At 38.1% G+C, this 72089-nt stretch overlaps 3 protein-coding genes across 3 annotated transcripts; all 3 read right to left on the bottom strand.

The window, feature by feature from the left end:
* Nucleotides 1-14942: 14942 nt before the first annotated feature.
* LOC104430639 (putative disease resistance RPP13-like protein 1) lies at nt 14943-19123 on the bottom strand. The gene is made up of 2 exons (XM_039307042.1): nt 15491-19123; nt 14943-15401 (listed from the first exon to the last, which is right to left on the bottom strand). The coding sequence occupies exons 1-2, from the start codon at nt 19121-19123 to the stop codon at nt 14943-14945; spliced, it is 4092 nt and encodes a 1363-aa protein (XP_039162976.1).
* Nucleotides 19124-51221: 32098 nt separating this feature from the next.
* LOC104428109 lies at nt 51222-53015 on the bottom strand. Its single transcript, XM_039307041.1, has 2 exons — nt 52273-53015; nt 51222-51995 (listed from the first exon to the last, which is right to left on the bottom strand). Exons 1-2 carry the CDS (start codon nt 52351-52353, stop codon nt 51222-51224), a joined length of 855 nt encoding a protein of 284 aa, XP_039162975.1. The 5' UTR covers nt 52354-53015.
* On the bottom strand, nt 52357-62394 carry LOC120286407 (disease resistance protein At4g27190-like). The gene is made up of 4 exons (XM_039307040.1): nt 62216-62394; nt 58147-59489; nt 56560-58024; nt 52357-53037 (listed from the first exon to the last, which is right to left on the bottom strand). The coding sequence occupies exons 2-4, from the start codon at nt 59385-59387 to the stop codon at nt 52357-52359; spliced, it is 3387 nt and encodes a 1128-aa protein (XP_039162974.1). The 5' UTR covers nt 59388-59489; nt 62216-62394.
* Between the last annotated feature and the right edge of the window lie 9695 nt (nt 62395-72089).

Here is a 72089-nt window from a genome sequence, read left to right as displayed (position 1 = left end):
CCAGAGAATCTAGATTCGGGGACTTGATTACACTAATTAACCAATTAATGCCCTTTCGGTACCTAATCTTGTTCATTTTAACAAAATGATTTTTGACAGGCAGTTTGAATTGATTTTATACTTATCCACTAACATATGAGGTGATCATGCGGGTGCGCAATCATTAAAGTAATAATCATAACTATCAAGATCCTAATTGCCATAAAATTAAACACATGCAATCAAACATAATTAGATATGCAAATTAAACATTTAACATAATCAATATACGAGCACATAAAGGTCTAATAACGCTAAAATGGCAATACATGGCAAGTCCTAATCAAACCCCATCATTTTTGGATTTTCGAAATTTTTTAATTTTTTTTTTAATTTTTTTAATTTTTTTAAAAAAAAAAAGAAAAAAAAAAAGAAATATAACTAATTTCTAATTTTTAAAATTTTTTGGATTTTCGAAATTGTTTTAATTAATTTTTAAAATTTTAATTTGTTTAAAGAAAATATTTTTAGAATTTTAAATTAATTTTTTTTATTATAAAAGGTGAACCGGGTCGGGTTCGACCGACCCGGTCAACGCGGATCGGGTCCGGTCGGAGACCGGACCCGGATTCGGTCCAAATGGGGGGGCCGGCTGAACTGGCCCGCTTGGAAGCAAGGCCCGACTTGGTAGGGCCTTACCTTGGCTTGATTGGGCCCAACTAGCGGGCCCAATCGATCTAATACTTTCTATTTAAAAAAGAAGCCCACTACCTAAGCTAGCCCAAACCCAAAAGGCAGATGGCCCACTACGACAGCCCACGTGGATAGAAACCCTACCCGGTTCGCGACCCGTGCCCGACCCGTTTTGGGCTGAAACCGAGGGTTTCTTTGGCGGCGCCGACAACGGCGGCGGCGGGCTTGACGGCAGCGGCGGTGCGGCGGAGCTGCGGAGACGCGGCGCGGCGAACGAGGCGCGACGCGGCGGCCGGCCCGGGATCTACCGCGTCGGGGGCAGCGGCGTCGAGCTACAAGCGAGCACGGTGGGTTGTTGCGGGCGGAGGAGCGAGGCGGCGGCAAGGGACGGCGACGCGAGTTCGCAGCGGCGGTGGCGCGAGCTTGCGGGCGAGGAGGAACTCCGGCTGGCGGGACGGTGGCCGACTCGGGTGGAGTGGCGGTGGCGCGAGGAGGCTCGGGTGACGTCGGGAGACAGCGGCGGCGGGTGCTATCGGTTCGCGAGCGAGCGCAGCAGGTCGTCACGGCGGAGGCGCGGCGGTGGCTCGAGCTGCTGCGACGGTGCGGGCGGACGTCCGGCGCTTCGGCAAAGAACGGCGCGAAGGTGTGGGCGTCGCTCGAGGTGCGAGAGAACGGCCGCTCGGCGTCGAGGAGAAAGGGCATACTTGCAGGTGGCTTTGGCGGCGAGCTGCTCCCTCGGCTTCTCCAGATCTGGGTTTCGGGGAAGACAATGGCGGTCTCGGTTGGTCGAGCGGCGTCGGGTTGGGGCGGCGAGGAGGACAGCGGCTCGGATGGCGTTGGGCAGCGCCGCCGTTGCCCTCCTCCCCTCCGTTTCCTCAGATTTGGGTTCCGAGAAGACGGCGGGGACGGCCTCGATTGGGCAACTCGGCGCCGCTCCTTCCTCTCTTGAACTCTCTCTCTGTTCCCACCTTTTTCTTCTCTAGTTTTTTCTTCGTTTTTCCTCCCCGCCCCCTCTCTCTGTCGAGCTCCCTCCCCCTTCCTCTCCTCTCCTGCTGCTTCCTTCGAACCCCCTCCTCCTCGCTAGGGTTTCACGCACGAAGAGGAAGAGAGAAAGCGGCATGGGCCGGGCCAAGGCGAGATTCGGCCCGGCCCCTTCCATGTCTCTTTTTTCTATTTTTTTTGTTGTTTTTGTTTTCTTTTGTATCTTTTGTTTGCTTTGTTGTTCTTTTTTTTTTTTTTTTCTTTTTTTTTTATCATTTTTCTTAAACAACTAATTCCTAATTCTGTAGACAATTAAATCCTAAATGAAAAATGGGAAAAATTAGGTGTCAACAGTGTCTTTGCCATAGCTTGATATTATGCTTCTGCGAGGATAACTAAAACAGTCAGTTGCTTCTTCGTCTTCCATGAAAGTAAAGAATCCCCTAACTTGATACAGAAACTTGTATCGACCTTCTGCTCATCGAACATGTCGCATAATCTGTTGGTAATTTGTTTATAAAACAAATGAAGAGGTGCCTTGTCCCACATCAAAAAGATGTGAGTGCGCACGTGGACGTAATTTGGCACTAACCAATGATCATTATTTTTATTTATTGAAAATTCGGATTTATTTCTATAAAAAATTAATTATAAAGTCTTGTTGAAATAGTGCGACTGTTCACGAAAAGTTATAATTATTTTTTATTTATTTAATTCCGAATTTCTTATGTCTTTTCAACGTAACATTTGAGACATACTTGTTCATTTTACAACCTTTTCCGAAAGGTTGTCTTTGTTCTTTTGCAATCTTTTGAAGAGTTGCATTTATTCGAAAGACATGTATAAGTACATTTGTTTTGAGATCAAATATATATCTTCTTCCATTTTTTCGTTTTCTTTAGAGAAAAACTGCAGCCGTTGTTTCTAATTGTTTCCCATGAGAGACCCTGGAGAAATACTAGAATTGGTATCTAGTATTCTTATTTGAGACTTTGTTGTATCCTGGAGGAAATTTGCTGGTGACCATTAGCAACTTTGTGGGGCAAATAAATCCTTAAAGAAAGTGATATCACGCCTCAAAGTCCGACTTGATTACTCGATCCGACTTCATTGTTCTACTCAATTCGAAGCCATATTTTTCCAACAATTTTAAGGATTTATTTGTGCAACAATGGAGTTAAGGATGCGGTTGATGGTGGGTTAAGCAAAGGATGTGCGAAACGCAAAAGGAGTCCTCTTCTTCGTTCCATGGACAAATCTCTCTCTGGTTATTATGGCATTTATCTCCACTCATGTTGGCAGTCGTGGCTCTCTCTCTTCTCTCTAATGGCCCTCACGTGTCAACCCCAAGAAATAGGACAGCCCGCTTGGACAGCAACCCATTTTGAGCCGGTGATATAGCAATTATCAACATTGAAGTTGTGGTCAACGTTGTGCACAGAGACAACACCACATCTCTTCGTCGAATCGGTCTATTGAAGCATGCTCTTCTCTCGCCTGTGTTCGACTCTGCATCGTTTGCTTTTAGTGATACCAAGTCGTCATCCAATCTCTCAATTGGATCTGGTTCTCTCCTTACCATCGCCGAGATTAGCACACCCGAAACTTCCGTTTCGGGTCGTGATTGTAAGTTTCCGGGTGGGTAAGCTGAGCAATCCGCAAATAATCGCATTCAAGGAGGTGTTTGTGGATCCGAAGTACGCCGATCACTCGTGGGAGGTTCTGGAAAACGCTATTTATGAGATTTACAAACACAATGCCAGTGACCTCTGCATGAAAGAGATCTACAGGCTCTCTCTCTTTTCTCTTGAATTTTCTCTCTGTTTTTTTTTTTATCTGTCCATTTTGGTTCTGTCATAAGGACAAGATGGCGGAGTCTTGAATTACGACGCTAATTTCCCGGAGCAAAAGGTGATGGACGAGGCTCTTGCTCATGATGCGAAATCCATTGTGGACATATCATGCGAGATGGCATCGCATCTCATAAAACGGCGTCAAGGATGCCGAGACTCTGATTCGTGAGATCAAGTGCAAGAAAAAGGGTGCTCAGGATCGAGGATGCTACCGCGTGGGTGATGCATGGGGTGCAATCACGGCGGCACATCGGGCGCAAGGTGGCCTGATCCTGATCATCGTGCTCTCGGTCTTCTTCAAGGTGTCGCTCTTCAGCGGCTATGTCGCCGAGAACAGTGGCGGTGGCAATGGCGGTGACGGTGAATTTATGCCGAAGCGCATTTTGAAGAAATTGTTAACTCCAGAAATTTGGATGAAGCCAAACAGTGACAACTACAAGAAGTGCGTCACTCGGCTGAAGAATCGAATAAGAACGGATGCAAAAACCAATGGTTATCTGTTAGTTCATGCTACTGGGGGTTTGAATCAGATGAGGACAGGAATCTGCGATATGGTTGTGGTCGAAAAGATCATGAATGCCACCCTGGTTCTTCCTTTTCTGAATCACAAATCGTTTCGGACCGATCCCAGTGACTTGAAAGATATATTCGATTGGAAGCATTTCATAGAGGTTCTGAAAGACATCGAGATTGTCGAGTCCTTACCGCCCAAATATGCTGTGAAGCAACCCCTATGACTCAGATGTCGAGTCAATTACGAAGCTCTTAGATATTCAAAGGAAATGGAGGAGGTTTGGATTATATGAGGTATGATGTCAAGCATTGGAAGGAGAAAGAGATAGATGGCGTGGCGCGCCATCTGCATGGAGGGTGCCCCATGTCTCCTCGTGAGGCCGCTCTGAGCTTCCAGCACATGAATGCATAACTTTGGTCATCTGGACATCTGATTCTATTTTGCTAACCATTTGAAAATGTTTTTACACTATTGATTTCAAAGGACACTAAGGCCTCGGAAAGGCAGTATAACCATATTGTTTGATATGCTCGGGTTCATGTCCCTTGCTTTTGGTGGGACGCTTATCACAGGTATGTTGTTCCTCTACATGATTCTTGATGTAAAATGAAACGAACTTTTGCATGACCCTGTGGATGCTGTGGTTGGTAATACTTGACTTTTTATGGTTTTGAAATTGAGTTGGGTCATTCATGGATGTTTTGGATGATTACTTGAGAGTGTACTGAGGTATTGTTTTTTGTTTTTGCTTATCGGCTTATATGCTAAGGTATGAGATATTTTTATCTCCATGTTTAGCACATAAACTGCTGCATTATTTGTCATTGAGGTCTTTAGTCATCTTTTGGCATGTGTGTTCAATTCCATGTGTGGGATCATGATAGAATTGAAGAGATGCGATATGCCCCTATTTAAGACTTCAGTAACAAGAAATTGGTACGCATGTGTATGCTTGAGCTGTTAATTGTTGTAGGCGGTTGACCAAGAAAAGTGAGTTCAATCGCAATGCATTACGAGATTGACACAAGCGTGTGAATTTTGAACTAGAACTGGAAGATGTCTATAGAATTTTGGTATTGTGTGATTGAGCTAGACTTTTGGTCTTGATTAGTTTCATGCTTTAGTATTTTTGAGCCATGCATTCAAGCACATGATTAATTGGAATCGGCTTGATTGCTTGATGTCCTGGATTAATATGTGCACGGATGTTTATGTTATTATGGGCTTATGCGAGCACATAAGCAGTGGCATGAAATTTCGATTCAATCATATTATCTAATGGTTTCAAGCATAATAATGTTAAATTTATGGTTTTGCCCTTGCGTGCAATTTGATGAAGAAATGAGGTATGGCTCTGATTATACCTTTTAGAAGATTCGGATTATTCGGTGTTGTTGATTCCATTCCTAGAATTGCTGGTATCTTCTTTTCGCCTCTCTTAATTCCAGTTTATGCATTTATGATACCTCGATACTCGATTCGCTCGCGTTTATTGAATTGTTAGAGAATGTTGTGACATGCATGGGCTGATATGTATGTATTTCATCGAGGATGAAAATTTGATGATGCATAATTTCAATTAATTACCTCTTGGAATATTCTTGAAGTGGGGTTATGTCTAAAGGGACTTTGGAACTAATATGATTGGAATCATTGAGATGAAGAAGTATCTTACTTTCATTTTTAAAATGAAAGATTTGGGTGAAACAGATATTATCTTAAGTATTAAAATTAAAAAAAAAAATAGTGGGGGTTATTCTTTGAGCTAAAGTGATTACATGGAGAAGATGTTTTATAGATTTAAACATCTTGTTTTCAAATATATAAGTACTCCATTTGATTCCTAGTGGAGAGTTTTTAATGTGAGTGATATTGGTTTTTGATGTATGTGATACATTATCTAGACCTGATATTACTTTTGTATATGCAAGTTGAGTAAATACTAGTAATCCAATATAGAATATTAGAGAGTTATCTTATTGTTCTATAATAATTCGGCTATATTAGAAAGATATACCGATGCTAGTTGGATTGCAAGTGTGAGAGATAAACAATCCACTAATGGATTAATTTTCACATTATGTGAATGTGTTGTTTCTTGAGCGAGCAAGAAACAAATGTGCATAATTCACTCAACTCTGGAATTTGAATTGTTGCTTTAGCAAAATTTGGGAAAGAGGCTAAATGGGCTATGAATTTGTTGTTGAATATCAATTCATGGCTTAGTCCTATGGCTCCTATTTCTATCCATTGTGATAGTTAGGCTACTTTGGTAAGAGCCTATAGTAGAACCTATAATGGTAAGTTTAGACATATTAGTCTAAGACATGAATATGTGAGACAATTGACTAAAGATGGTACCATAACAATTGTTTACGTTAGGTCAAGTAATAATCTTGCCGATCCTTTGACGAAGGCTTTACCAAGACATATGGTAATAATGACCTCATAAGAAATGGGGCTGAAACCCTTTAATTGAAATCACCAATAATGGTAACCCGACCTTTTTCTAGAACATCACTAGTTACAAGGTTTAATGGGTAAGAACAAGTTATTGAATGTGATTGTTTGATACTGACGTAGCCCTGATATGAGAAGTCAGTATAGTCTGTTACGTTTTGTAAGCTGAATTAAATTCTTAATGAAGTATGATACAAATTTGTAATGTGTTGATAGTAACAGAAACACATGGTAGATACTTCACCTATATGAGCTTAGAAGTGGTGCCGCCTCTTACGAAAGTTAGGGTTGCTTTCTAGAGAGCTCATGAAATAGGATCAAGCACAAGGCCATAATAATGCGGAGTAATATAGAACTTCTCGCTGAAACAAGAGGTTAGTGTATGTGTGGTATGCCCGGTTCTATTATATAAAAGTACAAGTTTAAAGCCGAGCTACTTGTCACTTTGATAGAGCTTTGAGATATTTGCACTAAGTAAAGGTTTAACTCGAAAGAGACCTTTATGTATGTATATTAATCTCACGGAAATTTTGGCTGTATATTTCTAACGTTTTATTTTTTGTTTTTGTTTTATAAACAAAAGTGGGGGATTGTTGGTAAATTGTTTATAAAACAAATGAAGAGGTGCCTTGTTCCACATCGAAAAGATGTGAGTGCGCACGTGGACGTAATTTGGCACTAACCAATGATCATTATTTTTATTTATTGAAAATTCGGATTTATTTCTATAAAAAATTAATTATAAAGTCTTGTTGAAACAGTGCGACTATTCACGAAAAGTTATAATTATTTTTTATTTATTTAATTCCGAATTTTTTATGTCTTTTCAACGTAACCTTTGAGACATACTTGTTCATTTTACAACCTTTTCCGAAAGGTTGTCTTTGTTCTTTTGCAATCTTTTGAAGAGTTGCATTTATTCGAAAGACATATATAAGTACATTTGTTTTGAGATCAAATATATATCTTCTTCCATTTTTTCGTTTTCTTTAGAGAAAAACTGCAGCTGTTGTTTCTAATTGTTTCCCATGAGAGACCCTGGAGAAATACTAGAATTTGTATCTAGTATTCTTATTTGAGACTTTGTTGTATTCTGGAGGAAATTTGCCGGTGACCATTAGCAACTTTGTGGGGCAAATAAATCCTTAAAGAAAGTGATATCACGCCTCAAAGTCCGACTTGATTACTCGATCCAACTTCATTGTTCTACCCAATTTGAAGCCATATTTTTCCAACATAATCTGCATCACAGTATGCAGTCATCCTCATATCACATTTCTGGGAGAGAAGGATTCCAAGGCCTGGGCATTTCTTCAGATATTTTACTACTTTGAGTGCTGCATTCATGTGGGACTGCTTTGGATTGTGCATGAACTGACTAAGTGTTTGCACAGCATAACTGATGTCCGGCCTGGTCATGGTTAAATAAATAAGTTTCCCAACAAGTTTTTGATAACTCATTGGATCTCTTAGTATAGGATCAGCTTCTTGAGAGACTCCAGTATCATACTCTGCCGTGGTCAACTTGATACTCTGCTCGATTGGAATTACAGCCGGCCTACACCCTGACAATCCAGCTTGTGATATGATTTCCAAAACGAATTTTCTCTGGCTGAGAGATATTCCCTGGTCTGAACGAGCAATTTCTATTCCAAGGAAATACTTTGGCGACCCTAGATCTTTTATATGAAAAGTGGAGTGCAAGTATTGCTTGAAACTCTTGACAGCTACCTCATCATTTCCCATGATCAATATATCATCTACATATATCATTAAGTATATAGATGATGTACCTTTGGTCCATGTGAAAACAACATAATCAAACTTGGATTGTTGAAACCCGGCAGTGATCAGGGACTTAGAAAATTTTGCATACCATTGTCTAGATGCTTGCTTGAGCCCATATAAGGATTTGCGGAGACGACACACTTTATCCTCCCCCTGTCTCCGTAAACCTAGTGGTATGTCCATATAGATTTCTTCATCCAGATCTCCATGCAAGAAAGCGTTGTGGACATCCATTTGGTGTAATGGCCAGTCTCGATGAGCTACAACCAAAAGGAACGACCGGACCGTAGCATCTTTGGCAACTGGGGAGAAGGTCTCGTGATAATCAAAACCTTCCTTCTGTGTAAAACCCTTTGCCACTAACCGTGCCTTGTACCTGTCAACAGAACCATTAGCTTGGTATTTGATTTTGTAGACCCACTTGCAACCAATAGGCTTGCGATGTGGAGGCAGATTGACAAGATCCCATGTCTGGTTATCTATCAGTGCTTGTAATTCTGATTCCATAGCCTTCTGCCATCGTGGATCAGTACTTGCTTCAGCATAGGTTGAAGGTTCTCGTTCTTCAGAAATCCGAGCAATGCAACATCGATGCTCCTCGGATAATCGATCGAAGGAGAGATAAGAGGAAATAGGAAAGAGAATACCTGGTGAGTTTCTTACTCCACATACGTAATCTTTGGTCCAAGTTGGGGGACGCGTGGCTCGCCCTGATCTTCTCGGCTGGATGACCTCATAAGAGGACTGAAGTGCTGGAGTTTCCATAAGATCTTCAGAAGGAGATTCTGATGCAATCTCTTCTTCCAGGTTCTGATCCATGTCTTCTTCTAGGGGTGTTATGCCCATAGTGTACATAGCATCAGTGCCTATATTGGAATCAGAAAATATCCCTGATCAGTATGTGGCTCTTCCATATGAGGAGTATCAGAATGTCGTTGTCTCTGCGTGTCTGATTTCTAGGTAGAGAAAGGAAACGAATCTTCTTGAAACTGAACATCTCTGCTGACGAAGAATTCGCTTATGGAAGGGTCAAATACTCGATATCCCTTTTGTAGGGTCGCATACCCCATGAAAATGCAACGGCGAGCTCGTGGACCCATCTTATCCTTGGGTCCCACTATAGAAGCGTAGCACAGACATCCATAAATTCTTAGATGATCAAGATCTGGCTTCTTCCCAAAAAGAAGTTCAAAGGGACTTCGACCATTAAGGACCTTAGTTGGCATACGGTTGATCAGATATGCTGCAGTCAATACACATTCTCCCCAAAAAATATCTGGAATAGAGCCCTGAAATTTTAAGGCCCGGGCAACTTCTAATAAGTGACGATGTTTCCTTTCCACCACTCCATTTTATTGTGGTGTGTAAGTACATGAACTCTCATGCATGATCCCTTGAGATGTCAGCAAGGACGTACACTCATAATTGAAGAATTCTCTCCCATTGTTTGTCCTAATTTTTTGGATAGGTTTTCCAAATTGAGTTTTTGACAGGGAAAGGAAGGTCTTTAAATGTGACACGACCTGACTTTTAGATTGCATGAGGAAAATCTATGTGGCTCTTGAATGGTCATCCACAATGGTGAGAAAGAAACGAGAACCATCATGATTCGGTGTATGGTATGGTCCCCAAACATCGATGTGAAGCAAGGAGAGAATATCGGCCGCACGATTTTTGCTTAGTGGAAAAGGATTGCGTGATTGTTTCGCAAGTGGACAAATATGACATTGAGGGTATGGAAATAATGAACTGTGACCCAATCTGGAATGGAAAATGAAATTTTTATCATTGGTAGTCAAATTACACAATGATTTATTATAAGGAAAAACATTGAAATTCTTGGCTGAACTTCTCCAGAAAAACAGTCCTTCGAGATAGATCACCCCATCCTATCGGTTTCCCAGTCAAAGGGGCCTGAAAATGACAACCATGAACATTGAAGGAAACTTGACAGGAATTTTCCTTACAGGCTCTAAACACAGATATAAGATTGAACTGGAATTCAAGGATGTAAAGGACATTTGTGAGAGTGATTTCAGGACTAAGATTGACTGTCCCAGTTATAGTGACATTAGCAATATTTCCATTCGGTAATTGCACTACAATAGGACTATCCAACCCATCATTAACAGTAGCAAATAATCCCTTCTCACATGCAATATGGTCACTGGCTCCAGAATCAACTATCCAAGTACTTCTCGATATATTATTCAATTGACAATGAGAAATACCTGTAAAGCTGCTTCCTTTCTTTTGAACATCCAATTTTTGCAGTGCCTGCATCAATTGCTCATATTCCCCATGAGTGATGAGTTGATTTGGACTGCCTTGTCCTGTAAGCTGGTATGATGCCACTGATATTTCCTTCCCATTTTTTTTCTCCAGGTTTCCCATGTAATTTGCAGCAATTTTCTACAATGTGATGGGGATGTCTGCAAAATTCACAGTATAATTTCCCTTTGTTTTTTGAATTTGGCCCAAAATAATTAGGCCCATAACTGCTTGGCCCGTATGAATTTGGTCCGTAATTCTTCGAAGCACGCCCAAAAGAATTAGGCCCATGCTGAGTCAAGCCGTAAGGCTTCAAAAATTCCCCGCCGTTGGATCCTTTAATGAGGAGTCCATCTCCACCGTCCAGATCTCCATAGTTCCGCGTCCCCTTTGAACCATCCGATCATTGCATGCGATCGTGGCCGTCCGTTGCGGTCCCTTTAAAGGGCTTATGTTCCGCAAACCCTAGAGTCGTTTCGCGTCTCCTTTCTAGGGTTTGCGAGCCCCTTTATGCTCTTGCGGCGAGGGCTAGCATTTCCGCCCCCTTTCCCTCTGTCGATGCAAGCCTCTGGTTTTCTTCTTGCACATCGAGCTGAAATATACGCCTGATTGAAGGCGCAGGCTCCATCGCAAGGATTTGTGACTTGAAATGGAGGTAAGAGTCATTAAGGATGAGTAGAAACTGAGTCGCCTTCTCTCTGTCTCTCATCTCCTTGTACTGTTGAAGAGTGGCTTCGGGTCCATTGAGTTTTTCCTTCGCTGCCTCGAGCTCATTCCAGAGGGTTGATAGCTTGTTGAAGCACGTTGTCACCGACGTGTTTCCTTGCTTCAGTTCGGATAGGGCTTGGTGGAGCGAAATTTTTTTCGCCCGATCCAGTTTTCCGTACATTTCTTTTATATTATCCCAAAATATTTTGGAATCCTTTGTCGGAGGCAACCCAGCTGCTATTTCTGGGCTGGCGCAGTTGCCGATCCACATTCTTACGAACTGGTTGCACACGCCTTGGTAGCCCGACTGTGATGTACCTGGGTTTAGTCCTTGGATCCATGGGTAAGGCATCCATTGATAAGGATACCCTGAGAGAGGTAGCCCTGGATTAAACTGAGTCGGAATCTGTTGCCATGGCATGTGGCCAGGCATGGAGGTGACAACGGATGGATCTGGTGGTGCTGCGTTCCTTCCTGATTGGTCTTCGGTGGGTGAGGTAAGTTCTTGTGGGTCTGTCATGATGAAGTCTGTTCTGCAGTGATTTTATTCTGCAGATTGGATACATAAAGGAATTCCTTCCAGACGTTGCTCTGTTTTGTGAATGTCGCAATAACAAGAACAGAAAAGAATTGGAAGGCAATTTGATCAACAATGCGGAAGCTAGATTGGGATCAGAAGCTGCTCTGATACCATGAAAGAATTGAAAGAATTTGGGTAGAACGAAGTCGAATAGAGAAGATGAGAATTTTCACTTTGTATTCACTGCATATTCAATGTACATTGTCTTGTATGTATATAATACAATGTGTGTACAAGAAAGGTAAGTAAATATTTTATAATTGGAATTAGAATTGGAATCCAATTGGATCCGATATTGAATGATCTTGAGTGATGCTATGTATCTTCCAACAATATCTCTTGATATCGAGTTTTGAAAATGATCTCTTGATGTTGAACTTTTTGTTCATGCCAATTTTTTTATGAACACAAAAATAGAAAACAAAAGGAAGTATAAAATTCATTTGAGAATTGTGAATGTCAAATCTTCAATTTTAATATACATTCAACTTGTTGTATTATATTTTTTTAAATCCATTTTATGATTTTCATTCGGGAATTCTCATCAAGTAGTAAACTTTTCAAGTGGGAAAGAAGGTAAATAAAAGGGGAAATAATATGTTACTTTTTCTTCAAATCATGTATTCTTTTTATCAAATATATTTTCTTTGTGATATGAAGTTGACTTTTAGACTGAGAAAGAAAGTAAAAAGGGAATTTTTTTTTTTTTTTTTAGGAGTCAATAGCGGCCAAGGCAATTTGTGGGCACCTCTTAGGCGACCTTAAAGCCTAACATGACTTCTTACCAATTGGGCCCAAGAAACCAAAACTCCACGGCTTTGGATAGACTAATGAAACTGAAAATTGAAAGATTGTGACTAAAATAATAATAATAATAATAATAATTGAAAGGAAAATTCGAAGACTCGTGAGAGCAGGCAGAGTCAAAAAGTTTCTGGACTCAAAGGTAGTATAAGTAACCGTTGATATCCTTAAAAGGAACTTAATATGTCATGTTGCACACGGCTGAGGACTAGAACCTCTTTCAGTTTTCGTGGATGAAAGGGGCAGAGTAGGAGGAGCGGCACATGGAGCACAAGCACATGGTGAGTCTCGAGGGCTGACCCAGCGTCGCTCAGTGGCGCTCGTGGCGCCACCCGACCCTGACTAGATTTGGTGAGGGCAAGCCTCATAAAGAGGGTAATGGTGTTGGGCCACTCGCCTTTATAGAGACTGGCAATCCTCGTCGGTCCTCACTTGTCAAGGGGCAGTAGTGCCACTCCCGCTGCCCTTACCTCCACCTCGATCGGCTTTGACCTTTCCTTATTATTTTTTATTATGCTCACTTCTATTTTCAATTTTCAAATCATTTTCTTCATTTTTTGTAGTTTTGTTGTTTGATGTGGCGTCAACAAACTTTCCCCATTTGCGTTTGAGAAATTCCGTCACGACATTAACGGCCACGCAGGATTGGAAAAATGAAAAAGAAAAACAACATTGGATATTTCATTCAATTGGAACATGAAGGAGTTCGTGAAAAGATTGAAATACATGGATTGCACAAGTTTTAGTACCTAAATCAAAGGAATTCTTTTTTTAAAATATTGAAATGCCAAATCAGCACAAATTTTCGGATTGTTAGTGTTAATTAAAAAAGAGAAGTAGAATTAAACTGGCCGAAGAACAATCTGGAAAATTTCGACCCAGTCCAGGCTTCTCATATCGAAGACCAAAAACCCAGACTGCCCTGAAATAGAAGTTTAGTATACACACGAAAGATCTGCCCAATCTAACTCCGGCCGCAAAATCGGGTCAGGTCGGTTTTTCGGGCTTCGAAGCTATTTCTCACACGCCTACAGCCTGATGCAGGAGGGAACATGTTCGGCCACAGCAGATTTGCGTCCATTAAAACCCACCAGGATATGCGTGGGTCTAGAACCAGATTAACATTGGCCCGTCTTAATCCCTACAGGTCGAACCTTTAGTTGCAGCATATTTACGAGGTTTTTGGATAAATGAAGTGATTCTCTAGTTATTGCAAAGGATAATTCTATGAATTTTGCATGAGACGAATCAACATAACATCGCAAAGAATATATCTTTTATTTGGCACTGGAAGTGAGATTAAGAATATATCTTTTGTCTGTTCATGGCAGAAGCAGCCTGTCTCACCGAGTAAAAGCTATGACCCTGCTAACTAGCAGCAGAAGCTAATCATTTTGATAATCTGACTAAGACGACAACACAAACGACAGCATCAAGTTTGCCTGCCTCCTTTTGATTTTCTCAGGTCCAACCGACGGATTTGCAGCTAGATTATCTCCGCATTGTCATGATGTTCACACACAATTTTAACAAAAAACAAGCATGAATAATCCGAATTCTAATTCTGACCAAAAAAAAAAATCCGAATTCTAATGCGCACAACCAAATGTCATCCCACATTCAGCAGAACTTGGCTGGTTTGTTGAAATTATGCAAAGCTGTTAAATTGTCGATCCATTTTGTAGAGTTTCCTAGAATTCTCTGAACTACAATTATATAGAAGCTCCTGGAAGAACTGTTCTGCAGTGGCCAATATTTTGTCCATGGCCGAAGCATGTATGTAATAGACACAATTGAAGCAGATATCTCGAGCTCAACAATTGCTAGAAATCTAACCAAAAAAGCTCAAGTTAAGGATTCGTAGCTGTGGCACTGGAGAACTGGCCATTTCAACTCTACTGGGCTCTTAATTTGTCCGTGGTTAAAGCATGCAGATGATAAAGACACAGTTGAAGCAAGTATCTGTGACACAAGCACAGATAATTTGCTGATTGTGTCGATGGAAAAGAGGCTTGTAGAGCTCGCATATTGTATACAGATCAATCAGCTCAACTACAAATCCCATGTACCTAGCCAGCCTGCTCATGTGCACCAACCATTATAATACAATAAATACCTTCCGATTTGTCCCTTTGCTGATAAATTTCGTACACACATACACAATACCTTCACATCACGGTCTATGTCAAATACCAACACCAAAATCTAACAGGATCAAATGGAAGCACTTACATGGGAAAAGTTAATGCATATTTTTACCAACGCCAGTAGTCGAAATCACACTGAAAGATAAAGACGTGGGCGGAATTCTTCATGAGATCAGATCATTGTTTATGTAGATAGTCGGGATTTCTTTGATGAGGTGCCAATAGTTGCCGGCGTGCTTTAAGCATCGCTCTTCGAGAAGTTTGCAGTCGCTGATGGACAAATGCTCGAGCGAGGAAGGCAGGCCGGCCATGGGCAAGCACCTCAGCTTCTGGCATCCACGAGTGTATAAGCGCTGGAGAGAGCAAGGGAGGCCACTTGATAGACTCTCTAGGTTCCTCATGTCGGAGAGATTAAGATAGGTGAGAGAGGAAGGGAGGAGATCATGATCATTGCCGTCACCCTCTGGAGGAAAGCACACCATATCTCCAAGTTCGCCAACACTCCCGTCGATCCATAAAGATTGGAGCAACGCCAGTGTGTGCAAGCCCCACTCTCCCACATGCTGCTCCATGTTCACGCAGACCCTCACCTCGAAGGTCTCTATATTGGGAGGCAACCCTCCCTGGGAAAGCATTTGATGTTCTCGCAATCGACAATATATAGGCTCCGGAGGGATGTGAGGTGATGCAATTTATCAGGTAGAGACTTTACATTCGGGCAACTCCATAGGCTGAACTCGGATACGCTGGCAGGAAGTGGAGGGAAGTGCTCCAGCTCCAGAGCGGCGCACCCAAATATCGTCAAGCGAGTGAGGTGGGAGAGCTTGTGCAGGCTCCGAGGCAAGCTTCCCAATTGCTCACAATAGAAAATTCTTACATCTTCAAGCAACTGGACGTGGTGTTGGTGGCCCAAGTCTGAAACTATCTCCGCCAGTGACTTCACTCCCCTGCAGTTATGAATCTTAAGTTCCTTGAGAGTCGCCGGTAGCCCGCCCTTGCCGAATGGTGATGCGGGCAGCAAATCGCATCCGTAGATTCTCAATTCTCTCAGATGAGACGTCTCATTGCCAATCTTAGTGCCTATGGGCAAATGCTGGAGATTCTTGCAGTTTTCGACGGTCAATGATGTCATAGATGCTGGCAAACCGGTCTCTGGAAAGGAACGGAGTTTTGGACAGTTAAGAACGATCAAGCTATGAAGAGAGCCCAGATTGTGCATCTTGTTTGGAAGCTTCTCTAGGTTTGAACAATCGCTCAATTTCATAGCTTCAAGGCGGCTAGGCAACTCTTTATCACTTTCTCCAGCTATAAAAGATACGAACTGAGGGCAACTTGTGACATCTAGGCTCTTCAGGCAAGCAAGATTCTGAGCATAATCTGTGTCCTGCCACAAGTGTATCAGGTTTTTGCATCTTCTTACCTCTAACTTCTCTAACTTGGTTGAGAAGCTTGTGTACCCAAGAGGAAAGCAAGCGAGCCCCTCGACATTTTCAACAGCAAGAGTGGTGAGAGAAGTCATGTTAACTAAGCTCTTAAAAGTCACCTCGTTACAGCCTCTGAAGTATAGCTCGCGGAGAGACGAAACACTAACGGCAGGTGAGGCATCCAGAAGCGGACATGAATCGATATCAAGCCTCACAAGGGCATCTATTTTTTCGGGCAATCGTCCCTTCAACATGGGACAATTGCGGACCATTAGATGCTGAAGACAAGGGAACGGCACTTCTATTTCTTCAGCGCCATTAAAATGAGTCCAGTCCTGCCAGAATGACATATCCTTGAACTCCAAAGTTGTTAATGATGGAAAAGGCTCTATAGTTTCGTAAAATTCGGAGTAAAATTCGGAGCCCACCGAGCACACAGCATCCAGACCTTCGATGTGCAGTTCTTTCAGGGAGGATAGCAGCCCGAGTGATGGTAATGATCCGACATTACGACAGCCACACAAGCGCAAAGAGACCATGTTGAGACGCGATGGATTTCCCAACCAGAAAGGGAATTCAATGCCGCTGTAGTAGGAGATTGTGAGATCTTGAAGGTCTTTATGAGGCTGAAGAAAGTCAACGACCTTCATTTCAAGCTCTGCGTTCCGCGAATCTACAAGGGGTTCGCTCCATTTCATGATTAACCGGTCAATTCCACGCTTCATATGTAGATTAGCATCCTTAGCATCTCCAGCGTCTTTTACCCTATGCAACTCAGAGATTAACAGTTCCCCTCTAAGTTGCTCAAGGTGTTTTAACTCCTTTAACCTCCGCCCGTTCTCTGTTCCCACTATAAACTTGGACAAAATCTCAAGATTCACCAAGTTACCTATACGCCGTGGCATGGTTTGTAGGCTCCGGGTTTCTCGAATGTCGAGATATCGTAAATTAATCAGCTTCTCAACACCTTGAGGCAATCCAGCAAGGTATGGGCAACCCCGTAATATCAAAGCCTCTAGGTTGAACAGCCCACCGATGGATTCAGGAAGCCTTTCAATCTCAGAGTAAGATAAATTAAGATAGTGCAGATGCCGCAATTTACCTACACAGTCCGGTATCGCGTTGATGCAATAATGACTCAACGAAAACACCCTCAAATACTTCAAGTCCGACAGCAAGTCACCTAGCACGCTTTGGGACAAATGCAACATCGCGAACTTCCTGGGTCGCGGTTGCAATGAGATGAAGCTTCTTAGTCGCTTCATTCTGTGATACACCGTAAGTCTTTCAGATGCAATTCCGTAGCTCGAAATGAAGGATGCGTGACGAGCTGAAGATGCATTACTCTCATTGCTCTCTGACTCAAACCCCCGTGAGCTAAAGTGCGTCGGGCCAGCAATTGACTTTGCGAGGTCATTCAGAAGATCATGCATCGAGAACCACAGACTGTTGCTGCTTGATTCTTGAAAAAACGATCTCGATACTAACTCCTTGAAATAATTAAGACCTGTCTTCCAGAGGTTCTCTCCTTCGCTTCTGTGTACCAAGCCCTCCGCCATCCACCAATGGATCAACTCATCCCTTTCTATTTCGTAATCCTTGGGAAAAATCGCGCAGTAAGCAAAACATCTCTTCAGATGACGGGGGAGATGGTGATAACTGAGTTTCAAAGAGGGAAGGATCTCGTTTCTCGCTTCTGGTAGATCCCAAATTCGGCTTTTGGATATAGCTTCCCACTCGTGGGGATCGACGTGGGTACGTAGTAGTCCGCCCAACATCTTCACAGCCAACGGCAAGCCTTTGCACTTCATCACTATTTTCTCACCGAATGATTTAAGAGGGGTGTGGTGGTCGAAATTTTTGGCGCCAAGAGCGTGATAGGCCAGTAAAGTCAAGCAAGCATCTTCAGGCAGCTCCTTCAAATGGTATGCCGGAGCACCGGCCATTGAAGCAACATGGAGGTTACGAGCTGTAAGGACGATCACGCTCCCCTCAGCTCCGGCTTGGAAAGTCTTCAGGAGATTGGTCCACTCTTCGTACTTCTCTGTCCAAACATCGTCCAAAACGATAAGGAATCTCTTCCCAGACAGATGTTTCCACAACTTCTCTTGGGGCCGGTCTAGGTCGTTGCCTTTGCCAGACAAACCAGGGACATCCTGCAAAATCCTCCTTGTAATGGCAGCCACGTCGAAGTCATTGGATACGCAAGCCCATGCTTTGACATCGAAATAGCTGGCGTCATGATAGACTTGCTGGGCTAGAGTGGTCTTTCCGACCCCTCCCATCCCTATTATGGGAATTATTTTCGGGATCGCATTTATGTTGTTGATGCCTTCTTCTTCTTCAATCAACAATTGAAGGACCTCCATCTTTTCCTTCTCCCTACCTACAAAACAAGGCTCTGGGACATACGTCGTGATAGGCCGCTGCTGGGCTCGGTCGGATGCGGACTGGCTGGCCTCCTTCTCTCTCAGGCTTAGGCTATCTTTCTGCTTGATAATCTCCTGCAGTCGATGGTCGATATCCTCTATTTTGGACCTCATTTTCTGGTCACGCACGAACTCTCTGGGACTGAAGCAGCTCGGTACGACCAGAAGTGTCTGGCTCACCCTCCTGGAATCCGCCGCCTTCTGCTTCTTTTTCCTGGCTTGAGCATCGAAGTCGTGGAGCAAGTCCTCGATATCGTAGGCCAAGTTCCGGAGGTCCTCAAGCCACAACTTGACTCCAGCATCACCAGTCAACTGCTTTTCCTCTGCGTCTTCCAGAGCGCAGTTTATTCGCTGGAGCTTCTTCTCCCATTTATTCAGCAGGGTGGGAAGTCCCTCGCGCTGCATGAGGCTAAGCAGCTCGCCAGAGGCTAACTGGTTGAGAAGCACCTTGAGGATGGTGCTGAGAAGCATCTCTCCAATGGTCGCTTCCATCTCCTTAAGGAGGATTGAACCGCAATGCAGATGGTTGTGAACCAAAGTGTGCGTTTGAGTGGAAAATGGAGGCAAAGCTGATCTCTCAAGGCCTGGAAGAGAAGGGAGAGGGGTGAGCGAGAGGTCGGACGACGTACCGTAATAAAACTAGATTATCATGCAATGTTTGGGAAAAATATTGTTGTTGTTGTTGTTGTTTTTTTTTTTTTTTTTACAAGGAAAAAAATGGTTGTGAGCGAAAAGCTTCACCGATTGCTATTACAATAGCATTAAGTTACTATCTGGACATACGTTGGTTGCTGTCTTCTCAAATACTTCTTTGGGACAAAGAAAGATAAGATTGGAGGAAGGTGCTATTTTCATCTGTACTTAAATCCCCTCCTCTCTTACTAGATGGACAAGATTGGTCTTATCGGTTTTCATATTCGCACGGTTTCCTTTAACTTAGTTATTTTCCTTTTACAGTTTTCTGTATTTAAACTTATTGCTATTTAGAAAATAAAAGCTGATCTCTTCCTCATCATTGCTCTTATATTAACTTATCTATTCCTTGTCCCTCCTAATTCTAATTTTGATTTCATTGTCTAAAAATTATTTCGAGCCTATCTATTTTCTATATAACAATGTGTTTTCTTCCATGTAAGACGTTATAGGAGTACTCAAAACCCAAAAATCATCGGTATGAAAAAGTTATGGACGTTGAGGTATTTTGATATTTTCCGGTAGATACTCCATGAATGATATTGACTTTTGTTAATCCAAAATGAAAAATAATTCACCGACAGTTTAAAAGAGATTATTATTTGGTGCAAAGCTTTGTTTTTAATTTTGTTACCATCTTTCTAGTTTCACGTTGTGGAACGGAATTGTGATTTTGTCTTTAAAAACCTTTGATGGCGTTTTCTTTTTTTCGTCCCATCAATCTATTAAACATATAACTATGTAAAAGACAACCAGTGAAAAAGATATACATAACAAAGATAGGAATTTTATAAACATAATACTGTGTTAAAAAGTGGGTTTGTGCCAAAATTTTGTATATTCTACTTGACGATCAATTCATAAATTTTATTGACAAAAAAAAATCAATTCATAAATTTTCTTGACATCGTATAGAAATTTCTCTCTAACAAACCTAATTCTAGCTAAAGTAAAATTTAAAAGAAAAAACATAATCCATTTAATATTCATGGAAAACCAACAATAAACAAAAAAAAAAAAAAAAAAACATGTAATATTTTGAATTATATCAACTAGATTCAACATAAATAGAAAAGCTAAAATAAGATGGAAGGATAAATAAATAAATTTGGAGCATCATTTTAAATTGAAATTAAATAATTGAGGGCAATTTAGGTGGATTTAGTCGTATATGGAGTGAAAATAGCGTATATAATGTAAAGAAAAGGAGGACTAGTTTGTGGCCATAGCAAGATAAGGAGGACAGTTGAAAAATAAAATCGTAAATAAATTCTGAACCATGAAATTCGAATTCTGATGATTTAGAGAGCAAAATATATTACTTCCTAAGAAAATGACTGTAGTGTGATCAGGAAACACCTGACTAGGTTTTAGTCCACAAAGTACAATTACTCATACTATGATTTGACATCCAGTTTAGCATTAAAATTTTCTGAATGTTGCTTTGTGTCAAAACTTTTCAAAATCATTAATTATAAGATACTCTCATGGCTTATGTCGACTTAAATTTTACATGATATTATTCAATAAATGCATTTCTACTGACTTTTTTAGAGGGTTAATATCATTAAAAAAATCCAAATTAGTACATCTATAAATTTTTTACCATAAACTAATTTTTACTACAAAAAATTCCAAACTTATATATTTATGACAAAGTTACCTTCCATTAATTTTTATTAAATTGGATTAATACCATGAAAACTATAAACTAATACATTTATGACAAATGAAGGGTAAAACCCTAAATTGGTACGCTTATCAACTGCCACATGTTATACAACTTAGCAATTTGATGATAAAATTTAATGGAATAGCGGAGAGTAAACTTATCACAGGTTTAGGAATTTGAGGTTTTGGGTATTCAAAAAATTAGTGTGAAATAAATTTGTTACATATATATCAGTTTGAGATTTTTCATGATATCAACCATTTTCAAATGCTAACATGTACAACGTGGTAAATTGCAAGCCATGGAAGAAGATGCTACTACCTCATCAATATCTCTCAACAATCTATGGACCAATCCGTCCTCATGAGCTCTCTCAAGAAAACCTTGTCATCCTTGACAAAGTTTCTCAGACTCGGTTCCTCTCCCACCATCTTGACTTACATGGCTACCTCGCCTACCTAATCGAATTGACTTGTGAATCTTTGGGTTTCAATCGAAAATATGGGTTAAACTAATACATAGTCACGACTTTGGCTTATTAGTTAGATAGAAATGAGAAAAGATTAAGAAGAAGTAGAGATAAAGCATACCGTTGATATCAAAAGGAGGAGATGATGATGATGATGATCTCTAAATTATATTACAATACAAAGAATCAAGATGAACTTGGAGCCGGGCCTTCGTTTTGCACTATTCACCCAAGCTTCATCCTGGTCATGGATAGATCACCCTTAGATATGCTTCCCTCTTCTTTTTGCAGCTATTCTAGAACTTTAATTTGTTGATCTCTCTTTGCTTTGTTTGTGCTCACTGCCTCAATTTATTGAGTGCAAGAGTAGAGATAAACCGAGTAACCGAAATGTGAATGGCGTGCATGTCATTGTAGAATATAGTACCAACATGGTGGTCCCGTCTAATAGTAAAAGATAGATTTGAAAAGTAAAAAGGAGGGAATAAAGAAAAAGAAAAAGAAGTGTTATAAAGAGGAAAAAGGAACCATAGAGCACGTGGATAGGAGAAAAGAGAGAGAGAGAGAGAGAGAGAGAGAGAGAGAGAGAGAGGAAAAAGAAGAAGAGGAAGAAAAAGAAGAAAAAGGAAGAAGAAAAATGGGGTCATTGTTGGAGATTTCAATAATATTTTAAAATATTTACAATAAATAGCTTTGATAAAAGTTATGACCGTATTGAAGACCATTGAAGACCATCATTATTTTTAACGGTTTCTTAATAGTCATATAACGGCTTTTCAATCGCTTTGTAACGTTTAATTTATTTCTCAAATAAATCATCCATTATTTTACAATTCTCTTAATGGCTCTATTTTGTTTGAATATAAAAATAAAATATCATAAGACAATCTTGATATATACACTGAATGAAAGAAAAAATATCATTTCTTTAAAAAATCTTTCATTTTCTTTTCATTGCTGGATTATACACAACGCTATTTCTGTTTCTTCTAATATTCAGTGCAGAATATAGAAGAAAATATGTTGTATTTTGAGAGAATAGCCATCAGAAACTTATCGCACCGAGTTTTGCACTCCGAAGGGTGAAATTATCCTTACGGACAGTGCTTGCACCCACACATCTCATACAAATTTATTTATTCTCATCAGCTTTTTTCAACAATCTTAAAGATAATTCCCATGGAGCCTTAAGTTAATACTGTTGTTGATGCCTCAATCTCCGCCAGTCCGGTTGCATTACACCTACTACCACATATGTCCTATGCCAAACCATTCCTCAACATATCGAATATTGAAGTTTTTTAATGGCAACAATTTCAAAAGGTGGCAAGAAAAGGTTTTCTCTATCTAAGATGTGCATGGCGTGGCTTTCACACTTACGGAGGCCGAACCAACTGATAACAAGCCGCGAGATCAATGAATACATGCTAATAAGGTATATAGGCACACAATTATTGGTAGTCTTTCTAATGAATTATTTGATGTCTATTGCCCGTACAAGGAAGCAAAACAAATATGGGACTCCATGACTGCAAAGTACACTGCTGAAGATGTGTGCATACAAAAATTTGTAATAAGAAATTATTATCAATGGGAAATGTCCAATGATAAGGAGATCAAGACATAGATCAATGATTATTAGAAGCTAGTGGAAGACTTGAAGGCGGAAAACATAAATTTACAAGAAGAATGGGCCTATTGATTGAAAAGTTGCCTGAGTCTTGGAATAATTACAAGTAACAACTAAAGCACAAGGACAAGCAATTGTCACTAGCCGATCTGATCGTGCATATTATCATTGATGATGCAACTCGTAAGGAGATCAAAGCTGCCAAAGCTAAGGAAATTGCTACTGGGGCAAATTTGGTACAAGGCAAATCTCAACATCGCCAAAATAGGTATAATAACAAAAAACTTGATTACAAACCCAAGGTTGCTCAACCCACTTTTGAAAAGAAAGGCTCTTGCTTTGTTTATGGAAAACCAGGTCATAATGCAGCGCATTGCAGAAAGATAATAATGGGAAATGACAATCCTGCTAAACCAAAAGTTAATTTGGTTAAAGCAGATGACTCTAATGATATAATTGTCGCAGTTATTTCCCAAGCCAACATTGTGGCTAATGTAAAGAGTGGGTGGTACACTCAGGTGTTACTAGACATATTTGTGTAAACAAAATTGCCTTTTCCTCTTACACACTAGTAGGGGAAGGAGAAGAAATTATTTATCTTGGTGATTCAAGAACAGCTCAAGTTCTTGAGAAAAGAAAAGTTATTCTCAAACTCACATCTGGCAAGGCTTTGGCCCTAAATGATGTATTACATGTCCCTAATATAAGGGCAAATCTGGTCTCGGTAGCTCTTTTAGGAAATGTTGGGGTGAATGTGTCAATCAAATCTGATTGTAATGACAAAAAATAACGTCTTTGTGGGAAAGGGTAATTGTAATCAAGGAATTTTTGTTCTTAATGTTTCCAATGTTATCAATGAAAATGCTACTACTTTCGCTTACTTGGTTGAATCTATTGATTTATGGCTAGTAGATTAGGTCATGTTAGTATTTCTTATATTAATAAAATGCAAAAACAAGGTTTGATTTCTGGAATTAAAACCCATGTTTTAATAAATGTTTAATATGTGCCAAAACAAACTTAACAAAAAAGCATTGTATTTCTATAAATAGAGAATCTGATTTGTTGAGTTTAATTCATACCGATCTAAGAGATTTAAAACAAACCATGACTAGAGGAGGTAAATAATATTACATGACCTTCATTGATGATTATTCTAGATTTACTAAAGTTTATTTGCTTAGGCATAAAGATGAAGCTTTTGATATATTCCTTTTTTATAAAGTTGAGGTAGAAAACCAATTGAATAAACTGATAAAAAGAATTAGATTAGATAGATGTGGAGAATATGTATTGCTTAATGAATTTTGTAAAAATGAAGGAACAATACATGAAACTATGCCTCCTTATTCCCCTGAATCGATGGCATAGCTGAAAGGAAAAATAGGACTTTGAAAGAGATGGCAAATTCTATGCTTGTTAGTTCTAATGCTCCAAATAATTTATGGGGTAAAGCTATTTTGTTTGCATGTCACATCCAAAGTAGAATACCTCATAAGAAAACGGGTAAAACACCCTATGAATTATGGAAATGTTATATTCCTAATTTAAAATATTTAAAAGTGTGGGGGTGTCTTGCTAAAGTTATGCTTCCTAGTTCTAAAAAAAGGAAAATATGTTCTAAATCATCTAATTGCATGTTTATTGGTTATGCTGAATATAGTGCTGCATATAAATTTCTTATATTAAAAAGTGACGTGCTTGATAATATTATAGTTGAGACAAAAAATGCAGAATTTTTTAGCATATTTTTCCATTAAGTATTGATACTATTTCTCCCGCACCTCTTCATAAATTTTTTTTTTTTTCAAAAATTCAAATGATGAATTGAGAAAGAGCAAAGAATAAGGAAAAAATAATTATTTTGGGAATTATTTTTGTACTTATTTTATTGATAATGATCATTGACTTATTCTGAAGCAATATCTTCTACATAAAGCAATTTTTGGAAAGAAGCTATAAAAATCAAGATTGATTCTATCTTACAAAATCAAACTTGGAAATTAGTTAATTTACCATCTGATGCAAAAAAGATTGGTTGTAAATGAATTTTTAAAAGGAAATATAATTCTAATGGTTCTATTGATAAATATAAAGCAAGAATAGTTGCAAAAGGTTTTAATAAAAAACAAAATGTTGATTATTTTGACACTTTTGCTCCAGTTATAAGAATTTCATAAATTCGTATTTTAATTGTTTTAGCTTCTATTTACAAACTTGTTATTCACCAAATGGATATTAAAATATCTTTTTTAAATGGTGATTTGGAAGAAGAAATTTACATGGTACAACCTGAGGGTTGTATGTTTCCTGGCCAAGAAAACAAAGTTTGTAAACTTGTTAAATATACTTATACAGCTTAAAGCAAGTGCCAAAACAATGGCATGATAAATTTGATGACGTTCTAGTTAATAATGGATTTTTCTCTATTGGAGTAGATAAATGTGTATACACAAAAACCATTGATGGTGAATTTATAATTATTAGCTTATATGTTAACGATATGCTTATTTTTGGTACATGTATTGATGTTGTGAATGAAACAAAACGTTTTTTTTACTTCTAAATTTGATATGAAGGACATGGAGGTAGTTAATATTATTTTGGATGTTAGAATCTTAAAGAGTGATAGTGGCATAATGCTTACTCAAGTGCATTATGTAGAGAGGCTACTTAAAAAATATGATCACTTTTATGTCAAACCTGTGAATACTCCTTATGATTTTAATATCCAATTAGTGAAAAATAAAGGGGATGGTGTGGCTTAGTCTAAGTACGCTCAAATTATTGGGAGTTTGATGCATTTGATGAATTATACTCAACCTAATATAGCTTATGCTGTATGTAAACTAAGTAGATATACACAAAATCCCAATGATGATCATTTGACTACTTTGAGCAGATTAATGAAATATTTGAAAGAAACCATGAATTATATTATTTTACATAGTGGATTTCCCGTTGTATTAGAAAGATACATTGATACTAATTAGATTTCGGATTCAGATAAGACAAAATCCACTAGTGGATATGTGTTCACCCTTGGTGTAGGTGCTGTAACTTGGAAGTTAGCCAAACAAACAATATTTGCTAAATCCACCATGGAGTCAGAGTTTGTGGTTCTAGAATTGGCTGGTAATGAAGCTTAGTGGTTAAGGAATCTCTTAACGGATATTCCTTTGGGAATGAAACCGACACCTTTTGTGTCTATGCACTATGATTGCCAAGCGGCAATAGCCATTGCAAAGAATAGAACTTTCAATGGTAAAAAGAGACACATCCAATTAAGACATGATGTAATAAAGTAGGTGCTTAAAGATGGAATTATATCCATCGATTTTGTAAAGTCAATCCTTTGCCTAAACCTGTGGAAAGAAACTTAATTTATGAGATATCAAGCGGAATAGGGCTTAAGCCAATTGAGGAAAAACAACAATGATGGTAATCCAACCTATGTGATTGGCGATCCCATGAGTTAGGTTCATATGGGTTAGAACAAGTCATTTGTTGTTTTAATGATGCACTATTAATAATTATTGTTCATCCTAAGATGAGAATAATGCAAAACTGCAAGGAAAAAGAGGTTGAACTAAGCTCTTAATAAAATTCCATAGCCATTATTGGTAGTGTCTTAAACTGCATAATACACTTGATGGAAACACCTATATAGGTGTGGAGTGGAGCCGCTTCTATGAAAATTTTTGGCAAAAATCTCTAAAGCACTTATGAATAAAGCAAGCACACCCATGGCTTATTAGCGCAAAACTGCGTTGAACAACAAAATTTGTGGATGTGCAATGTGATTGGTGAAAATTATAATTCACAAAAGAAATTTTTTATTCATAGAAGTTTCAAACTTCACTAATAATTTCATGAAATATATTTCATTTTTTCTAGGGATGGTTCATAATCTAACAAGCACCAGTTCCGATGCATTACATTCCAATAACCTAGCATCATTATTAATTATTTTTTCAAAATCTTTTGAAATATATGGGGATTGTTGGATATTTCAATAATATTTTGAAATATTTACAATAATAGCTTCAATAAAAGTTATGATCGCATTGAAGACCATCATTATTTTTAACGGTCACATAACGGTTTCTTAACGGTCATATAATGGTTTTTCAATTGCTTTGTAACATTTAATTTATTTCTCAAATAAATCATCCATTATTTTACAACGGCTCTTTTAACGGCTTTATTTTGTCTGAATATAAAAATAAAATCGCATAAAACAACCATGATATATACACTGAATGAAAGAGATAATATCCTTTTCTTTAAAAAATCTCCCTTTCCTTTTCCTTGCTGGGTTATACACAACGTTGTATCTTGGGAGGATTGCTGTCAGAGGCCTATCGCATCGAGTTTTGCACTACGAATGGCGGAATTATCCTTAAGGACAACGCTTGCGCTTGCATGCCTTAGACAAATTTATTTATTCTCATTAGCTTTTTTTCAATAGTCGGCATGTGCATGCCATGGACGGCTCGTCAAGCCGACTCGACTCCGTAGCACAATGCCCAGTAAGCGCTTGCGCCCCTCGTTCTTCCAATTGAAATATTTTCCAAGTTCAAGGCTCAAATTCGGAATTTTGAGAAAATCGAGTGGCGAAATCCGACTTTTGAGTCATAGAGTAGCGTATTTTAATAGAAATGATAGTTTATAATGTTGTGGAGCTGTAGGATTTTGTGGGTCTTGATTTGAGTTTATTGTTTCCCCGAAACAAAATTTCGAAGTTTCCTATGGGCGATGAATAGTGCGTGTCCAGCAACTTTGGGCCCATTTTTTGTTGGCTTTCGGCTTGATTCTAGGATGGTCAAGTTGGGATTCTTGTAATATATTTGAAGGGCTTTCTATTAACTATAAATATGTTTAAAACAGGGTTCGGTGGAAAGAGTTATGGCGCATTGAAGATTCGCACTCAAGCTCTGCGTTGCGGATGGCTTGAATAATCGCTTTGGATATGCGATTTATTAGCGCATAGGTGTCATTTTATCGATGACTAAGTATAGTTTAGTCGAGTCGTCAGTTAATATAGCATTTTACTTGGTTTTGATATTATTTCTTGCTTATATGATAGGAATACAAGTTCGTTGATTCGAGGGAGCCTCGTTTGAGGTGAATAGTGCTATATTTTCTTTGGGTTTATAAAACCCATGCCTTGAAGTATGTATACATATTCATATTGAATTGAAAAGAGCATTTTGTTGCATAAAGTGAGATCGAGTATTCATTACTTTTCGGTGATTTGAGAATGGTTTTAGAAACATATTATGAAATGTGTCATGACAGTTTGCGTATGTGTATTATTTTATGGAAAGGTTTGTGAATGCTTTGACAAATGGATGAGAAATGGTGGATGGTTATGTTGCAAAAAGTTATTTACTTGGTTTATGAGAGTGGGTTTTGGATTGGATTTCTAGTATTAGAGGATGGTGGATTGTGCTCAATATGACTATGAACCCAATGAGGGGTTTAGGTATTTACTATATTTTGGTAACTGTGAATAGCTTGAGAAATGTTTTAGGAAAGGTATTGCTATATAATTTATGAACTTGGTTTATGATATGAGTTCTATAACGATTTGAGAATGTTTATGAAATACGTTCTGAAATGTCGCGGGTTTATGAAATAGATTATGAAAATGATGTGAGACTTGCCTTGTGAAATGTACGGTTCAACGAAAGGTTTGCAAAATGATATATTTTGGGTTTGTGAAACCTTCTTGTGAAAGAATTACATTGACTTGGAGTATGGTTCAATGAAAGCTCTAAAAAGTATGTTGCGGATTCTAGATTGGTTTTGTGGAAAGAATTGATTTGTGAAAACCTTGTAAAATCAACTGTGATATAAATGGGTATAGGATTAAGTACTACACGATAACGTAACTTTGGGAGAGCCACCTCTAGAGCTTTGTAGTCAAGGACTAAGTGTTACACAATAACGTAATTTCTTGAGAGCCGCCTCTAGGATCTTGTACTATTGATATATATTGGTTAAGGATTAAGTACTGCATGATAACGTAATTTTGTGGGAGTCATCTCTAGGGCTTTGTACTATTGATATATGTTGGTCAAGGACTAAATACTACATGATAACATAATTTCGTGAGAGCTACCTCTAGAGCCTAGTAATTAATATATGTTGGTCAATGACTAACTGTTACACTAAAACGTAATTTCGTGAGAACTACCTCTAGAGTCTTGTATTACTCAAGGGCTAAGTGTTACACAATGACATGGTCTCGTGAGAGTCACTTCTAGGGCTTTAAGATGTGATGGGTTCTGACATTGATCAGATGGGCGTGTGTTTTGATATGAGATGGATCCATAGATAAACCATTGATTTGTGATTTTGATGAGATTGATCAATTGACTTAATCATTGATGATTATGGATGATTTTAACGAGTATTTTCTGAATTGTAATGAAACAACTCATATGATTTAATATATACCACTCACTGAGATGTAGTTGCTCACCCTTCTCTTTCCTTAACTTTTCGGGTTCATTGGTTAGCAGATAGTAAAATGAGATTGCTATCGATAGGGACCTTTGGACGTGAACTTTGGGTATAGTTTGAGGCTGCATCCTTTGAAAGGAAGGATGACCGTGTCACCCCATCTCTGTAGGATTTAGGGTGTGATAGTACCTGCTTGGTGGTGCCGGACAACATAATTAATTTGTGGAGACTGTAGTCTGTAACGAGGTTATTAAGGTCCTGAGCTTCTAACAAGATGTTAGTTGACTTGAGGTTGCTGTGCGGTATTCCCTTCTTGTTATTCAGGAAGTTCAAGCAACACGCCACATATACAGTGATTCGGAGCCTTGTGTCGAGAGACAAGGGTGATAGCCTCACTGTTTTTCTTGCCCTAAAGCATGAGCCACATGTACTCAATTTATAGGAAATCTTTAATGAGGCAATTTACTTCTTTAACGCTCACCTCTCGTCCAAGACCACCGATTGGGAAGAATAACATTCCTGTAGACAAATCAAAGTGAAGATACGCGACCTGTTGCTTTCCATGCCCATTAAATAAAAGAATCGATACTTGCGTTGGCGTCAAGGTGTCAAAGTGGAAATAAACTTTTAACGTGATGCTATTCTTTGAGAGTGATGTCACATTAGAAAAGAAAGTGCAGGTGGAAAGGGGAATAGATTATGGGGCTTGTAGATCACATTTCTTAAAAGTATTACCATCCTTGATACGATAGGAGGAGAACCAAAAACAGTTCACCCCCAAGTATATAACAAATCCTCTAGAAAACCCTCTTAATAAAGCTTGTACGAATAGTCTAGAGATAACAAAATTGCTGACGGTTGTACTTATTTGCTCAAATCAGTCCTTCCGACAACCACAAACTACGACGCATTTAAGGTTGAAGCGTTACGAATCCATTTGTTACACTGTTCACGAACATTATCGAAGAAGATTGGCGTGAAATATGGACATGGAGAATGAAAAACTGTTAGATGCTACATGCAGCATCCTCTAGTTCTACAGCTGGACATTCTGTTGGAATAATAACTTTCTTTAACGCAAGCATCTATTTTCTAGTTCTGCTATGCAACTTGAACTTGCGGAAGATTTTCTTAAAATGGGTTTCCACTCACGAGGTCCTCCTGCGTCTATCTATTTAGATTATGGAAACGGCGGATTGTTAGGATGCATTCCTTATTTTAATATTTCGGTACCTGCATGTCTCACATTCCTTCATTGGTATAGTATCTTTTTCTAGTCTTGTACCTGACTTTACTTTCTAAGTATTTTACTTATGAGAGATCCGAAAGTTTGAATGAGGCTTTACATGTAGCCTTTAATGCCATGCTAAGGATGGTAGTGCTATAGTTGTTAGAATAATATCTTTCTTCTATGCAAGCATCCACTTTCTAGTTTATGCAACTTGCATGTGCGGAAGATCTTCTTAAAATGGGTTTTTACCTACGAGGGCCTCCTATGCCTGTCCATTTGCATTGCAAGGATGTTGGACTTCTAGAATGTATTTTATTGTAATGTACTGGTATCTACACGTCTCATATCCCTTCATTGATAGAGTATGTTTTTTGAGCCCTGTAACTAAATTTACTCTCTAAGTGCTTTACACATGACGAATTTTGAGGTCTAGACTAGGCCTTAGATGTAACGAGGACAATAATGCTATAGCCGTTAGAATAATATCTTTCTTGTATGCAAGCATCCATTTTCTAGTACTGCTATGCAACCTGCACTTGCGGAAGATCTTCTTAAAATGCATTATTTTGCACCCTCACAAAATCACTTCCTTCACTTTACTAATTATTTCCGATTTTCATTCTATTCCAAGACTGGTCACTCTTTGTAAATATCATTTTTCATTTTTTTTTCAACACGTGAGCGTAAAAAGAGCACCTATCAAATTTCTATTACGAACATTTTTAGTTTGCTGGCATGTTCAACAAATCTTGTGTTACAGTGAAAAAAAAAACCATTTATCTCCAATTTCTTTTTCAATGCTGAGGCATGATTATTTCTCGTAATTTTTTTTTTTAATTTTTGCTTGTTATAAGTTGATATTGAGTTCTGTGTAGAACATAATCATTTCTTCGTCCCTTTTAGATCTATCCCTTGATGTTGACTTGTCGGAAAAATTCTCTTGATATTATATTGAGTGTTTTCTTCATGCCAATTTTATTTTATGAACGCAAAAATGTAAAACAAGAGGAAGAATAAAATTCATCTGAGATTTGTGAATGTCAAACAGAAATATCTCCAAATTTATTATGAGTTCAGCTTATTTTATTATATTTTTTTCAATTCAAGCTATGATTTTTATTCTGAAATTCTGGCCATGTTACAGACTTTTTAAGTGGGAAAGAAAGTACATAGAAGAAGAAAATATAAATGCCCCAGTGTGATCACTTCCTTCTCTTCAAATCATGTATCCCTTTTTTCCTTTTTGTGATATGATCTTGACTTTTAAACAGGGAAGAAAGTTAAAAATAAAATAAAATTACAGGACAGGGCGATGTGTCAGCACCTCTAAGGTATCGCTGGAGCCCAATATGACTTCATAGCATTTATTCCCTCGTGAAACCCAACTCCTTGGCTTTGGATAGACAAGTGAATGAGAAATGATTGGCTAACAAAATCATTATGATAAATTAAAAAGAAAAATAATTACATGATAATTTTTAATGTATTATGAAAATAATAATTTATTATGAATCACAAAAAATCAAATTATAAATAATTACAAATTATTATGTGAGTTATTTCTTCAAGAATTTATGACTCATAATATATTATTATTCTCATAATATCTCAAGAATCATTACGATAGTAAAGCCTATTAAAAAAAGATACTATCTTTTTAGAAAAGAGATGGTGCCTTCATTGCTTTTCATTTTCCCAAGGAAACCGATTAAATTATTTAGCCAGGTTCCTTAGAAAATTTGGAAGGCAAATATCCCTTAATGAGATGACAATGGGATGACCTATTTGTTTAGAATAAAATAAGGAACATGATTGATGTGAAGAAAATCAATAAATTACCTTTAATAATAGAAGTTTTATGATTTGTAATCATTTATACAATCACCAATTGAGTGGCCGTGATCAAGAGCTAAAATCAAGCAATCATGACCTCGAGTTTTTGGGCTCGAAAAAATCAATAAGACACGATCGTTGTGAGCTTCACAACTCAAGCTCATGGCCCTTGCGAGCTTAAATTAAGCGGCCATGGCTACAAGCTCAAGCGGCTATGGAATTCACAAACTTGAGCTTGAACATTTATGGCTGCTGAAAGCTAGAGCTTGAGCTTGCACCCTGATAGCTACGATGGAGCCCCTATCTCTGTCTCTTAATTTTGTTTTCATTTATGTTGTTTAATGTGGCACATCGTTGGCATCATATAATATCCTTGAGCGAATTATAAAACGACACGTGTATTCCGACGTTCGTACTAACAATTTCGCTATACATGTTAACAAAAATAACCTGATAAAAGAAGAGACATTTCATAAAAAAGTTGAAGGAGGCTCTTTAACATAACAAATACAGAGGGCGATTTTTTTTTTTCCGGACAAAAGTAGAGGAATAAAATGGGGTTCTTCAATTAAAGTGAAAATACCAAAAAGTTCCCTTCCACAATTATCAAAATCGTTTGTCCGCCTCTCACGAAGTGAAAATCGTTGTCAATATACGATCGTTAGAAATTCAGCATGATCGTACTGTCATGCTAGCGGGGCTCTAAGTGAATCTAAAAATTGAAAGATTGTCGCTATTTTGATGCAAAAACCAAAAATTATTAAAAGGAAAACTGATCACAAGAGTAGGTTGAGTCAAAAAGTTTATGCACACAAGCTGTATAATTAACCACTCATCAGTCATCACTAGAGGTCAGTTTGTTTGAAGTTGGAACCATCTACTAAGAACTGGTTCCAATTTTGGAACCATGAACTGCTTTTAGTTCTATGGATTTACTCGAAAATCGGACTGTTGGTCCGGTCCTATTTATGGGCAGGTCCATGGAACCAGTCCCAAATTCCTACAAAATTGCATTAATCAATTAATAAAATACATAGTAAAAAGCGATAGTCCGTTTCGCCATCTCCACTCGACCCCCGAACTCAAAATGTTTCAACCAAACTCCCCACATTACCGATGCCCACGCGGGAAACTCTTTCGAGATCGAAACTGCAGTCCAAACGCAACTCGGGGGAAATGCCGATCGCCGTTCCTTAATCGCGCGACCACGGAATCCGAAGATGCCTGATGTGCGGGGGAGACTACGGCGCGAGAGAGAAAGCTTTCGCCGACTGTAGGAAGGAAAGTCGTAGGGGAAGATGACAAATGAGATTAAGGTTTACTAAGATGCCTCAGTTCGTTCCATAAAAGGATTGGCCCGCGAGAAGGAGAGGGAAAATGCGGGAAAAAGAAGAAGAGAAAATCACAAAGGGAGGACTAGGAGGATCAGTCGCCGAGAGTGAAAGAAAGAGTGAATGTAGAATGTTGCAGACATGAGGCAGGAAAGAGAAAATAAAAAGGAAAAGATGAGCTGGATATTTTCTTTAAATTATATATAGATATATAGATATATAGATATATTCTCTCTCTCTCTATATATATACTGATCTAGTTAGGGTGGGAGGACTCGGGAATCAGACCGATACTCATCAGTTCCAATAAATTGGAACTGAGAATTGGCCTGATTCCTAGGCCAGTCCAATCCATTTCTTGGCAAATTCTCAATTTTTTTACACACCCCTACTCATCACCCTTAAAGGAAATTAATATCATTTATAGCACACCGGTATTCCACACTTTTTATAGACTAGCATTTTCTTTTTGTGGGTCAAAAAGAACTAGGACCTCTTTTCCTTAGTTTATGATGGCTTACTTTTTCAAGACAAATTGTGACATCCTCAATTTTCAGTATTGTTTTCAATTGAATAAATCGGGTATTTCATCGATGCGTCTATAGTGCTATTTTCAGAACCGATCATTCGTGAGATAACTAGACTATCCGGGAGAGTCATTAAGAGATTTTAATGCAATGGACTTGAGAATTCGAACAGAAGTCGACTGCCTGACTGTGTTAGTCTGCAAGGGTCATTATGGTATTGTCAAAATCAATCAGAGATTAGGGATAGGTCGATTTGACTGAGATGTGTGATCAAAGTGTGGGTAATTCCATTTGATTGCAAATTTTTCGTCAATCGGCACTAGACCGATTTTCTATCATCTTGGGTACCCAGTGTGCCCGTAATTGAAACCTTGAGATTTTCACGACCACCGAGAGTTGCCAATGTGTCGAGTGTGTTTATTGTGGCTTGAAGAAAATCGACCATGAGTCATTTGTACTAAAAATTTCTGAAAATTACCCTGTAACTTAGGTCACGCTAAAAACCCGTTTGAGTAAAATTAACCGCAAATTTAAGTCCGATTTTAGAAATTGAAGATTTTGTCATGTCACAATAAATTCTATGGACGTCGACTCAGTCTCAAAAGATTTTTTTGAAACCAGAGATTTTTTGGGAAAAAGTTGGCATAGTACCATTTTTATTCAGAATGGATTGTTTTTTATCACGTATTTGGAATGCAAGATGGATCCATAGGTGAGGAAAAAAATATCAATTGGAGCATTGAGATATCAATTGTATTTATAAAGGCCATATGAGATTGAATTGAAGATGAAACTATGTCCAATTGAAGCCAAAGCCCCTTAAATTCGTATGCCCCCCCTTCCCCTAGCCATTTTGGACCAAATCAAATTGCAAAGAGGGCCTTGGTGGCTCATTGAGAGCCAAGGAAGGTGTGTATGGCCATGGATGGGTCAAGGAGACAAAGCATTGGAAGATAAGCAAGTTTGAAGCCCTTGTCTCTTTATCCTTCCAACTCCAACCTCATCTCTTCCTTCTCTCTCTCCCTCATTGCCATCCAAGCCATCTCTCTCTCCCTCCATCCTTGCTGTTTGAAGACCACCAGTAGCTAAGGAAGTCGTTGGAGCACCACACCACCGCCAGACCGTTTTCCTCCTCTGTTTTCACTTCTTTTAGTTTCTGCTCCAGCCGACCTTTCGCCAAAGATCCAAGTAAAAAGTCGACTTCCCAGACGAATCAGCGAAAGAGACACCCATCGCCATGACGGGGACATCTAGACTGTTCCATTAAGCCTAACCTCGCCCCCGAACGGAGCTGCCGGCCGTCCAATACGCTAGCGTGAAGTTACTAATTGCCGGATCGTCGGAGCCCTGCCGAGTGAACTGTTTCCCGTTTTTGCGAGTTTCTTCCAATTTCGATTCTTCCTTTGCCAATTCCAACCACCAGCACATCCCCCCTTGACCCCGGGAGCCACCGGTTGCCAACCACCCGCTTGTTGGAGCTCCGATCGGCCCATTTTCGCCGTTGAAGCCGCCGATTTCCTCTTTACAGTCCAGCAAGCGGAAGCAAAAGCCGAACTAGCCTTTGTTTCCTTGTTTTTGTAGCTCAAATCAGGGGGGAAAATAGTGGGTTTCAGCAAGGTGTCGAGCCCGTTTGAGGTGGTTTCGAGCCTCGAAACCTAGGCTTGCTTTGAGAAGAAACATCCCCCAAGACGTTCCCGTCAGTTTGATCTGACCCGCTCGTTAATCAAGTGAGTTTTGCTCACTAATCCCTTATAAGTATGCTAATGATGCTTAGGGGTTGATTAGATTTAATTAAGTGCAATTAGGTGGATAGATTATATTATAGTAATTAAATTAGAGATTTATCAATGCATATTAGGCAAATATTTAGTGTAGTTAGCAAGGAAATATGTCCTAGTATTTATTGAACGAGTCTCGGTAATTTTATGAGCTTGTCTCAGCTTCCAATTTGGCATTATGGGCCTAAATTGGATTTATGGTATTTATTTAATAATTTTCGGAATTAATTAATTAATTTCCGTAAATTAGGTAGGGATAGCCGACAATCGAAATTTTATGCTGATTATTGTGGTGCAATCCATTTATTTATTTGAGCGTTAAATCGTGTTGAATTGATTTAAATATGATTTTAGGATTTTATTCCTAAATTAATTAAATTTGGTAATTAAGTGGAAAAATACTAGGCATCGGTCTACAGCGCCAAAAATATGTTTTGGAACTGTTGAAAATATTTGGAGGTTCAAAAGTGAAAATCTTATATTTTGGCTAAGGCCAACTGTGTACCCATGCACAGGTATTTTTATCAGGAATAATAAAAATGGTGAATTAATTAAATGATCAATTATCAGCATACTATGAAAGTATGGCTGGCAGCTTCTAGTGAGCATATATATTATTTTCGGTATATTATGAAAGTATGGCTGACAGCTTCTGGTGAGCATATATTATTTTCAACATACTATAAAAGTATGGCTGTCAGCTTCTGGTAAGCATATATTATTTTCGGCATATTATGAAAGTATAGTGACAACTTACGGTGAGCATATATAATATACTATATCAAAAATTGAGGCAGCTTCTAGCGAGTATATATATATATCATCTCAATGATTGAGGCAACTTCTGGTGAGCTATACTACCTATTATCGGCTTATAATAAGCAGTCCTGGGTATGATCAGACTTATAGGTAGTATTGATTGAAATGTCCAGGGAATGGTCATCGTTGACATGTAATCGACTAGGTCGATTAATCAATGATTTGATCTGATGCGGTGAATTGATGTGATTCATGTATATCGATATATCGACTTGCGAAAGGCGAGGTCAAGGTAAGTCCTTTGACTCGTATTGTGCTTAGGCAACCTCTAGAGTGTATTGGCTTCCTAATCGGGTTTTAGGGGTAGAACTTACTGCTCTCACTGGTTATTGAATAACCATTGTCACAATTTTCACCCACATTTTCCTGGGAAAAAAAAAAGAAAAAAGAAGCTTGAATAGTCCGAATTCTACACACCCAAATGTCATCCCCCTCTCAGCAAAAATGGGTTGGTTTGTTGAAACTATGCGAAGCTGTTAAATTGTCCATCCAATTTGTAGAGTTTCCTAGAATTCTCTGAACTACAATTATCTAGAAGCTCCTAGAAGAACTGTTATGCAATGGCTAATAATTTGTCAATGGCTGAAGCATGTACAAGATAGATGCAATCGAAATAGATATCTTTGACACAAAAATTGCTAGAATTCTAACCAGAAAAGCTTAGGTAAATGATTCATAGCTGTGGCACGAGAGAACTGGCCACTTCAACTTTACTGGACACTTAATTTGTCCATGGTTAAAGCATGCAGATAACAGATGCAGTTGAACAAAGTATCTCTGATGCAAGCATGGATAATTTGCTGAGTATGTTGATGGAAAATAGGCTCGTACAGGTCGCATATTGTATACAGATCAGTCAGCTCAACTGTAAATCCCATGTACCTAGCTTGCTTCCTCATGTGCACCAACCATTATAATACAATAAATTCCTTCCAATTTGTCCCTTTGCTGATAAATCTCATACACACATAGACAATACCTTCACATCATAGTCTATGCCAATTATAACACCAAAATCGGACAGAATGAAATGGAAGCGCTTACATGGGAAAAGTTAATGCATATTTTTACCAATGCCAGTAGTCGAAATCACATCAAAAGTGGGAGATAAAGACGTGGGCGGAATTCTTCATGAGATCAGATCATTATTTATGTAGATAGTCAGGATTTCTTTGATGAGGTGCCAATAGTTGCCGGCGTGCTTTAAGAATCGCTCTTCGAGAAGTTTGCAGTCGCTGATGGGCAAATGCTCGAGCAAGGAAGGGAGGCCGGCCTTGGGCAAGCACCTCAGCTTCTGGCATCCACGAGTGTATAAGCGCTGGAGAGAGCAAGGGAGACCACTTGATAGACTCTCTAGATTCCTCATGTCGAAGAGATTAAGATAGGTGAGAGAGGAAGGGAGGAGATCATGGTCATTGCCGTCACCCTCTGAAGGAAAGCACACCATACCTCCAAGTCCACCGACACTCCCGTTGATCCATAAAGATTGGAGCGACGTGAGTGTGTGCAAGCCCCACTCTCCCACATGCTGCTCCATGTTCACGCAGACCCTCACCTGGAAGGTCTCTATATTGGGAGGCAACCCTCCCCTGGGAAAGCATTTGATGTTCTCGCAATCGACAATATATAGGCTTCGGAGGGATGTGAGGTGATGCAATTTATCAGGTAGAGACTTTACATTCAGGCAACTATAGAGGCTGAACTCGGATATGCTAGCAGGAAGCGGAGGGAAGTGCTCCAGCTCCAGAGCGGGACACCCGAAAATGGAAAATAAAGAGGTGGTTTATGCCGAAATCAACCAATTTCACGAAATGAGTTGTCAATATGATTGTTTTTGTGTTGGGTGTCACATTTATTGAAGCATTGTATGTGCTTGTCCGGCCTAACACTTTCAGGAAGAAACGACACAATCCAGATGAACAATTAGTCTCACAAAGTTCCAAAGAACCAGAGTCCAACTGCATTCACAGACAATTATACGGGCTGAGAGTCTGCAAATTTTTGGATGATGGTCGGTGCGAAAGAGTACACTGGCTTGATCAAGATGGTGTGACTTTTTCTGCAACAAAATGAAGAGGAAGGAAGAGAAAGAAAATTTAATAGTAGATTGTCAGTCTTGTGTTGTTCATTTAGCAATGTGATGAACCACGAGTTACAGGACCTGTTGGGTTTGTCGGATTCCCAAAATCGGATTCGACACTAAATCGAACCCCTAAAACGAATGCGGAAGACGAGCCCGGGAAATTCACATGTATCACCGATCCTAAAGCACACCACGGAATCGAGCGTACCTTGTTAGCCACAGATTAAACACCGACGCCGATATGAGGAAGATAAAACCGATCTTGTTCGATCCGATGACGTCAATTGGGCTTGAAGGGAAGATGGATTTGCCTTTTGCTTACCGTTTTCTTTTGGAGCGTTTCAAGGGAGAGAGGAGGAGGAACGTACATTAAAAATGCCAAAAGGTACGTTCCTCCCTCTCTCTTTCCCCGTCCCTCCAAAAGAAAGGAACGTACCCCTTCATCATATCCCTCAATCCATGGGCCCTAATCTTGTGGGCCGGGCTTTTAGGCCCATCATGGGCGGACGGGCCAACTTAAGCCCATCACATTAAATAAAACCATCATCTCCCACTTGCACATGGTGAGCCGGACATGATTCTCTTTACCTCTCTTCAACATTCATACCGGTGAATAATCCGTGCGACCAGCATACTTTGAGAGTTCGTTGCTATACATCTGTTAGGAATATATAGCAGCTCATAATGGACATCATACTCTGAGTAGATTTAGTATGCTTTACCTTAGATCGATCGATCACATTTATATCTCTCTTGATCTCTTTTAAACAATGATATATATTGTATTCACAATTATGATTATCCCAAAGACAGTCATAATTGGTCGACTAGTGAACACAAAACTACAATGTGATTCTCCAAATTCCATCTTCCTCTTTCCTTCAAACTCTTAATTTCAGTTCAGCTTGCTTTTCTAGAAATGTCCCATTAGATCAAATCAACTCATGACCATTGGCAACATCCTAAGATAGCAAATACTAAATAGAAATCTTGAGAATAAGTAAAAGTTATGAGGGCACTAAAATTGAGGAACTCATTTCCTCAAGAGTCTCGCACGGCATAAAAGTTGAGATCAAACTTTTGCCACTCTTATTGGTTGTCTTATGCATACGTAGTATGAAATACGTATTACGGTATTAACTCCTTTCCCATAGAGCGTATGTCTTTTCCTTCAATACCGTACAGATGATAGTTCAGACATACCCAATATCTAACTTGAGTTCGCGTATCTACTCATTCACAAAATTCATCAAAACTCACATCTAACATTATAGACAGATAAAGTAAAATATGTTGGTTATTTTAATTTCGGACATAGTAAATATTATGTCATCATCTTAACACTTAGTTAAAGAGACATATATATTTTAAGCTTGAGCTATCAATTATCACCTAGATAACAAGCTTAAAAACAGTCTCATCTCTATTTATCACACAGTAAATAGAGGCGATTACTCTTGTGAGTGGGCTAATCTTTTATCTGTCTGACATACTTTCTCAACTTAAAAAATAATGCACTGAGCATTAAGATGCATAAAGATCAAACAAAGATTCATAGGCATTAACAATGAAAAAACAAAAGTTCATAAATGTGAACAAATCAGGGAAATTATAATCTAGTACATCAGACTTTACGCAATCCTAGAGATTTTACATTACCACAAAACACATCTATAGGTATTGGCTTTGTCATAGGATCTGCTACCATTCTATGCGTAGATATGTACTGTAAGTTCACATCCTTTTATGCAACTATATCTTTGACAAAGTTATACTTGGTATCTATATGTTTGGTCTTGCCATGATATTTTGGATCTTTGGTGTACGATATAGATGCTTGGCTATCACAGTTAACCAACAATGGATTTGTAGCTTTATCAATGACACCTAAATGATCCAAAAATCTCTTAAGCCAAACTCCTTCTTGTACCGCTGCTGACAATGCCACGAACTCAGCTTCCATCGTGGACAAGTCTATACACGTTTGCTTCTTACTGCTCCATGATATTGCGCCATTGTTCAGTAAGAAAGCAAATCCAGAGGTAGATTTTCTTTCATCTAAATCTCCTCCCCAATCAGCATCTGAATAGCCTTCAAGTCGCAGATTCTTTCCTTGGTAATTCAACTTGTAATCAGCAGTTCCCTTCAGATACCTCAGTATTCTCTTAACGGCCTTCCAATGTGCTTGACTTGGGTTGGATTGGTATCTACTCACCATTCCAACTGCAAAACATATGTCAGGTCTTGTACACATCATAGCGTACATCAAGCTCCCAACAGCACTAGTATAAGGAACATGTTTCATTTGTTCCTTTTCTTGGGAAGTCCTTGGACACAGTCTATGGCTCAATCCTTCACCTTTTGCAATAGGAGTGTCTATGGGTTTACAATCTTGCATACGAAATCGTTCAAGAACCTTATTTATATATGTTTCTTGCGAAAGAGATAACGATCTCTTCGAATGATCTCTTGAAATCTTAACTCCAAGAATGTATGCAGCTTCACCCATATCCTTCATCTTAAAGTTGGAAGACAACCAACTCTTGACGGTGTTAACAAACTCCATATTACTTCCGGCAATTAGTATATCATCAACATATAATGATATGATCACAAATTGATCTTTGGATCTTTTGATATATACACAATGATCCTCATCTATTATTGTAAAATCATATGCCATTATGGCATTATGAAAACGTATATACCATTGTCTTGACGACTACTTAAGGCCATAAATCGATCTCAAAAGTCGACATACCTTTTCTTCTTGGCCTTCTTTAATGAAACCAGCAAGTTGCTCCATATATATTTCTTCATCTAATTCTCCATTGAGGAAAGCAGTCTTAATATCCATTTGATGTAACTCAAGATCCATACTAGTCACTATTGCCAGAATAATGCGAATCGAGGTAAATCTTACTATATGAGAAAATGTTTCTTCATAATCAATTCATTCCTGTTAATTATACCCTTTCGCCACAAGGCGAGCCTTATGCATTTCTATCAAGCCATCAGCTTTTCGCTTTATTTTGAGAACCCACTTGTTCCCAATAGCTTTGCGTCCTTTTGGAAGATCAACCGGTTTCCAAATTCGGTTTGACTTCATTGACTCAATCTCCTCTTCCATTGCATGAATCCATTTTTCCTTATTAGGGCAATTCAGAGCCTCATTAATATTTCTTGGCTCATCCTCATTTTACGGAGCAATCATAAAAGTTTCCCCTTCAATGTCAAAACGTCGACGGAGAATACTTTGGCGACTTGTTCGCCGTATGGGAGATTGTACACTTTGCACATCATTCCCCATTATGCTCCCACTAGGATTAGATAATGATGACGTCGTCTCATCATGTGGTTGCAATTGAGAATGAGTTGAATTCAATTCATCACTTCTCATATTACTCTTACTTAGACGAACTCCACTAATATCATTATCTTGATCCAATGTTTCAAATAGAGAATAATCTACCCCTATTTCGCCATTCTTAGGAAATTCATCCTCTAAGAATGTGACATCTCCTAATTCAAATTCAGTTATACTCCCACTTTCCTGCTCACCTATGAACACATACCCTTTCGAGTGTTCAGAGTACTTTTTGAAAATACTCTTCTTTCCTCTAGAACCCAATTTCCCAAACTTGTGAGAGGACTCATGAGTATAGGCAGCACAACCCCATGGCTTAAGAAAACTTAAGTCTGGTTTTCTACCTGTCCATAACTCATATGGAGTGGAAGTAACTGATTTGGAAGGCACCCGGTTAAGTATATAGGCAGCAGTTAACAACGCATCACTCCAAAAAGTGATAGGTAAGTTAGCATGCGCCATCATGGACCTAACCATTTCCAGTAAGGTTCTGTTTCTTCTTTCCGTAACACCATTTTGTTGAGGAGTATATGGAATAGACAACTGTCTTTCTATTCTTTTCTCATAACATAATTTTCTGAACTCATCAGATAAATATTCTCGACCTCGATCGGATCTTAATACTTTTATTTTCTTGTCTAATTGATTTTCTACCAAGTTCATAAACCTTTTGAAACAACTTAATGCTTCAGATTTATGAGAAATCAAATAGACATATCCGAATCGAGTATAATCATCTATAAAAGTGATGAAATAAACAGCCCCATGCATTCCTCTCACATTCATTGGACCACAGACGTCTACTAGGCAATGCTCACATATAAGCAAATCAACTCTTTCAATGTTGCCTAACAAGCCCTCTTTGGCTAGTCTATTCATACGTTGTTGGCCAATATGACCAAGTCTAGCATGCCACACATTCACATTATTATCATATGTATTAGGAGACGTGAGAAGGGAATAACAAACATTTGCATTAACATAGTCAATATCTAATACAATGAAACCATCCAGAAAATAACCACAACCATAGTAATTTATATCCAAAAACAAATCCACACCTCTATTATGGAAGTTCATATTAAAACCTAATTTAACGAACACTAAAACAGACACTAAATTCCGATGAATCTCCGAAGCATACAATACATCATGTATGAACAAAGTGCGTCCACCACGCATATTCAGTTGGCAGGTGCCAATTCCTTTCACTTCAGCTCTGGAGTTGTTTCCCACATAGATCTACTTAGTTCCACTTGGTACTCGTTGGAATTCCACGAAGGATTCTCTATCCTTCGCTACATGGTCTATCGCTCCTGAATCTACAGTCCACAAAGGATTAGACTCAGTTAAGAATACAGAACTCAACACAAAAGAAAAGTTCTGAAAAGTACAAGGGGTGTATACCTTCTTTGGCTCACGACAGTCGCGAGCATAGTGACCCTTCTTGTCACAGTTGTAACACTTCACCCTTGCAAGCTTCTTCATTTGAGGACACTTTCCTCTTTCATGTTGGTCAAGCTTAGGCTTCTTCCCTGAAGGACCTGCTTCCTTACCTTTCCCTTTATCAAACCAGTTAGGACGTTTGCACTTGGAGCTCGAAGCTCCATGTGAGCTAGAACCAGCATGATAAATTTCAGCTTCCGGCTTAGCCGTCAAGAGGCGGTCCTCTTCCAGCTCAAGATGACGCATTGCATCCTCAAATATTTTGATATTTTCATTATGGGTTAGGTGCACCTTCATATGCTCCCAACTCTGAGGCAAGGAACGAATCACTGCTTACACTTACTGCTCATCTGTCAGGACATGGCCAGCATCTTTCAGCTCATTTATCATGTTTGACATCTTTCTAAGATGTTGCTTCATGGTTTGACCATGAGGCTTCTTATAAAAGTCAAACTTAATAGTGAGCTGCCTCAATCTGGTCACCGAAGTATGACCAAATCTTGCTGCCAATACTTCCCACATTTCCTGGGCATTCTCAAAACGCCTAAACTCTCACATGACGTCATTTTCCATGCTGCTCAGCAACGTAATGCGAGCAAGAGAGTTCTTTCTTTTCCATGCAGGAAATGCTTCCTTATCTCTCTTGTGATGTGCAGTGTTTCCTTCTTCAGATTCTACCATGGTCAGGTTAAGAGCTTCTAGTGCCTCTTGCTCTTCCAGCACATATTGAATTTTCATGTGCCATATTTCATAATTATCGCCATTGAGCTTTTCACCTTTGTTTAACTAGGCAACTATGCTCTTTGTGGCTGAAGCCATTGATCTGAACACATCAGACATATATGCACGAATTATTAATGCCTATCATTTATGCATCCATTTTGCACAGACCCATCATATTAATGAACACTTTCAAGTAAGGTTTCGGAATCAAAATGTCAATATGTTTCCAATCATCCTCCAAAAATCCTAACTTAAAACTATCATTAATATAATTGTCTTATGCAAAATAAATTCTATGAAGCTACAAAAAACTTCTATGAACTACCCACAACAATCAACAATAACAGAAACCAAATAATATTTGATATCCAATAGAATAATAATGCTTTCATATAATACAACTAACATATCAGTTGTTACATCAACAACAATCAGGTAGTAAACATTACATAAGATATTCACAAAGCACACTTAACAAAGACCAGCCTCTACATCTAACACCAAGTCGGTACATTTAACGGGAAAGATTATATTTTGTTCAATTTCTTGATCTTTTCCCTTGTAACAATCCAGTAATAATCATATACAAAATCCATCACAATTTTCCTATATGAAGCGGCTCTGTTGACATCCCATATGCGATTCAACACTCCTTGCCATTCTGGTGGAAGGGTATTCATGAAAAATCGCACCATCTCAGACTGTGGCATATGACGACCATTCCATATGACATTTTGAATTTTCCTGTTGACTTTAACGACGTGATCAATTAAGTCACCACTCTCCCATCGATGATCAGTCAGCTCAGCTATCAACTTAGAAAGCCTTTCCTTTTGTTCATCGGTAATTGCGCGAATATGTGTGCACAACCTTAGGGGAGGCATTGTTCCTGCAACAAATGCAGAACAAATAAGGGATCACATATAATCTACATAGACTTAATTGAAAAAGAAACACATTTTTATTTTTCTTTTTTTTTTTTTTTTTTGGGTCAACGGTCAAAGTCAACGGTTGAAAGTCAACGGTCGAAGTCAACGGTCAGGTCGCCGAGTCGTCGGACCGATCGGGCCGGGTCGGATCGACCGACCGGCGCGTGCCTCGTAAGCGCCAGCGACCGCGGACGCACACGTGCGACGCACGTGCGCGTGTCGGTCGCGTGCGACGCACACGCCTTCGTCTGCGAATCGGCGCGTGCGTTGCGGGCGCCGAAGACGCCGGTTTGTTCCGGCTGCGCGTGGGGCGCGTCCGGTGGCCGTTGGCAGCGTTCCGCCACTCGTCGCGATCGTCTCGATGAGCCCTTCCATCCAACGCCATCATAAATCAATTTTGAGTTACAGAAACTCAAAAAAATGGATGAACAGTGCTCGGGTGTCGGGATTTTTCGCCCCGATTGGTGTCGGCCAATTAATTTCGCGAAAAAAATATTAAAAATCATTCATTAAACATGAAAGGGGTCGGGAAAACATTAACTAGGGCTCTGATACCAATGTTGGGTTTGTCGGATTCGACATTAAATCGAACCCCTAAAACGAATGCGGCGAGACGAGCCCGGGATATTCACATTTATCACCGATTCTAAAGTACACCATGGAATCGAGCATACCTCATTAGCCACAGGTTAAACACCGACGCCGATATGAGAAAGAGAAAACCGATCCTGTTCGAACCGATGACGTCAATTGGGCTTGAAGGGAAGATGGATTCGCCTTTTGCTTACCGTTTTCTTTTGGAGCGTTTCAAGGGAGAGAGGAAGAGGAACGTACGTTAAAAATGCCAAAAGGTACGTTCCTCCCTCTCTCTTTCCCCTTGTGGGCCGGGCTTTTAGGCCCATCATGGGCGGACGGGCCAACTTAGGCCCATCACATTAAATAAAACCATCAGGGCCAATGGAAAGGAGTGCAATAACTAATGGCTCGGCCATTTTGGCAGAAACATTGCCAACAAAAGGTTCAGAAGCAAAAAGCAAACAATCACAAATGTGAAAAGAATGATGATCATCCCCTTTCCATCTATATGCAGCTTTTTGGATGATTTCTTTGGAAGAATACCAAAAGAAATCTTGTCAGGAACTAAATATGCTAGACCTAATCAAGTGAAGAATTAAACACAAAGGGTGCGTCTGTTTTGCAGAATACATTTTCGGGGAAAATATTTTCCTTATTTTCCAGCGTTTGGGTCGCTTTGGAAAATGAGTCAACAGAAAACGTTTTCCTAGTTAACGGAAAATATTTTCCTAGCAAAACTTAAATTCAGGAAAATGATTTCCCATTTGAAAGGACCGGAAAACGTTTTCCGAATCTTACAAAGCTTAGATTTGATATTTGGTTTACAAACAATTATTCTTATAAAAATATATTTTAAAAAAATTTGAATTTGAATATTTTATTTTAAAAAAAAATTAAAATTTGGAAAACATTTTAAAAATAAAAATAAAAAATTGAATTTGCTTCTTTTTCTTTTTCTTTTTGCTTTTCTTCACCGTCACCGGCCACAAGGATGGCCGGTGAACTCTGGTCTCACTAAATCGGGTGAACTTGTGGCCTCCAGCGATGAGGCTCAAGCCTCGCCAGATTGGGCGAGCTAGCCTATAGTAGCCAACTGGCGAGCTCGCCACCTCTAGCGACAACTGGAGCTCACCCCTTATAAGCCAGCTGGGAACAAATTGCCAGAGAAAGCAAAAGGGACGGCATGAGGAAGCTGAGGAGTGAAGGACAAGAAGAAGGAAAAATAAAAAAAAATAAAAATAAAAAAAGGAAATAAAAAGAAAGAAAATAAAAAATAGAAAATAAAAGTAAATAAAAAACAACAATATTAAAAATTTGAAGTTTTTAAAATTAAAAATTGATTTTTTTCCTGTGATGAAGTGTGAAATTATTTTTTAATGGGATCTAAACGGCAGAAAACATTTTCAATTATACATCACAAAACAAAGGAAAACAAACCGTATTCTTGGAAAATTCTGTGAAACAAACGCACCCAAAGATCCAACATGAATTAAGTGAAAGAACCAAAAATAGACAAGAACGAGGATCGGTACGGGAAATATCAATGACCGAATTTATCAATTAGCTCGGCGTGCCCATCATGGCCGTAGAGAAATAAGGTCTTTGAAAAACTGTCTGACTAATGTCAGGCCTGTCAGACGCTGGAAGGATGCATCTCAGAGCCAGCTGCAACATTTCATAGAGAGCTCCCCGTAAGTACTACTCCGTGCCATATGCCTCCAGATTCCCTCCGTGGTAGCAGACGTTGCCGCGGCCTTTTCCTTTCATCCACCTAACTTAGTCCGTCAGGTTGACCAATCCCGGGTTGCCACAAAACATTTCCCCCGAACTTCTGGTCAAAAGCTCCAAAAATATGACCAGGAGTGCATAGACAAGGCTCTTCAGCAATGGCCACAGTTTACTCGAGCTGGTGAATTCAGGTGGTCGGTAAGCAAGGGCGCCGGAGTGCAGTACCTGCTTGGTGGTGTCAGCCAGCATCATTAATCTGTGGAGACTGTAGTCTGTAATGAGGGCATTGAAGTCCGGAGCTTCTAACAAGATGTTAGTTGACTTCAGGTTGCTGTGCGGTATTGCCTTCTTGTTATTAAGGAAGTTCAAGCACTGCACCGCATCTACAGTGATCTGGAGCCTTGCGTCTAGACTCTAGAGACAAGGGCAGTAGTTTCCTAGGATCTGTCTTTGTTGGAAAGAGCATCAAACGTGTATCATGGACTCATAGGTGTACTTAATCAATGCTAAGTAACGCTCAATTGCTTCCAGTGTTGTGTTCAGTATTATGTTGATTCATGCCAATAGGATTTTCCAGAGTGAAATGACAATTAACAACCTCAATTTCCAAATAGATAAGGGTATACTGTATTGCCCAAACATACAAAAAAATTAATGTATAAGCAGCAACCCTTTGTATAACCGACTAAGTCATTCTAGTCATCAGATCCACTATAACTGTTCAGGACCAAAAACCTACCTCAGTCGAAAGGTACCATCCTGCTCTAGTTTTACTTCATATATCGAGATGGTTAAGGTGCTCTTCTGTGGACGACATGTCTGACTCCTGATGAACATCTTCTACTTTTTCTAGAGACGTACTTCATTTGCAATTCCTTCACTTGCATAGTGCACATGGTAAGACAACACTAAGACCTCCAAGATGATTTATCTCACTAATCTCTCACAACAAACACGTACTCGATCCATCCAAACAAGTGGATAAAGAGCAAAATCGAAAGTCCGGAAGCAAATAATCCTCACTCTTCCTGCTGATAAACAACCAAATAGCGCACAAAAATGGGAATCGCACGGAGAATCTCGATACCTAGAGCTGCCGGGATCTTCCGTGCTGAGAGGCCCGTACGACCGATGCTGATTCAAGAGCGACGTGCTCACCATCTCGATCACCGGCTCCACGCCCGAACTCGACAACTCCTGCAACGAGCCCGCGGAGCTCCGGACGCTCTTCAACGCGTCACGGTACTTGCGGAATATCTGAGTCCCATTCTGCGTCGCCGTCTCGGAACAGGAAGAACGCGATAAATCCTAACCCAATCCAAATCAGAGCTCGAAAGTGGCGGCGGAGGAGGCTGCGGCACTCGACGGGTTTGGCGGAGGAGCAGGGATCTGGGAGCGAGGGAGCTCGCGGTGATCCTCTCGTTTAGAATTCGCTGTTCTCGTTTTTCTGATGCGTCCGTGAATTTGTTATTATTATTACTATTATTATTATCATAGATGACTTATAATTTGTGATTGATTGGTCCAGCCTAAGGACCTTAAACAAGGCCCCTTAAAGTCCCCCAGGGTTACAGGGGGTTTGACCGCAGGGGCTCTCCCGCCACAACCCAAGTCGAAAGGCTTGGGGGAATCCCCCCTAGGAGGTTGGCTCTGCTTCCCCAGCCTCTCGACGATTGCCGGGCGAGTATCTTACCAATGAATAGGCCAGGCCGAAAGGCCTAGTGTGGTGGCGAGGGAGCACGCGGTGATCCTCTCGTTTAGAATTCGTTGTTCTCGTTTTTCTGATGCGTTGGCGAATTTGTTATTATTATTACTATTATTATTGTCATAGATGATTTATAATTCGTGATTGATCATTTTCTTTTTAAATCCAGGGGATATCAATTTGGATTTTTATAGATGAGAATTAGCTGGGGTAGATATATTATGAAGTATCAATTTAAATTTTTTGTAAGATTTGAAATTAATTTTGAATAAATGTGTCGTGTAGGTGCGTCAATTAAGACTAGTGGTGTTATTATCCCTTGCCCTTAAGTTGATTAAAATTAAAATTGAGCCAAAATCTTTAATATCGACTAGATTTTCGATTAAATAAAGAAATGTTAATTGGAGCTCATATTCGTACTTCAATCACAGTATTAATGAACTGTTACACTATTCTAAAATTTGAAAATGAAAGAAAAATAAACTAAATCTTTTAAACTTATAAAAAATTTTGCTATGCGTGTCAATATGCTTATATTAAAGAAGTAGTTTTGAGATGTTTCTTATCAAATTAAAATCAAAGCTTTGAGATTTTTTTTTTTTTTTTGGTAAGATAAAGCTTTGAGATTTTTCTCATCAAAGAAAATCAAAAAACTGTAATGAAAATAGTAAGTTGGGAGAAGTCACCCCACCGGCCTTTACATTGTGTAGCTCTAACCTCTAGGGACGAGAAACTAGATATGTCATTAAAGAAGAATGAGTGCAACTTTTTGCCCAGCAAAATGGGTTTCTTAGTTAGAATGCCACTGTCTAGTTTTTTTTATAATCAGCATAATCTACAATCATTCTGCAGCTTTACAATCTATAATAGTAAACTTTTACAATAGTAATCTACTCTGAAATATGCTTCCCATGGTAGAAAAGTTTGAATTTTACCATGCTGTGAAGATGTAGAATTACAATTGCTCGGATGCTTCATTAGGTTTCTTTGGTCCTCTGGCAGCAATGTACTCCATCTCTCCACAACCACTTAGACCAAGATATTTCAGATGTTCCATACTTTTTCCCGTAGCCACTGTAAAAGGGTTTCTCAGACGCGGGCACTTTTCAACTCTTATAGAAGTCAGGTTGTGAAAGCATAGATTCGGTAAGTCCTCATTGTTCCATATATATGTCAAATTAGCGAGATCAAATAGAGATAGTTCTCTCATTTGACTGCTGCTTGCAGTTTCTCTCTCCAAGACACTGATGCCCTCAAGTGTATATATGCCTTCTATCGAATTGCATGACTCCACAGTCAATGACTCCATATAGTGAAGCAGCATCTTCCACATGAATGAAGGAATAACATTCAACAAATTGTGACACTGCTTCACCTCGAGGACCTTCAGGCGGCAAATGAACTCATCAAGCATCTTATTCTTCCAAATTTCTCTCGATTGAATTCCTATTAGATGTAGCTCTTCTAATTTGGGAAAAATGACCTGCAGAAGCATCGTCACAATAAATGGCATAGAAGCAAAGTTACTTATGAGTCCAGAGCATTAAAAAGGAAAAACCAAACATGAGCAGTGATACGGCTAAGAGAATGGAAAGAGGAAAACCTTATCGTCAAATAAAGAATATGGAGCATCATCAAAACCGGTAGCTGCCTCATTCGACATCTCCAAACTTGGCACTGACGGCCTTAACATGAATGCCTTGAGCTCAGTGCACTCTAGAATTGAGAGATATTTTAGGGATGGAAACTCGTATGCACAACTTTCTGAGCTGAAAGTAATCAAGCTCTTAAGGGAACAAAGCTTCACTGTACGTAAATGAGAGAACTTCACCACCTTCAACTTTCGCTCTTCACCATCTTCTACGGCAACTATTTCCCGCATGTTATTGCAATCAGAAACATCTAGGATCTCAAGTTTATCAAGAGTTCTAGCAGTGCCATTTGTGAAGAGACATCTCAAATTGGGGCAACAATGCAAGCTAACATTAGTCAAGCTAGGAAGACCCAGCGTTAGTTTGGTGCTGCTAGTCACAACTGCGTTCAACCTCGGCAGGTGCCATAACTTCAATTCTTTTAAGTCTGAGAAGACCAGATGTTGTTGCATTTTCTTAGTTTTGACAGCAACATGTTCCATTAATGCTTTCAAAGAGGCACACCTGACCACCTCAATCATTTTCAGGCTTTGGAACCTCTCTATTAAATTTGATGGAAAAATATTACATAGATTTTCACAATCTCCAACGGTGATGGTTGCTAGTTTGCAGAATGATCCTTCAGGGAGTTCATCGTGCCATATCCTTCTCAACCCGCCCAACGACAAGAGCATCAAATCCTCCAACCTCAGAAAAAGAACCTGTATGAAAGGGCCATATGTTAGCTTTTAGACCATGAGCTCCTAAAAGTCCTGATTTGGACGCTCTCATATGTTAACGTAATCTCAAAAATGAAGTTGATGACCCAAAACGATACCATTGTCATACAAGAATGACATATGCAGGGAGTAGCAAGAGGCTTTACAAGACATGCTGACAGATAGAATTTTCAACTGCTTCATCGGCAATAAGACTACAGTGACAGAGAATAATTGCTAGAATAAGCAAAACATGGAAAGTTCTAGAGATATTACATACCTTTTGATTGAAGAAGACGGGCAAAGACAAGCCAGAGTTGATACAACCGAATGCTTGTTGTAAGCCTGTATCGGCTGTCATCAACTATTGCTTTCCTTCGAATAAAGAGAATGTCATCATTTTGGGGCATCCAGATATTCTCAGTCTTGTTAGGGATGGACAGGAAATATAGCACTTCCCATAAGAGAATGTCATGAGATTTGGCAATTTCTCAAGAGACAAGGAAGTTAATAGAGGGAACTCTAAAGTGTTGGTGGTTGCATCTTCCTCGGACTCTTCTTCTTGTGCATCCATAATTTCCTCCATCAATTTACAAGTCACTATTTCAATTTCTTTTATTTGCCCGAGTCCTTTAGCCATGGAAGAAGAAAAAAGAAACCTCAATTTCTCACAATTTTGCACCTTCAGTGACCTTAGATTTTGGAAACACAATGTTCTTGGATTCTTGTTCCATATACATCCCATACTTGGTAAGTCACTTAAAGTTACTTTGGTCAATCGTGATAGAATCTTGACATTGTCACTGGCTATCAGTCCTTCAAGGTCGAATACTTCTCGTATTAAGTGACATCTTTCAATGGTTATGGCTTCCAAATTCCGCAGCTTCAGTAGTATATTTGATGGGATGATGCTCAAGAGGAAAGTGCAATCCTCTACTTTCAGAAATTTTAAGTTGCTCACATCTAAGGGGAATTGAGAACTCCATATCTCTTTCAATTTGGGAAGTTCAGACAATGTCAAGGACTCCAACTGGGGCAGTGAAACCTTACAAAGCCAGGAGCATAACATTATGAAGGCATACGCATTGATTTTCTTTTAGCCTACGAAAGGTGAATAACTCACATAATCTCATAACAGTACTTGTTACTAGAAATTATGAACACCCATTGCATGTGAAAAATAATAAAGGAAATAATCTCGTGTAATAGATTTAAAGATACGAGAAGAAAAAAGCAGAGTAGTGATTTTTCAATTTTACCATATTCTTCTGTAAAAATTATGATATTTGCACTAACTTATCATTTCCCTATTACTTATTTGGACTTTATTATGTTGAGAATATCCATTAAGCTGTTTTCAAAATGACAAAATAAATAAAGGCTACTATAATATGTAATTGAGTATTTAGAACGAATAACTTCTATATACACAAATCATATGCCGATAGCGTTAACAATCAAAGGCTTTGGCTCAGCAAGGAGAAAAAGCTGGAGAGCGAAGGTTCGTTAAAGTTTGTATAGATCGGGAGAAGGTGAACAATCTATAGAACACGAGGATATCAATTTGCTTGGAAGAACATGTTTTTAATAGGTGAATAATCTCATATTAAAAAAAAAAATGGTGAAATGTCTGGAAGCACCATTTTGGAGAAGCAGTACACGCTATAGACAAACTGGATGGTTTTATATACAAGCCTCTACAATCATACTGGAAGACCCAGCTCGCTATCAATTTGAATTGGATTCAAGTTGGTGTATCTTAGTTATCTTCAAGTATTGAATAGCCAGAAGCAGCCTGGATTGAATCAAATATATGTTGCATTTTTGTGAAAGCAGACAATATGTCAAGCAGACTATAGAAGAAAAGCGTTATATTTTTGGAAATGGCTATCTATGCTCTGTAGAAAGAGCTCCCATGGAAGGTCAAACGAATGACTCTTTGATTGGATAAAATTTCTTGCGGATATTTTGCAGATTGAAAGTCTTTCAAAACATATCAAAGTGGTTGGTGGAAGGGGAAGAGGCTCAGGAACAACTCTCTCTGTTGCATTAAATTCTTTTGCTTTCCTTCGAGCAAAGTAAGAGTGATTTCTAACTGTAGATCTCTATAGAGGGAGCCGATTTTTGTCGTATGGAAGAGTGATCTAGTGTTTATGAGGGGTGCTTGAGTTTGTAGATGCAACTTTAGAAGCTTGGAGCAAAAGCAATAGATTCTGTACAACTATAAATCTCATTTGTGTTTCTTCTATACCTTGAACTCTAATAATTTCTGTTTGTTCAAAAATTGTTATTCTGCATAAGTGTTCATGTTTTTACGGTACCAGTGCACCATCCACATATTATCCATCACATATTCACAAAAAAGTATTCTAAGTTCCCTAGAGCAACCAATTCACCCTTTATTAGTGCCTAGTCCATTTCTAATTATATATGAAATAGTAAGAGAGAATTTATAATCCCCGAATTATTGAGGTTATGGATTTACCCTCACATCTTGTGTTTTCTGCCTAAATTTCACGAATTCATGGCATAGACTCAATTAATTTTTTTAGTCAATCATAGTGGTCTTATATAATGTCTCAAAAGACAGCAAAAAAAGAGTCAATTATTTTCTACCAAATCATGAACTAAATTGACAAACAGATAAAGCTATGCTTTTAATTGATTCAAAGGTGTAATTTGAGTGTGGCATTTTTTCCAAAGTAGTCCAAAAATCGATTACTTACATTGAAGTCAATTTCGGCAAAGAATTTAATTTCACACATATAAGGACCTAAGATACGCTTTCTTGTCATAAATATGTTAATTTATGTAGAAAGTTTTAGTCATGTAGCTAAGAAAAAGAATGACTTAATTTCATAAATGATTTTAGTCGTGCAATCACGCTTTTGTGGTTTGGGTCAGTTGTAAAATAATTTGAAAATCTGACTTAAAAAGGGTTTCCATTTTTATTTTTTTGACTTTATACTAACAGAATAGTTTTAAAAAATTTCGGATCCAAGTGATCATGCTCAAATGAATGCTAGATGTGTTTCTAATTAATCTCAAGCAATATTTTATTACTAAAAAAATTTACAGCGAAAATAAATTCTACTAGTAATATTAGAAAAATGTTTAGAACGAAGATTTTGGGGTAGATTTGATCACAATCAAAGGTCCACGGTTACATGAATTAGAGCAAAAAAAAATATTAATTATCCCACTAACATCTCATTAATATACCAAAAGCAACAAAACAAAGTGGCCTATCAAATATTATATTTGATTTTTCATTTCATAGTCACCTAATAGGTCCACCAATTAACATGTAATATGTATAAAAAAATACATAATTAAAGTTATTATAGAACCATACAACCACAAAGATCCAGTCACCTACCACAACTTTTTACAATAATTGGAAAAAAAAAGCAACTTAATTGTTTCAATTACTCTACGATTGATGTACTTAAGACAGTTCAATGATGGGTACAACTATCTGGATGTTATTTTGACACATAACAACTAAAGTTAAATTCACCTATTGAAAAAAAAAATGTTCTTTTTTTCCATTAATGAATATAATAGAATTCTATATATGTCAATTAGTTATTAAATAAAGGTCATACAAATTACTTAGTTCCTAGATACTTTCTTCAAATTATGGATGTATCCCAAAATGTATGTGCATACATATATAATTCTACCACTCAGAAATAATAGATTATTTAAAAAATCTATACTTCATTTGACGCTTCTTTAAGTATGCTGATAACATAACACAAATAGTGAGGTGTAATTAACTAATAAATAGATTTTTTATCCAGTCACATATCACATAGAAATTCCATTTTAAAATCAAATTATTATTTGTCCCAATTATTCTGGAATTTAAAACCTCAAGAAAAAATTATTTATCCATTTTTTCTACATGCTGTTATACTCCTACATATAATGTCCATGCATAAAATTTCATTCACTTCATGATGGAAAGAGTATCCCAATATTACTTACCATTTAGTTGCACATATAAAAAATAAATTTAGATAATTCTAAAGCTAGTACTTCAATGTATTTATAAATAAAAGTTTATATAATCATTTCAAATAAATTAATACTTTTTTACACAAAATATTAAACGATTCAAATGTCACAATCTTTTCTTCTTCTTTTTTCATTTGGTAGATAAATGCATATTACTTTGTAAATTACCAAAACTTGTATAAGTTATATCTCCAACGTATATTCCAGCAAGTCAATTTTTTTACGGCCTGCACAATGCGTGGGACGTAAAATAAGTACCTTTGGCTTTGAAGGTAAGGAGGAAATTGGAAAGGGATATAAAAGGTAGGGAAAAAAATTATGTTATTTTGTCAGTCTTTCCTCATATTTCATTATCAACGGCATCGCTAACTGAGTAACAAGCAAATCTGTGCTTAAACCAAGTGTATTTCTATGACTAAAATCAATTGAAGGATGTCCATGTCTGTTACTCGTGGATCCAAGAAATTAGTCGGAGAAAGGTTTCCTCCGACTAGGATGGTCCTAATGGAGGAAAATATGATTTTTTTAAGATCATGAAATTTACCTGTTGTCCATTGAAGAATGCGACTGAATAGTCCATGGTTTTCCAGAAGCTCGTCATCTCTGGCAAGTTTCGCAATGTCAACATACGTACATTGCATGACTGCACTTTGGGATCATCATCTATCTCTTCTCCATCTTCATCTGCTTCGGCATTTGCAATAATTTGTTGCATCAAGTGGCATCTACTTATTTCAATCTCTTCGAGCTGCAAGAATATTCTCTTCATGGACAAAGGAAATAAATGTTTGATTTCACCACAGTTATCCACTTTCACAATCTTTAATTTGCTGAAGGATTCTGGGGTAAGACAACCGTGACAAATCTTCTCCATATTGTTCAAATTCTTGAGAAACAATGATTCCAATCTAGAAAATGCAGTGCGTGGGACATTTTCAGTGAAATGAATAATGTACTGAAGTGAGGGGCTCCTTTGCACATGAAGATGCTTCAATTCCTGAAAACCTTCGACGCACAAATCGTGAATGCTGTCGTTGCCATCTTGCATCCCATCCAAGTGGAGATCTTCTGTTATCTGCAAACATCTCTGCATCCAGTCTTCAAGAAGAAGACTGCCTAAATCCAGCTTGAGCTTTAAAGTTCTGGATTCTTTGTATTCACCCGACCAATCCCAAACGTCCCCAACTTGGATTTTATGCTTGTTCAATTTCATAAATGGCAAGTCTCTTGAGAGATTGGCAGAATGAGGAACGGCAATGTACAAGGTGCTCAACTTCTTCATATTCTTCAACTCAACCAAGCTAGCGTTGCTTCGCGGTGCTTCATCCTCAGCCTCCCACTGATCAAAACTGTCTTCAATATACAATTCTTCTAAATTAACCAAGCTTTCGAGCACACCAGGTTCAATAACTTTGAGCTTGGTGCACCCACTCAGGCCCAAATATTTCAATTCTTTTAGTTCACCTATTTCTTTTGGCAACCGAGTGAATGCAGATCTATATAAACTTAGGAACTGCAATCCTTTCAGCTTTCCAATGACAGTCAGATCCTCCAGATGGCAGTACTCAAGACACAATGACTTGAGGTTTTTAAGGAACTCAGTGGATGAAGGTAGAGAGGTGAAAGAAAAGCCAGAAGTGTCCAAGACTTGGAGCTTCTCCATAGATTCAAAAAATGATTCAGGAATTTCGAGAGATAGGTGGCTTTCGAGTAATAGAAGAATCCTCAAATTTGGGCAGTCCAATTTTTCAGGAAGATCATCAATGCCAACATGAGGGAAGGATATTGCCGTGCATTTTCTGAGCTCATCCTTTGACCAGTCTTTAAACCCATAGTCCTTTCTCCCGACTAAGGCGTTCCATTCTGTGGAAGCAATGGAGATGGCTAGTTCAACAAATATGTCATGCATTCTAAATTGTTCTATGTTCTCACTATCCAGTACCAAAGAAGAGTCTTGTAGGCTTTGTAGATCCATAATGAACCTATCTCTAGTGTTTTCGATGGTCTGGCTACATTTTTTAAATAAACCCAAACCCATGCAGTAGACAAAGGTGTACCTTGTGGAAATTCTCCCAGAGTCTAGAGCACAAACCAAGAACAATCTTTACCAAAAAAAAAAAAAACCAAGAACAATGATTTGATCCTCTCATCTTTTAAGTCATTATAATTTAGTTCCACTATGGATTTTACATCTGACGGTTCTATATTGGTCAAAGCATTCCTCCATGCAGCCAAATCTCCATGCTTCAACCTCTTTGCCAATGAAATAATCAAAAGGGGCAAGCCTCCACAATTCTTGACCACTCCATCTACCAAGGGTTTAAAGTTAGGATCATTAACTCTATCTCCCATTGTTCTTTCAAAAATTCTCTGTGCTTCTCCATGCTTTAACTCATTGAGTCGGAATTCTCGGTCAGAACCCATGTCAATGAGCAAAACATCTCGGTATCTAGATGTTAGCAACAGTTTGCAGCCTCTTACTTTATTATCATCTCCACAAGGAATTCCAACTTCCTTCAACTCTACCTTCTTCCACAAATTATCTAAAATTATGAGAATTTTTTTCTTAGGATCACTCTCTAACCTCCTGCGTAAAAGATATGCTCTCCCATGAGTAGTTTCCTCATTCATTATTTTCAAACCTAGTGCATAAGCGATCTCTCCCTGGATTGTTTTTAGATCAGGATTGCGTGATATATTTGCTCTGGCAACAACATCAAACAACTTCTCTTCCTTAACTTGCCTTTCAATGTCCTCCAAAAGCTTGGACTTGCCAACCCCACCTGGTCCATACACCCCAACCACAAAGACCTTGTCATTTGCTATAGCTTTCATTAAATCATGTATGATTGAGGCCCTTGAGTCCAGGATATCTTCTTTGTTGTCGACAGATATTGTAGCAAAAGTGGTATCGGTGACAATTCCTATCGGAGTATTCTCATAGAAGACCTTCTGGAAGTTACTATTTGGGCTTTTCTCATGGAGTCCCTGAATGACTCGAGTCATCTTTTTCACCTTCCTGCCAATTGGATGGAGCACCACAGGGTTGGGAAGCCACCCACGAAAGCAAGAAATTTTTGCACTTTCACCATGTTTCAACAGGTTTTCTACTTCCTTAGCCTTATTCTCCACACTCTCTAGCCAATTCTTAATATCAGTGTATATAGGTTTTCCGTCATACACAGCTTCATCGACCAAGTGTTGCACCCTTTCCCTCACAGTCTCCAGCTCCTTGACTCTATCTTTGAGATCTTCGACATAGCTCTTATAGCATAGCACGTACCCAAATTGACGACTAATCGAAGCAAACAGGTACTCACCGACTTTTAATGCAAGATTCTTTGCAACGGAGGTAGCACATGCTTCAGCCATAATTTCTTCTTTAAATTGAAGAAATTCCCTTTTCTCCCCTCTTTTGTTCCTCTTGTTGTTTCTCCTCTTAGTACTCGCTTTAGCATATGGTCGCGAAGGAAACTGAACGAAGAAGAGAGTTTATCACTCGATGTATGAACAGAAGAGGAGAAAAGTGATAAAACAATAAAGAATAGCGGCACAAAACCAAGCTTAAAACATGAGGCGGGCTCTGAGACGCTTAGGGGCAATGAGCGAGGATGTGAGGGCGTACGTGAAGTTGATTGTGCATTATGTGGAAAAAGTTTCTATGCGGTCCATGACCTTTTGTTTTTGGTCGGAAATGTGGCCCATGACTTTGAAAAGCTAAAAGTTAATGCAAAAATCTTTTTGGCGGGCAAAGCCGGCCAAGCACTTTAATATTTAAAGAGAGTAATGTAATTCTTGTCCGATTTGAAAATCGTGTGTACGAGTAATTTGGTCAAAACTTTTGCATGAGTGAAAACGTTAAGTAATTTACAATATGGATCTTTTAAGTAGAAATGCTTTCATAAGCCAAAATGGAGGAAATAATGTCAATCGGTTATTTTATTCTCTAGAAGAAACGGATGATCATGATTAATATTTTGAAGTGAGTGAATTGACACGTTACTAGTGGCTCCGTCTAATGCTAAGGGGCAAATCTCGCTTGACTTGGATGCGTTTATTTCACGAAAAATAATAATTTGAAATTATTTTTTAAAAATGATTATTTATATCACGTATAAAAATTAGTAAATCAAAAAAATTCACCGTCAACGAGAATGCTGAGGCATAAATTACTATTGATAGTGAACTTTTTTTTTATTGACTATTTTTTCTAAATGATATAAAAAATCAATTTTTGAAAAATATTTTTCAAATTGTTACTTTTTCTTGAAACAGTGCACTTTCAAAAGCATCATTTTTTTTTTTTTTTGGGGTGATATGGGAAATTAGTACATAAACCTCAAAGAGAAATTGACCGTATTAAATATCTAGCAGTCAAAAAAACGATATTGTTATCAAGTATATTGTTGAAGAATCTGCTGAAAAAGTTGGGTAAAAAATAGTAAAATCGGCAATTATCGTTTCTTCAAAATAGATAGAAATTATAAAAAACGGTGGTCCCTTGACCTGGCTAAGTTGAGTATCAATTCGACCAAGCTAGCCCGATTGAATCTCAAAACAGAAATTGACTGTATTGAATATCTAGCGGTCGAAAAGACGATATCGTTATCAAGTATTTTGTTGAAGAATTTGCTGAAAAAATTAGGTAAACTATTAAAATTGGCATTTGTCATCGTTTCTTCATAATAGAAAGAAATAATAAAAAATGGTGGTCCCTTGACCTAGCTAAGTTGAGTGTGCAATTCGACCAAGTTAGGCCGAATTGTGATAAGTTCCCAATATAAGAAGAGCAAAAAAAATAAAAATTCTCGCACCACCTTGGCCTAGTTCACTGGAGCCTGGTAAATTTGCTCACAAATGAGCAAGTCTCCATTTAAAAAGAGGAGTTCCATAAAGTTTCGATTCCCTAAAGATAACTTCCTTTTCAGTAGCTGATAAGCAAAATACACTAGTTTATAACAAGAGAGGATATCACATAACACCGCCCTAAGCATTGGGGGTAGTACACATTTTTACTCCCGAACTTTCAACCGTTACACAATATCCCATGAACTTACGGTCGTTAATTCTCCATTATAATCTCCATTGTGCAATGCACATGATTTTTTAGAGGTAAAAATAGTTTTTTCCATCTCATGTTTTGAAAGAAATCTTTCTTTTACCTTACTTGCTATAAAAACTAAAATAACCAAAATACAAATAATATATAATAGCAATAATATTAAACAATAAAAAATTGTTAAATTTTGGTAAATATAGCCACTTTAATAGAACTAGAAATGTATTTTAGAAAAGAATAAACACAAATTAAATAAGAAGAAAAAAGGCCTCAAAAACAAGAAGGTCGCCAACAAATAGTAGTGACTCGTTAAGTATACTCGAAGGGTTAGTTGATGTAAAAAATATTAAACTAAGATATTTATAGATATTATTCAAGGAAATGATGACCTCAACTTATAAAAGAAAAGATCAATCGAAATCTAAGGTGAATTTTTTTAAAAAAATTTATTCATCATTTTTTTTGCATTAATAAACCATTTAAAAATACAAAATGAGCATCCGATTTTTGTTATTTGACCTTATGCAGGAATTTTACTTTTATACTTGATTGTGTTTCTTTTTCTTAAATACCTTACTAATTCTATTAATATCTTATCGATTTTTCTCAATTTCTATTCTTTCAATAATATCATTGATATTTATCTTTTCTGATATGAATATTTGTTAACTTATTCTACTTCATTTGTTTATTTTCATTTTCACAAAAACCAAGGGTACAAGAAAGATTTCTATTAAAAAATGACATGAAATTACACAGCTACCCCTTAAAAGTCATGTATTGCATATTCGAACAGAAAATATAATGGAGGGTCAATGGCCATAAAAAAAAAAAAAAAAAAAAAAAGTTCAGGGAAGGTGATGTATAATAGTTGAACATTTAGGGGCAAACGTGTATTATTCCAAAACCCCAAGAATTTGTATTACCTAAATATATAATTCACACACAAATATTACGCTGATGTCAGCAAATGCGCAAACAAAAAATATTTAATACAGTCTAAGTGTATAATACATGGTTCAAGATCATCCAATATGAACCGAAGACAAGTCGAACATAAATAGAAGTAGGCTAACAGAAAAACATTAGAACTTGGTATCAAACTTTTAGCAGTATGTTATTTGTGTCTGAAAAGAGTTACCTTTGAGCAGATCGAAATTGTGTTCAAATCTCGAAAGACAGTATAATTGGAGGGCTGCCCTCATGCCTCGACCTGGAGTTATCGAAAGCAAATTATCTCAGAAAAAGAACGGGCGTCTCTATGATTTCTCGTCTGTGGCATGGTGTTCTTACCGAAGCACTTCTCCTCTTCAAGCACAACCCCTTGCACTTGAGCAAAGCTTCTATTTTTGTCTTGCCACAAAGGATGAACCCCATGTGCTTAATATATAGGAAATCTTCAATGAGGAAATTTACTTCTTTAACCCTCACCTATAGTCCAAGACGCCTAGAACAATCCTTTCCCCTTAGTTGGCAAGAATAATCCTCCTGTAGACTTTAAGAATCTTTTGTTAGTTATCTTTGTAATTAGACAACGTTGTCACACACAACATAATGAAGACAGGCGACCATTTATGTTCCATGCCCTTTAAATGAAAGAATCGATTCTTGCGTTAGTGGTGTCCATAGTGGAAATTAAGGGCACGCATGATAAAATTTTTGTTTCTCGATTTCTCTGTTTCTCTATTCTCTGAAACATGTTTGGAACATAAATCCATTTGGTAACGCAATTTGATTTCTCTATTTCTGAAACAGATTTCTATTTCAGAAATTGATTTGGAGGAAAAATCATAAGCTAAAAATTGTAGCTTCTCGTTTCTGAAATATAAATAGAAATAATTTCTTCTTTTTTCCATCCTTCTTTGTTCAAGTAGAGATGTCAACTCCTTCTCCTCTTCTTACCCTTGCTTTTCTATTTAGGCGTTCCTTCTCCTCACTTCAACCAAAAACCCTAGCGCCGTCGACTCCGAAGCTGTCCATCCTCGCCGTCGCCATCCTCTTGCTGATCGATCGTCACTCATCTCACTGTCACTGTCCTCAGACCGTCCAATTTGCTCCGGTCGTCCTGTCAGACCCGCCTCCTCCGTCCGCGTCCCCTTTCCGCTCTCGATTCCGCAACTCCAGTCGCCGTTGCCCATCTCCGTCGTTATTCAATCCGCCCGCGTCTGCGTTCGTTCGCGGCCTTCTTTGGAACTTCCCCCACGATTCCTCTCGAGGTTCGATCGATCATTCCCTTATTGCCTCTCTTATCACGCCTCTCTTATCATGTTTCGGCTTTCGTCCTGTAGATTTGATTTCGATTTACCTGTTGCTTGTTGAAGAGGGAGGTGGAGGACGACGGCGAGGAGGTTGATCGACGGAGCGGTGGCGGCGTCGGCGACGAAGACGGCGAGGGATCCGATTGAAGGAGGAGGACGCTTCCCAAGGAACTCTCCGGGAGCATGGTGGTCCTCAACTGCGAGTCCACGGCCGAGGGTGGCACCTGCGATGTGTACCTGGTTGGGACAGCCCATGTCTCTGAGGTGAGTGGTGTGAAGTTTCGAACTCTGAATTTTGGGTCATGATTATCTATGGCTGTTTATCTTTGGCATGACGACTTTGATGTCGTTCTTGAATCGATTGGAGTGGAATGAGAAATCGGTATCTTCATAATGAATTCTGATGATTGTTCAGGGGAGGATTGCGAGGAAATCGATATGAGACTTGGAAATTGAGTCTTCTTGCAGCTAGGCTGATGATATGCTTGGTTGATGATAAAATGTGCCATTGAAAGAGAATTGAATTCATGGAACCCTAATTTGTCCATGCATAATTCGTTTAGTATCAGTTTAATGTTATTGTGGCAACGCAAGTTTGTGCTATAAATGTATTGATATGGGTTTGGTTGTAGGAATAGAAGCTGTCATCAGTTACTTGAAACCACAGGTGTTTTTCTATTCTTGCTAATTGATGGATGGATAATGTTTTGGCGACATTGCATTGTTCATGCTTCAGGACTACCTCCAGTTACTGAGGAAGTTTGAGAAAATTTGGTGTTTTTGTTTGAGCACAGGTGGTATTTTTGGAGTTATGCCACAGTCGAGCGGCTGTGCTTACACCGCAAAATCTGAAGGTGTGTGGTATTTATACGATACATTGACCGAGGAGACGCTTAGGAAAACCATTGCCAATAAAATGACAAGGGATAATAATATGGCGGAAATTCCATGAAATTGTATTTTCAACTTTTGTAATGTATTACTATTATTTCGACTATTATTTTGTATTTGAGGGTTTCCTATGTTGTACTCTAATCAATTTCTATTCCTAGAAATAGAAATTTTATTCAATTATTATCACACAGATTTCTGTTTCAGAAATAGAAATTTTGAGTCGTTATCAAATAGGTTTCTTTGCTCAGAAACTTGTCCGGGGAATAGAAATTGAAAAATCAATTTTGGCCATAAATCAATTTCTATTTTAGAAATTTTGTCATGCGCACCCTAACTTTTTCCTAATGTTATTCTTTGCCAGTTATGTAATGTTAGAAAAGAGGTGTAAAGGGGAATAAATTTTTCGGCTTATGTATTATCACTTTCTAGAAAACTCTATTAGTAAAGCTTGTGGGAGAAGAACAAAAAGTAATACGCCCCAGATGTATAGCCAACCTTCTAGGAAACTCTATTAGTAAAGCTTGTGCGAAAAATTTAAAAGTAATGAAACCACAACTGCCTGTACATTTTAATTTGTTTAATATCATCTGTACTTTTTCTTTCCAACTCAAATTATTCCTTCCATCAAACACAACTCATTTAAGATTGAAGCTTTATAAATTCCTTCGTTACATTGTTTCTTCTTTAGATAGATAGATACGAGATATAATACAAAGGATGCTTTCATTACATTATATCCACGCAAATGAGCCCACTGTTCAGCAACATTATGGAAGAAGATTGACGTGGAATATAAACATGGACAATGAAAAAGTGTTGGATGCTAGATGTGGCATCTTCTAGGGCCATAGGTGCATAATAACAGTAACTTGCTTTTAGAAGAGTATCCTTTTTCGAGAACAGCAATGCAACTTGCACTCGCAGAATATACTTTTAAAAATGCATAGCATCTTTCAGCCTCACTAAATCACTTCCTTCACTTTAATAATTATTAAGTTAATACCATCAAAAGCCCCAAACTAATTTTTATATTACAAAAACTTCCAAATAGGTACATGCGTGCAACATTTGTTCCTAACTGATGCACCTATACTATATTTACCCAACATAATTTTCATGTTATAAAAAATTTCAAATTAATACGTCCGTATTACATTTATGTTAAATTGATATATCCGTACCAAGATTCAATGGAGCAAGTTGAGACGACAAAATGATCATGAGCTACTGGAGTATTGAGCCTTCAAAAGTCACCGAGGACGGGGACGTTGAGGGCTGCCCCCACCCTCGCTCTATGGTGGCAGTTGTGGCACCACCCTGGCGATGGTTAGAGGGCAAGCAAGCCTTGGTTAGAGGGTGACGTGGCGGGCCGGCCGCCTTCACATGGACATGGACAATGCTCGTCGGTCCTTGCTTGTGAAAGGAGGCAGTAGTGCCAACCCCCGCTGCCCCTGCCCCTTTCCCAACCACGATCCCCTGTGACTTTTTTTTTTCCTTTCTTTTTGCTTCTATTTTCAATCTTTCTAGTTATTCTGTCTGATGTGGCGCCAAGAATCTACACCACTTTGTGTTTAAGGAAATCCTGTCACGACATTAGCAGCCACGTAGGATCGGAAAAATGGAAAGAAGAAAAAACAACATTGGATTTTTCATCCAAATAGAGCATGACGGAATTCATTAAAGGATTCAAATGCTTGAATTCATTAAACAATATTAACTCTGTTTGTTTTACGGAAAATAAATGGTTAGGAAAACATTTTTCTAAATATAATTGCTTGTATCGTTTACAAAAATGTATAAATGAATAATTTTTCACCATCCACAAAAATATTTAGACATAAATTGTTGTCAATAATAAAAATATTTTACATTGATTAATTATTTCAAGCAATATCAATCATTTTTTTTATCAAATAATCTATTTTCTATAAAATAAAAAGTGCCTCAAATTTCGTGGAAAATGAGACATTTTTGGAAAGTATTATCCAAAAAGTCATTCTGCTAAAAAATGATAATATTTTTGGTATTTCACTAAAACCTAAAAATGAGTGAAAAAATATTTTCGGCCATTTGGTGCAAAATTACAAAAAAAAAAAAAAAAAAAGTATTTTTAATTGTCTTTCCTCGGCCGGTCGAGTAGGACTGTGCAAAAAAAAAGAAAAAAAAAAAAGAAGGTAATGTGGAAGTTTATATAATTGGATTGGTGGAGGTCTCGGCTAGGGGTGAGCATCGGTCCAAGGTCGACCTCGGACCGGCCCAACCCTACCGATCCCGGTCCGATTCCCGGGAGACCGGGTTGGTCCTTGGTCCTCGAATTCCTAGGCGGCACTATGCGGGTTGGTCCTCGGTCTTGAGAGTTCGGTCGGTCCAACTCGGACCAACCCCGACTATATATATATATCTAATATATTACTTATATTTTTTTATATAGATAAAACTTTAAAATAAACAGCGTCAACAACATTAAACGGCTCTTTAGTGAGGAGTTCAAGTAATTTTACATTGTTCTTTAATAACTTAGATTTTTAATATCTTTTACAAAGTGTCAGTAGTTATAATTTACAAATGAGGAAAATGTTTTTGTAAGGAATTCTCACGGTGTCCAAAAAGGCACCTTATGGCATCCTCCTCTAGTATTCGTTCTCTAGTATTCGTTCTCTTCTGTCTTATTTGTCTTTTTAGTTTTCAATTTGCCAAAATCAAAAGAAACAACTTCTCCTCGTCACTCGACACTCGCCTCACTCGCTTTGAGTCACTCGTGCCATTCACCGCTTCATGCCACTCGCCGCTCGATGCTCGCTTGACTTGTTGCTCTTCACTTGACATTCGATGCTCATTTTGTTCGACGCTCACCTCACTTGACCCTCATCGCTTGCCTTTCTTAGAATCCATTGGGTCGGTACAATTCCCAGTTGCCCTTTCAAGGAGTACAAAAAATAAAATAAAAAATTATTGATTGGTCCTGGGTTGACTTTAAAATCGAACCGAACCCATTGGGTTACTCCGGTTCTCAATCGTTTTTTTAAGGAGTACAAAAAATGAAATAAAAATTATCGGTTGGTCCAAGTTGACCCTGGAACCTTAGTCAGTCCAGTCCTCGATCCCAAACTCAATAGGTCAGTCTTCGGTCCCAAAAATTGAGAACCAACACTGTGTGGGTTGGTCCTAAGGTTAGGGGTGGACCGATCCAACCCGACCATGCTCACCCCAAGTCTCGGCCACGTCAAGGACGCTTGGAAAATCTGCAAGAAAGTCGTCAAGTGCGGCCATTGAACTTTGATTTTACCGATGAGTCACCAAATCGATGAGAACTCTCGATATACAAATCTCTCCGTGAGTCCGAGCCTCCAATGAAGACTTTGACAAAGCTCTTAAGCTGCGTTTGGTAGTCGGGATAAAATTCGGGATAGGATATAATTTATCCTATCCTATGTTTGGTGCTCACTCGGGATAGGATAAAGTCGGATATAAGGGCGATATAGACAGGATAAAATTATCTCATGGGGGAGGTGGGATAAAGGTGGACAAGATTTCTAATGTCCATAATAGGAAAGTTATTTTTCTTGAATAACAAACTTATTAAATTAACAAAATTGAAATTATATTTCAATATAAATAATATTTGAATTATAATTTAAGAAAATAAAAATAAAAATAAAAAATTATTTTTAATTAATCTTATTTTAATTTATATATTCAATTTTAATTCTATTTTATAATAAAAATTCAATCTATAAATTAAATATTTATATTTATTATATATTTTAGGTATTTTTGTATTTTAAATATGTTAGTACAGTTTACTATTTGATAATTTTTTATTAAAAAATGATGAAAGGGAAAAAAGAAATAATAATGAAAATAATATAAAAAAGAGGAAAAATATAATAAATAATAAATAATAAATAAATTAAGGAATAGTGTTACGAGATATTTTCACCGTCTTCATTTATGAAGATTTAGGTTCATTTATAATGATATGTCATTTATATATATATATAAAAAAAAAATGTACATGATGTGAACATATCCGACTTTAATACTGCGATTCACCAAACACTGGACGGGATATAAAAAAATCCCAGGATTTTATATCCTATCCTATCCAATCCTATCCCGATTATAAATCCGGACGACCAAACGTAGCCTTAGGCCACTTCTATGTCTCAAAAGGAATAAAAAAATGTGACGTCTTCTGTGCATGCAATGAGTGATGAAACCGTGGGATAACACGCCAAAAAGCCTATAGGAACAATAAAAATCAGGACTTCATAGGATCGGTCTCCCTTGCATGGAACCAAACCCGTTGCCGCAACTTGATGTGACCCGACCAAAATTGCTCGTTGCAGGAAACTCGCTGGAAAGACCCGCAAGAGACACCTTGACACAAATCTGAAATTTTAGATGGCTTGCTGGTGTCGTCAGCGACGTGATGAGCAGCGGCGGCACACCGGAGCGGCAAGCTCAGTCGTTGTCGGCTCGGGCTGTGGATCACATACAGCAGCGACTTGGGCTTGTGGCAGCGGTGCGAGTGGTAAATCGGCAACAAGATCCCGCAGCGTTGCATTGGCGTGAAGCTTATGGCAAAAAAAAAAACATCGTCGAGTCGCGGAGATGTAGGGGCTCGATAGCAGTCGTCTAAGGAAGAAGACGACCCACACCCTCTCTCTCCATCTCGTGTGTTCTCTCTAAATTATCAATTTGCCGGCCACCACGATTTCTCCTTTTGACTTTTTTTCTCTAAAGCTCTCTCTGTGCGCCGTGTATCCAAAGTCCTCCCTTTTTAGAATTGTGGCAGTATGTATCGATTGTGTGGCCCCCTTAACTCTATAGCGTAGCAACCCGGGGAGTGGACTAGATTTGTATTTCCTACATCCATGAGGATTTTTTCCGTACGTAATATTTGTTTTTTATTTTCGACATCTCCTCTAGATTTCCTTTGCAAAAATGAATATTATCTACCGATTTTATCACAATTCAAAATTACAATAGGATTTTTCTCAAATTTCAAATCTTGCAAAGATGAACTCGTCATATCTCCTCGAGAATACAAGCTTAGACCAATTTGTTCTCTTCGTGGGCTTAGTCCAACATGTCAATTTGAAATTTAGAGCCACCAATTTGAACCCATCTGTCATCAGTCCAATACAAACACAAATTAAAAATAAATGCACCTAAAATTATATGCTATGCAATTTAATTATTTTTAGGGGTTAAAAATTAATCCTTAATTTTTATGCAATTATTGACCGAGAGCTCCGACTTCTTGTTGCCTTTTGGTACTAATGCAAGTGCAACTATGCCATTAATTAGTAAATAATTAGTTAAAATTTAGATGTCAACATTATCCATTTTCAAATTTGAATGGATAACTTTTCATTAATATTCTTAACCATTTGGATATGATCGTTGGTTTATTCAATTTTCAAATTTAAATAGATAATATAAGTTTTTTGATTGCATTATTTGATTAAATAACTATCCGTTGCTTAATTGTTTCCATAAAAAAAATCCCCCAAAAAAAAATAGATAGAATTTGACTTGAGTTTTTTTATGATAATGTTGTTTGTTTTAGATTAGATTGCATATTTAAATTAGGTGGTTTTTTATTTCGGATTTTAAAAATATACAAAAACATAGCTTTAGAATAAAATAGATTTATTTTGCTTAATTTATATGCATGTTTAGATATTGGGCATTTTTAATTACGATTTTTTAATTAAAAATAAAACACAAAAAAATGTCATACACGTGTCATGTAGAATTAGTGCAATTACATGTCTAGGGTCACCAAATTGAAATGTGTGACATGTTAGAATAGTTGCATTAATATTTGGATTATAGTTTGCACATTAGGTTGCATATCACATGTCATCAAGTATAGACACGTTTTGTATGTCATTGCATTTAGAATAATTGCATTGCAAGTAGTTTAGGTTTCATTAAATAAGCGAAAACCTAAAAAATCGAATGATTGTATGTTAATTAGAAATTATATCTAGGTGTTTGATGTGATTTTTACGCTAACATCACAGATGTTTGTTTGCTTAGAGGTAAGTCCCGCAATTTATTTACAACTTTATATTGGTAGTTTGTGCATCCATATAATCACCTCATATGTTAAGATGTAATAAAATGAATCAAAACTATTTGCTAATTTTTTTTTTCATTAAAAAAGGGTACTAAAAGGGCATCTATGTACCCAAAATATCTGATTCGTATAATTAAAGTAAATCTCCTATTACTTTACTTGATTTCTAATCGATCCACTGTGGACTGATTAGTAGGGATTCCTTATTGAAAATCATTTACATGTTAAGAAATTTAACTCTAAGTTGTGAATCGATATAGGCTTAGGAAACCATGAGTTATTTCTAAGCTTACCAAACTCCTAGGTGCACAACCGTTGAGGGGAGGTTGCGATAGTTTGCGTTGGAGAAATTTTTGTTTAGGAAAATATGATCGGAATGGGAATACATGGAATTGGGCTTTTAGGCGTGATAACACTATCTTTAAGAAATTATTTGCTCCGCAATACTGCTAATGGTTACTAGTAAAAATCTTCCAAGATACAACAATATCTCAATTGAAAATATCATATAATAATTCAGGTATTTCTCAAGGATCTCTCAAGAGAAATAATTTAAATGATGACTGAAATTTTTTGGAAAGAAAAAATTTGGCAAGACTTAATCATTGATTCCAAAACTGACGTACTTATCTCCACAATGTTGCTAATGGTTATAGGTAAAAATTCTCTAGAATACAACAAAGTCTCAATTGAAAATACCAAATAATAATTTAGATATTTCTCTAGGATGAGACCAATTTAAAAAATGACTGTAATTTTTTGGAAAGAAAAAATTCGGCAAGACTTAATTCTTGATTCCGAAACTGACGTACTTATCCCAATCTTAACAAATAAAGGCAACCATTGCAAAGTGAACAAGTACATTCTCAAAGGTTACCTTGAAGAGATAAAAATTCGAAATAAAAAATAAATAAATAATAAGAAATAATTTTTTTAATTCCGAACTTCATAACTTCTAAAAATACTGATTGAACAAATATAAACTTTCAAAGGTTATGACATGACTAAAAAGATTAGCAATATAACTGCACGAAACAAAAAAAAAAAAAAAAACAGAGGATTAGTGCTAATTATTATCAAAGAGCACACAAAATGCTCCGCATGCAGGTATTGTGGGATTTAATCCATAACCCATTGTCTTCATTTGAACAAGCTAGACACACTCACACTAAGTGGTCTACTTCCTTCCAACTTTTCTACGTGGGATAAGGAAAATGAATATTTTGTTTGTTTAAAAACAACCAACAAATTTTTTTGTTTTCTTTTTTTTGGTAAGCGAGGTGTCTGATTTCTTAAGGTTACAACATGCGAATGATTGATTCTGTCACATATCAGTACAATAACCGGATCTCCTCAAGCCACCAAGTTATAATTTCTCAAATCAACAGATAGGACAACCAAATATGGTATGATCTCAAAACTGAAGAGGAGCTAAAGAGAACACAAGGAGGATTAAAAGATAGATTCCATTGCATGGTCTGTTTTTGTTGCATAATTGGTTCGAAACAGCTGATCAGGAGACACAGTTCTGTGCGTGCACAATGTTTCTGGTGTGAATTTAATGCGATCTAGGTTGTTGGAGAAAGCACCTAAAGGCTAGGCCCAGCTTAATGCCTCCTGGCAGACATCCTTGTGTTTCGATGGAATCTTATCCAAGAATCGTGATTTTTAAATCTGCCTTGAATCTACCATGCCAAACCAGTAGTTGTTTTATAGGGTAATGATTGGAATTGGCCTCTTGCTACGTCTGATTTTTTTTTCCAGGCTGCAAT

Source organism: Eucalyptus grandis, chromosome 2 (genome assembly GCF_016545825.1).
Source record: "Eucalyptus grandis isolate ANBG69807.140 chromosome 2, ASM1654582v1, whole genome shotgun sequence".
Lineage (NCBI taxonomy): Eukaryota > Viridiplantae > Streptophyta > Magnoliopsida > Myrtales > Myrtaceae > Eucalyptus > Eucalyptus grandis.
The sequence above is the reverse complement of the archived record's forward strand: the minus strand, read 5'-3'. Positions and strand labels throughout refer to the sequence as shown.

Excerpts from the sequence above, each read along its gene's own strand:
- LOC104430639 (XM_039307042.1), bottom strand. The coding sequence starts at position 19,123 with ATGGAAGCGACCATTGGAGAGATGCTTCTCAGCACCATCCTCAAGGTG. Across the intron at positions 15,402-15,490 it reads GCCTATGGAGTTGCCCGAAT|GGAGGGTTGCCTCCCAATAT; the intron begins GTAAAGTCTCTA and ends ATGCTTTCCCAG.
- LOC120286407 (XM_039307040.1), bottom strand. The coding sequence starts at position 59,387 with ATGGCTGAAGCATGTGCTACCTCCGTTGCAAAGAATCTTGCATTAAAA. Across the intron at positions 58,025-58,146 it reads GATGAGAGGATCAAATCATT|CCAGACCATCGAAAACACTA; the intron begins GTTCTTGGTTTT and ends TAAAAAATGTAG. Across the intron at positions 53,038-56,559 it reads CATTCTTCAATGGACAACAG|GTTTCACTGCCCCAGTTGGA; the intron begins GTAAATTTCATG and ends TGGCTTTGTAAG.
- LOC104428109 (XM_039307041.1), bottom strand. The coding sequence starts at position 52,353 with ATGACAGCCGATACAGGCTTACAACAAGCATTCGGTTGTATCAACTCT. Across the intron at positions 51,996-52,272 it reads CCGTCTTCTTCAATCAAAAG|GTTCTTTTTCTGAGGTTGGA; the intron begins GTATGTAATATC and ends CCTTTCATACAG.